Source organism: Nannobrachium achirus, assembly GCF_963921795.1.
Source record: "Nannobrachium achirus genome assembly, chromosome: 6".
NCBI classification, from domain to species: domain Eukaryota; kingdom Metazoa; phylum Chordata; class Actinopteri; order Myctophiformes; family Myctophidae; genus Nannobrachium; species Nannobrachium achirus.
Window position 1 is genome coordinate 37,320,724 of NC_137815.1, and position 72,089 is coordinate 37,392,812.

The following is a 72,089-nucleotide window of genomic DNA, read 5'->3' on the forward strand; positions in this document are numbered from 1 at the left end:
AAGAGTAGGGATGGGTATCGTCTGCGATACTTTTAATGGTATCGAGTGCATGACGTCGATACTATCGGGTATCGGTTCACGTAAAAATGAACAATACCTCGTTTTGATACTCTGGAACGCACCCCTGGCCGGTCGCATCTGTAACAGTTGGGCTACTGAGAGTTTAATGACTGCTTTAGTAGGCTACACTCGTTACTGTGGAAAATAGCCGACAATAGCTTATAATGTTTATTATTATGATGATTATCCAACGTCTATACTCTCTGCTCCGCCACACTGTGATCATCATCATCACCTCTGCTCTACCGCAGCAGCGGTAAAGCAGTTAAACTTAAATAAAAAGAATCGAAAAGGGTATCTTATCGATTCCCAGGTATCGAAAAAGGTATCGTATCGATTCAAAGGTGAACGATACCCATCCCTACTCAAGAGGCTTGCACATTATTTTCTACCACACCTTTCTAATCCTTTCTAGGTCTGATCATGTTGGTAGCACAAAACAATATAAAACAATACTCAAACTGCAGGGGGGGGGGAATAATTTACAGGACAGAATAGTTTTTTGTAAGCCCTAATAAGTATGTTTCAGAAACGAGCACCACTGAATTGTGCTGACTTTAAGGTTAGGGTTTCCCCTTTGCACCATCATAACGGTAATGGATCCACAAGCAGCCTCATGGGGACCGCTTGGCATCTACACTAGGCTACTTAGGAAAATGCATCACAAGATCCTTTTTATCTGGACATCCTGTGGATATTTGTATGATAAATAAAGTATGGGTGAAGTTAGCTGGTCTAAATAAACCAAAATTTAAACAAGCATTGTGATACCGCCGCTGTTGTTCCATAGAGATGAGTCTATCTTGCACTTCGGTGTACATCTCATGCATGTTCATAACATCTTTATCTACAGAAAAGAAACAAAACAAAACAAATGAAAAAGTCAACGTCTTATAAATTATTATATATAATATGTAAATTGCTGACTCATAAATAGTGCGCAATTATAAATCGGACAGAACAGGTCAAAATATGGAACTAAACCCCAATTAAACTATAATTTGACAGGATGCCAAATGAAACATTACACCACTGACCAGACTACATTCAGCACCTCTCTGGCTGTCTGTTGACACTGAGTGAGTCTATAGTTATGTGATGCAGGCCATCGAAATAACTTGATTACACATTGAATCAGCCACTCAAGAGTGCTTCTTGGAAAAGGTTCCTTTCCCACAATGCTTCAGAGCAAAAACATCAATGGAACTTTTTTACCTTCCATTTCATGAAATGTGATGCTTGGACAGTACTCTCTACCATTACCCCCAATGCAATTAGGAGTAAACTAAAGAAAGCTTAGTGTGTCCAGTCTCACTGAGGGAGGAAATTCTCTATAAAATAGTATTTGTTTTTTATTGTTAAGTTTTAGCTGTGTAGCATGTTGCTTAAGTGAGTCACAGAAACATTCAAACTAAAACCAGGAAAAAATACATTTCTGTTTGGCAAACTTCGGCATTTGTTGAAAACTAGCTTTAAATTTCTTATAAAACAAGTATACATAGAGGACAACAATAAGCTTGTTAGTGTTGACAAGGCAATGGCTAAGTCTGAGTTTGAAGAGTCAGGCAGTGCTCATAACTGTAGCTTATTCACAATGTATTTGTACCAGTGTTATGTTTCATAAACAAGCATCTTTATGGGCATTTCTGTACTGGCTCAGTAAATATGTTTTTGCTTTCAGAGCGATATCACAGTTATTGAATTTTAGTAACTTTACGGATAGTTGAAAATTTGCAAGAACATACTGTTTACGGTAAAATAAGAGAAAATATAGGAGTGAACAAACCTTCGATGTTAATGAGATAGCTTTTTGTGCATTAAGTGTTGAGGCAAACATCAAGGTAATGTGAACACTGCCCAAATTCTTCAGGTTTTTGCAAAAGGGTCATACCTGATGGTGCTGCATGTGGAGTGGCAGGAAATGCATCAAATCATCAATTAATCATAATATTGATTCATTGCTTTGGGGTCACAGTTTCTTGTATTTGTCTTATAGTCTTATGCACTAATCTCTCAGGATATACAGTAAGTGCATTGAACATTGTGTCCCTGGGTACAGCACTCATATGCTTGCAGATGCGAGTGGAAGGTAAACATTTCAAAAAGAAGCATAATAGACAATTTTGCTACAATCAGAGCACTGTGTGAGGACCTTTACGAGCTCATGGTGCAGATAGGAATGACAATGACGAGGATAATGGTCACTGAGGTGGCAATAAGCGCACCCAGCTTGCAGATCTTGACCCGACGCTGGCTGGCCTCCTTGCGCCTGAGTAGAGCATCATATCCTGGAGTATAGATATCTTCCATCCAGAACTCCATGTTGTTGGGGTTTAGGGACTCCTGAGTCTGAGGGGACAGAACACAGCAATCTTAGAATTATTGTTTATGCAGTTTATTCTTTTTTCTTATTAGATAAGACAAGTGTAGAATCAATTGAGCGAGGCCAAAACAAAGGTATGCAGTCAGAGACATTGCCATTATGTGGTTGACGCACTGTCTGGTCAGGTATGGGCGTGCTCTGAACACACTGTTCTTGAAAGGTTGCCAAAGAAGGAGAAACATTGATTCACAGATTGACTTCTTGCTTACATTTTCCGTCCAAGATAGATCTCCACTGAGAGTAGACTAAGGCTAGACTCTATGACGCATTGTAAGCTTGTAAATCCGTTATTTTCCGCATGTAAAGATTTACCATCAATTGTCTGTCTTGGAGAGCTAATGTAAATTAATCACATCGTAGTCTAGTGTAAAGACTTTATAAACCTCCAAAACGTTAATAAGAGCACACCGCATCACCTTCCCAATGTGTTTCAGTGGTATCAGAGTCAACAATTGTATGCAGACAAGAAAAAAGGTTGTGCAAATAAAATGTTTAATACGTACCTCTAGCTAACTCCAAAAACAACAAAGATTTGTGTAAGATCAAGCTACTGTAAAATAGTTGTCAAAACATTGTGAGGGTATATCCATATCCCCATGAAGGCAACCAAACAAACCCACCTACTTTGGACTGGTGACATGAACAATACTAGGGTTTACTTTAATTAAATATGCATAATATTTCATTTAAAAATTAATATGGGCTTTTGGAACTAAAGTTTGTATGGTGCTTCTAGGATCAGCGGAAATACATACTGTAATAAAGAAGAAGAGATCTGCAGTAGAGGAGAGGAAGTAGAGTAAAACAAATGTTATTCTATATAACAACCAACATGTTTCGACCGGTTAAGGCCTTCATCAAGGCAAGAACTGCCTTCTTCTTTTAAGCATTAACTATATATGACATATGAAGACTATAGGAAACATACAATAAATACAATACATGTATTTGTGTATTTTGGACTAAAATGAGATATGGAATTTCAAGTTACCTGAAGATTCATAGGGGAAATTCGTGACTCTCTCTCATCCACGGTCCAGATTTGTCTCCCCCTTCCCTCTGCCAGTCTGGGGTCCATGATCTTCCCATGGCCTATCCCTCCCAACAGACTGCTCTCCTTCTGCCCAAACAGGGATGAGTTAAATACCTGGTCCATCAAGCTCTTGGGCTTCTGGGAGAGCAAGTTAGTTGTGCTGTTTGACTGGTCCATCTTGAAAGAAATGGGATAAATAATCAAGATAATGAATGTTTAATTAGCCAGAAACAGTTTCATTAAAGAAAGGGAAAATAGCTATAACATGAGCTACAACCAATTATACATTGGTGGAAAAAATACGATATATTTTTTTACATAAAAAAGTAAAAGTATCAATACTGCAATAAAGAAATAATCTGTTAGTAAAAGTCTGGAATTAAACATTTACAAAAGTAATGCTATAAAATTGTACTTAAAAGTACCAATAGTATAAAGTACTCATTATGCAGTATGTCCCATTTCACAAGTTTTCAAATGAATACAAATATTTTGAAAATATAAGATCTACAAGCTCACAATGTGTTGCGAGCTTGTTGATCAGCTATTTTCAAATGGCCGAAATGGATTTAGGGCTGAAATGGGTAAGGTAAGTGTAAGGTAAGTGGGGCGGCATAGCTCAGGGGTAGAGAAACCGTTATTAGAGCACGAAGGGTTCCCGAAGGGTTCCCAGTTCGAATCCGGGCTCCCCCTGAGTTAATGTCGAAGGGTCCTTGGGCAAGACTCTGAACCCCACATTGCTCCCGGTGAGCTGGTTGGTGCCTTGCATGGTTTCCTCTGCCACCGGTGTATGAATGTGTGTGTGAATGGGTGAATGTAATGCACAATCTCTGTAAAGCGCTTTGGATAAAAAGCGCTATATAAATGCACCATTTACCATTTTTATTAAGGTATGTTTTGTATTAATAATCAAAATCTACTAAGTAACTAAAGTTTTCAAATAATTGTAGTGGAGTAAAAGTATATTTGCCTATGAGATGTAAATGGAGTAGAAGTAAAGGTACTGAAAATTGGAAATACTCCAGTAAAGTAAAAAACCTAAAGATTGAGTACTTCACTGCAATTATACACCAGCCCCTGTGCATATTAGTGCTACTGAGATAATGCCTCTCTGCAAAGTAAACCAGTTAAAACAACAATTATTTCTAACAAAATAAGCCAAGGCGGTCTAACCACATAATGTCTACTGCAGTGGACCAATTAACGCATCTAACATATTTAGTGGTTTGAGTCTCCCATGTGAACAGAAGGTCAGTGGAATCAATTATTGTACATTCATATTGCTATGATATCCTATCCTCATTTGCTCTGACTGACACCCTATCATCTATCCCGATACCCTTTTTGGGTGTACACACAAGGATACACATGCATGTGCACACACACACTGGTACACACGCACGCACGCACGCACGCACGCACGCACGCACGCACGCACGCACACACACACACACACACAATCATATTTGCTTTGCCCTCTTATTCATTTCACAAAATAGAAGAATCCTACCTGTCCTATTTTTCCTTGAGAAACCTTGCTGTCTGTACTTCTCGAGAACGACACTGGCCAGTCTCGTGCAGAGGTCGACACGCTCGGTTGTTGGGAATCCACACTATGCTTCTTCTCCTTGGAGTGGGATTTGGACGGCCGACGCAGCGACGCATCCCTCTTGCCCTCCTTGACACCTTTAGGATCAACCTGACCTTTGCTGCCATCCATTTGAGCCCCAGAAGTGTTCCACCGGCTCCAATCCAGACTACTGGGGCTAGTTGAAGGGTACAGATGCCCAGACACGGACAGAGGTTGAGGGTCTGATGTCTCTGACACAGGGGTCACGGGGTGGCTGCTAAAGGAAGAAGCACCAGCACTGAGAGGCTCCAGCCAGCGGCCCCCTGTGTGTCCTCCCCCGCCGGCACCTCCCTGGATGATGGGCTGCTGGGGGATCTTGTCATCCAGCCGCTGCAGGGTGGAGAGCACCCGGCCGATCTCCGCTTTGACGTCGGTCAGTGACTCCAGCTGCCGTTCGATCTGGCTCATGCGGAGCAGCAGCTTGCAGACGCTGGCCTTGATGCCGTCGTCGCTGCTCTCCAGCGAGTGGAAGAGGCGCTGGAGCTTGCCGAGGCGGCCGCGCCGAGCCTCGGGAGTGTCCTGGTTGATGGACGCGGTCCCGTCGTTGTGGTGCAGGACGCCGGTGGAGCCGCACATGCTCATGTCGTCCAGGAAACGGAAGATGGCACTGATGTCGTCCTCGCCAAACTCGGGGTCGTCCAGAGAGGTCATAAAGGAGAGGCGGTCGGCCTGGACTATGCTCCGAAGAAGCCGGGGATCCGGAGTGTCTGTTTGGGTTGCCTGAGCCCTGACTCCATCAAGTCCCATAAATAATCCACTACCCACACCCTCCCCTCCCTTAGAAGCCCCCAAGATGCTGATGGCTGGTGTTGATCGCCTTGGGGGCTGGTTCCCTGGTGACTGCATTCCTAGACCCAATGTGTGGGATATGCGGTCTTCCAGACTGTGACTCTTGCTGTTCCAGATGGACTTTGGGGTCTTAGAGGGTCCTGGCCCAAAGTAGGTAGAGTCCTGCATATCATCTAGGCTCTCATGTTTGGCCTGGTGCTCTGTTGAATGGTGGCCTGGTGTGGGCGAAGGATAAGGGTTGTGGAGCACCTCAAAGCTGTGATTGTCAAAGGAATTCTGCCCTATGCCAGGACTAGGAGACTCACTATTTAGAGTCACCTGTGGTACGAGTGGCGGCTGGTTATGGAAGTCCTTCTTGAAGATGTTTCTCTTCAGAGCAGAGGATCCCGGCTCAGGTTCAAAAACCTCCATCTGTGCAGAATCTCCGCTAGACTCACTGTCCGTCTCTAAAGGCAGGTAGATATTCTTCATAGCCTGACTGGGGATCTGACCACCAGGGAACAGAGGAGTGTTGTGAGGCCAATCAAAAGAGACAGCCCTTGCCCTGGTCGGAGGGGTGGAGGATACGAGAGAGATCGGATCCGGAGGAAGACTTCCACGCTTGCGACTCGAGTAACTTGACTTGGGGTAGAGCAAATGCCGATCAATAATGTCAGAGTCTGAGAGGGTACGTGCCTTTTCCTGTCCAACGAAGCTCTGCTGATGCACTCCACGCCGAGGGGGCCCCAGGGATTGGTAGACGGGGAACATAACCGGGGCTCTCATTGGCTGGCTTTCGTCGAGAGCCACGCCCGTCATCTGGATGAGATTGAACATGGTCACGATATCGGCGGCCACGCCTATGGGGGACAACCCCAGGCTTCTACTCGTAACCCTGTCCCTGAAAAGAGTAGCGGGGAAACAAGGGTCCTGGCTGGCCGCAGCAAACAACAGGCTTCTTAGCTCTATGAGGTGCGCCAGATCAAAGCGGGTGCTGACCATACGGCAGAGGTCCTGGAAGGAAAGCCAATGACGCATGTTGGACAGCTCTTCCAAAATCCCTAGAAGTACCAAGGGATATTCCTGTGGCATGCTGGCCATGGCTGCTGCTCTCCTGGAAGGGAACACAAACTATTGTCAGGTGGAAAGGAAGAGTCAGGATTCAGTCTGCTATCAACATTTTTTATTAGTGTGGTTGCCCAACAGGGGCAACACACTTTCTTTCTAGATAAACTTTTATCCAGACTATAAATAGGCTATACAGACTGTAAATAGGCTATTCAGACTATAAATAGGCAACCACACTTGCAATTTCGCAGAATTGCATCGTTGTATTTATTATGGATAACATGCAGGAGAATTCCTGCAAGTAGTCCATAGTAAATAAAATATTTTTTTGATAACATAATAATTTTAATGGACTGACACTGCACATAGGCAGTTTTTTAACAGACTAATCCTGTTATTTACTCTTCATCCAAATTCTGTAGGATAGACACTGAATAATGATGTTCAAGGCCTCATTCTAGATATGTTATTGACAAATAACCTAGCCTACTATGAAACCAGTTTGAGTGTGTGACAAATCTGACAATTAGCCTACCCTACTACAGCATTCATCATCAGTAATTCTTTTTTTTTTTTACACATAGCTACATCATCACAACTAGTCAAAAAGTCTGAAGACCAGCCAGGTGTGTAGACTTGTTCATCTCGGTAGGAAGAAGCCCTTTTCAGAGAGCGACCTTATTTTGGGACCTTAAAATAACTGACCATCTGATCTGATGACGGTGTGTTCCGATGCGATGCGCAGCGCACCTCGCTGCGTCACTCACTCACAACACACACAACTTTAAATTGAGTCCATTAAACGCTCCATACATTCCATACTTTGTGGAACATGAACGGGCGAAAGAAAAAAAAAACCTTTTAACAACCTAGTTGGTAGTGGGTCAACATGCTGTCTTGCAAACTGCAAATACAAACAAAATAGGCTAGGTATCAATACGAAAACTATGTGCTATATTATGTAGGCTACGTGCGCCTCATGCACGCGTGGTGATGATATAAAAGAAAAAACATAATCGCATAATTTGTGTCAGCTATCAGCTGTATTGCAGGATGTCTCTAATCAGTAGCTATAGGTCTATATTGTGGAAATAAATGTCATGGCTTACTTCACTTACCTGTTTCTTGAGAGTTAAGATTCCAGCAGCCGCGCGCGTCCTTTAAGATTAAAGATAGAATCCCGTGTGCTATATTAATATCGAGACCATATTCCGCCAGATAGGTCGAGTCCGGAGCATTGTTGTGTGTCTTTCGTGTGCTTCTCTGTTTGAAGCAGCTACTAGCCTAGAGCCCAGGCATAGAGGAGAGAATTAGAAAGGAGGTCATCTTCCCACAAGTCCCTGCAGTGTCCTAAGGGACAGCTAACTAGGCATACCAAACGGTTTCCCTCACTATCCTCAACTACATACAAAGTCAACAACTAGAAGGCCTATCTAATTTATAAATTACATTTAGAGAGTCACATTGCAAGACATCACATTTTCTGCAGTGCTATATCCGCACAATTGGCATTAAAGTTTGCATATGGACAAAGGGTAGTTGAAAAATGAGGAATGCTTTCAAATTGAGGTTCCTAAATCTTCACTGTGCTGACAGTAAACCATAAGGCCTGTTACTTTGGTGCCTGCACACCGTCAACTGTCCAGCCAGTCTGTTCTGCCCAGAACTGTCAACTATTACCCTGCATTATCATCCATAAAAGACATACTTAAAACCCCATTAGAGGAAGAGAAAGGCAAGGCTTTCATCCCTGAGTACTAAGCACTCTGGCACAATCAGACTGGACATCAACAAATCACCCGACAGCCCAGAGAGGAACACATCCATCAGGCATGTACTGGGGAAATCACTGGGAATCAATACAGTGAGTGAGCCGTGGCACGGAAGAACAAAGTGGGTGTAGGAGAAGAATTATGAGATGTTACTGTCTAGCAAATCCATATGGTGTCAACACTGACTTTAACTGACTAATGCATCCTGGGACATAATCAAGTTTGCTGGGTGAAACCTCAAAGTACAGTGTTACAGAGATTTATGTGGCACAATTTGCCATAATTGGTATTATAGAGATAATTTCTATTAAAGCAATTATACATTCAAAAATATTTTCTTATGGACAAAGACAAAGATTATTACGTAAAAAGTATTTTATTTAATAACATAAAAATGTTACAACATTTGAGAACTGTAAACAAAACATGCATCATGGTGTAAAATAACAGTGATGGGATGGTTCATAATACAAACAGATAGATCCAAGTTGCTAAACCAAAACATCTTTCTTACACTAGTCTAAAAAAAAGCATCAATTATCAAAATCATCAAAGTTTCACACACACACACACACACACACACACACACACACACACGCACACGCACACGCACACACACACAGCTTAAACACTTCATTTAAGCTGAGATTCCCGTTCTCTTTGTCTCTTCTGCATTGGTTTTACAGCTGGAGTTACATAGGTCGGAGTCAGTGATGGATTCAGGGCTGGGTCCAGCGCTGGATTCAGGGCCAGCAGGTTCAATACATTAGGACTCTCGTCAACTGTGGAATCATTTCACGAAAAACAAATTGAGGGGAGCATTGTACAGATGGTTTCAATTTGCTGTTGTTGCTAGGAGATATTCGACCACCCATCAAATATATTATATTGTCAATATTGTCTGTGGTATTCTTTTGTCATTTCCCAGGGCAATGGTTACAAACAGGACTTTTGCAAAGGTTGGACAGTTCAGGATAGCTAAATCATCATCAGCACATAACAAGGCTGATTCAAAAAATGTCTTCTAAATCCTAATGGTTTTCTGAAGTTTTCAGTGGTGCTCAAACATTTTAATGTCAAGGACCCCTAGAATCATATGTATTTGACCGAGGATCCCTCATCTCAAAATATTTAGTTCCAGGGACCCAGAGAAAGAAAGATTTGAGTTACCAATGTTCACTCTAAAAATATATACAGTATATTCAAAGAGTTGCCCAAATTTTCATGATTTTTCAGAAATAGCAGATCTACAAGCTCATAGCGCGGCACTCAGTGCCGCGCTATGAGCTTGTATATCTGTGATGTTTGATTAGCTGAAGTATTTATTTAAGCTTCCTTTACCGGTGTTGTCCTCCTGACTGCTGGGTTCTGGGTCCGGACAGTGGAGAGGTACTCTGGCCAAGGCAGCCAACTCAGCCATAAAGGCTCCTTCAGCCTCCTGATGAACACAACACCACAATGGAAAGATCAGGGCATTACTATGGATCTACTATTATATTGATAAGATTAACATTTATTGATCCCTGGTTGAGAATTATTTCATATAATAGCATCAGGTAAGAGTAAGGAGAGGTGAGTTACATGTGAGAGTATAGGCCTGATTCTACTTGCCCTATCCATGTAGCAGTGAGGGTCATAGGACACGACGTGGTTCTTATTATACTACAAGTGGGAGCAACAGCGGCGGGCACCACACTCCCTTGAGTCCTTACTGATTTGACGCAGAGTTTGAAGTCGGTCGTCCCGTATAGACCAATTTATCAGAGCGTCAACCATAACTGTATACCAGGGGTCTTCAACAGGGGGTCCGGGACCCCTAGGGGGTCCTCAGAATTACTACAGGGGGGCTGCTAAATCTTTGTGTGACAGGATAATTATAAAATTAACAACTTGAACCCTCGTATCCCATTTCTGAGGAGAACTTTAGACAAAAATAGCAAGCTCTCAACGCCTCGAGGCGTTGAGAGCTTGTAGATTGGCTTTTTCTCAGCAAAGGGGTCCTTGGCCTGAAAACGCTGAAGACCCCTGCTGTATACAAATAATGATTAATTCTTACAGAATCCTTTATTCACACACGCACGCACGCATACACACACAGTACTTACCAATAAGTGTTCTTTAACTCTGTCCATGGCTTGATCCTGGGTGACTTTTTTTCGCCTCAACATCTCACATACCACTTCCTGTTCCAGCTCATACTGCTCCAACACCCTCCGTTTGTGGACTTCAACCCTTCAGAAAAAACAGTCTGCTCAGGTAACATAATCACTGCTGTTGAAGAGAAACTTTGTAATGTCCATATTTCAACCGTTTTTCTTTCCCCGTAAATTATATCATACTACAGTGTCACACAAATGTATCAAGAATAGCAGATCTACAAGCTCATAATGTGCATTGTGAAATCTTTGGTTAAAATAAGTGTTAAGCTCTATATTCTGATAGTACCCATTGCTATAGAGTGTTTGGTTAAAATAAGTGTTAAATAGCTCTATATTCTGATAGTACCCATTGCTATAGAGTGTTTGGTTAAAATAAGTGTTAAATAGCTCTATATTCTGATAGTACCCATTGCTATAGAGTGTTTGTTCAGTAACAGGAGTTTCCATGTCTATCCAGCTTTTTATAAAACAAAAGAAAATGCATTTTCGGGCAAGGATACCAATTTTATCCAATCAGGATAGAGAACTAAGTCAGGATACAGACTAAACAAGTGAAATTGGAAGTGAAACACTGGAAATGAAGCTGATAAATGGGTACTCTCTCTTGATTGGCTGAAATTCTGTCATCCTGTCTACCAGAAAATGTATTTTCTATTTATTAAAGAGCTGGGGAGACTGGGGGACCCAGGCTGTGACTGAAGTTGAACACACACTATACACATTGCTATACAGTATAGCAATGTGTAACCTTGTAACAAAAAAAAAACTGTTTTGTTTTAACCAAAAAATATCACTTACCCACCCTACCTTTAAGTCTGTCTGTGGGTTTTATTTTGTACATACAAGGTGAGTAGGAATGTCTGCATACAGAGTTTGTTGTTGTACCTCTGCTGAAACTCAGCGGACATGGGCTTCCTGCCCCAGTTAGCCAGTTCTCTAAGCAGGGCCTTGTTGAGCTGATTGTTGCTCTCTTGTCTCTCTATCTCCTCTGGATAATGTCACACATAGAGGACAAACGTTATATAAAGTAGCATTTCAAAGAATGTTTGGAATCCTTTCTGCTCCAAATATTATCAGCGTTTGCCCAATTGCACAACAGTTGGCAAGCAAGTAATAACAAAATGGCACTTTTTTTTTTTATAATACTATAATAGATGCTAAAAGGCAGCTTAATCATACTGTAGTTCAGTTTTCAAAGGCATTACCCCTTAAGGACCAAAATGAAATAACATACAGCTAGAGATGGATATAACATGTTATACAGTAATTAGCTCTGGTCCATAGCGTTAGTGGAGTAACTTCTCCCTAACGCTATGTTCCTCTACCTCCGTATTCCTTGGCCGGAACACCCCGCCGTCTGGTCCAAAAATAACAAAAACTGTTTCGCCCCTCATCAAACCAAAGGTATCAGTGGACAGTTGAAAGCTTACTCTACTTAGTGGACGCGGTCTGAGCCCCCCACCACACGATTAAAATACATTTCTAGGGCAAAATGAAAAATATTCCACCGGATGGAGACGCTCTTCCAGGTTTTTATGAAACAGCGCTTCCAACGTCGCAGAGTTGAATAACACCCAGTGAGACTAATGCTCATTGTAATTCGGTCCTCTGACCTGCGCGGCAGTAGTGAGTTGGCACCTTGATGGCGACGACAAATAGTGAAAAACGAGAAGAAATGGAGTCTCCATCCGGTAGAATATTTTTCATTTTGCCCTAGAAATGTATTTTAATCGTGTGGTGGGGGGCTCAGCCCACGTCCACTAAGTAGAGTAAGCTATCAACTGTCCACTGATACCTTTGGTTTGATGAGGGGCGAAACAGTTTTTGTTATTGTTGGACCAGACGGCGGGGTTTTCCGGTTTTGCCAAGGAATACGGAGGTAGAGGAACATAGCGTTAGGGAGAACTCCACTAACGCTATGGACCAGAGCTATACAGTAATATACATTCGAATGACATTTAAATAGGACATGCTTCCAAGGTAAATTTATTCCATAAACTACTTTTATCTTGTGTTGATTCAGAGCAATGTCTAAGGGCTTATACTGTATACCAGAAGTTTGTGCATATGGATGTGCATGCATATGATTTTATTTGAGCTCAGTTATCATCTCACCTCTGCTTATATTTGACTGATCCTGTTGTAGTTTTCTGGTAGCTTCCTGCATATGGGAGTAGTAGCTTTGGACCAGTGCACAGAGGGAACCTTTGGTCACATACACACTCTCAGAGGCTACCTCTGTCAGGTGACGCTACAGTGAGGGGTAGGCAGAGGGGGGGAAAAAGGAACTTGTTTTCTAAAATACAAACAATCATTGAATGTTCATGTATTTCATGGGAGGTGAGGTGAATAAGATCACTATCAAGCAGGAATATCATGGCATTCTGGCAACTGGACTCCTACCTTCCAGCCTGGGTCTTTTTGCGGGACGGTCTGTGACTTGGCTTCCATCAGCTGCCAGATGGCATAGCTGAGGGTGTGGCCTAACAGCAACTGGGCGTGACTCTGCAGTAGCTCCACCCCTGTTTCCAATTCAGACAGAAACTCCTGCTGGAAGCTGTGGCCCACCAGCTGGCTCTCTGGGCCCAGGTGTCTCTCGGCTAGACTAGCACTGCTGTCCTGTGGTCGGCACAAGGAAACGTTAGTGTTATCATGACTACCACGATTTTGAGGTATTAAAAATAACAGAAAGCTAACGTCCGTGCAATTCTTTTACCCACCTTGTTCTGAGCATTGGGACTTGAACTGGGAGTCAGCTGGCTTTTACTGTGATCCTCTAACAGCAGGGCTCTGAAATCTGCTTTTGAGAGCATCTTCAGCTTGGAAAGTCTCATCTCCTTCAGCACTTGCAGACAGAAGTGCCTGGTCACAAAGTGTCTTTGCACTGCCACTACCATGTGTTCATGTTTCTTCTCTATCAGCATCCCCACTTGGCTGGAAAACACATTAAAGTAGTCTATTACTGTCAGCCTATAAAACCTTATAAGATAATAAGAATTCTGATTGGGGGCTTTACACACCATGGGCCATTTATTTGTGAAATGTACTTGTACGTCAACACCATTTTTATGCCTCATATCAAGCAAATGTAAACTTGCGTTATCAGCAACGACATTTCGTCAAGCAAAATTGTGACATATATGTTTTCCCACAATATAAACACGCCTAACCAACATCTCCAATGATACTGATGATAGCCTACCATAGAGTTGTAGGCTGGCTACAGTTTCCTGTGTAGTGGCAACCACAGGCCCATATGATGCTAGCAATGTCACTCCTACAAATGTATCAATAAACTGCCAATTACAAAATTGCTATTTTGTGTGGTTTATGGTGTCACTCTTAGTGTGTAACGACTTTAAGAGGCATAGTGAACCTCTGCGAGTTATTGCATCACCATGCCGCATTCATGTTGCATTAATTCTGTTACATTATACCGCTTATTACACAGCTACTTCCAAACAAAGTAGATCAATTGAATAATGTAAAACGTCCATAGCAATGTGGCTTGATTGACCAATCACAACCTATTCAACGAGGCCATGTAATAATCAGAATAGAGCAAGCTGTGTGGTATATCTGTTACTGGTGCATTGTTATATCTCCATTTATGGAGACAAATTATCTAAAAGAATGTCAGTCAGTCCCAGTCATTCAAGATTAGACCATCAAAACAATGCAGCAATCCAACAATTATCAGTTAGACATAGATGTCAGAACTAACAGCACCATGTGATACAAGAGGCCTCCCAAACTCACCTGTTGAGTGCGTAGCTCTGCCTGACTACCATGGCTTGGAGGATCTTCATTTGTTGTTCCCCTAGATGTCTAAGGCAAGACAGCACCAGAGCTGTCTCCTCACCCCACACCTATCATCAACATCATCATCAACATCATAGGGCTAAGTTAGATACATAGTTTTACTTGTACATTTTTATATGACTTTAACAAGTTTCCATCTATAAACGACTAACATGAAAGCAACAATATTTTCATTCATGTTTAAAAATTAGATAGCAGGACTTGATGTATGATTTGATAGTTTATTGAAAATACAATCAGTCCACCTGTGCATCATGATCCAGGTGAACCCTCATGTCGTCCAGTTGCCGGCTGGTTGTGGACTCTGACTGCTGGAGCTGTAAAAGCAGCTCCTTCTCTAGATCCAACCACAGCTTCTCACAGCACTCCACAGGGAGCTCTGACTGGGCGGGGAGAGCGTTGAGGAACACCTCCTTGGCTAGCTCCCCAAGTCTCTTTGACCAGGATGAATGAAGCTTCTGGGAATACATATGTGATACCTTTTTTATAAGAATAATGCTAGACATACACAATTTAAACACTCAGATACCATACCGTTAAAGGTCATCCTACCCTCCATAGGTCACAGAGAGCTTCAGCCACTCTGTCATCCTGTTGGAGCTCCAGCTCATTGCTCTGCTGCTGATGTTTGGACATCAGCTCTTGGTAGACCTAGAGGAAAGGCCCAGGTTCAGTTTGGTGCACATTAATTGCACCATTACATTTCATTTCTTGGATAATCTTTAGAGAGGATAGTAGAGAGAAACTGAGGGAAGAGGCAACACAGGTCTCCAGGGGCGTGGTGATTACAGTATATGGTCGACATACTTTTGATTAGTACCGGCCGGGTCCGATCTACCTTATTCTAAACAGAATTTGTGGCAGGGGGCTACGTACAATCACATACATGCAAATCACATACACTGTTCAATGCTGTGATATGGACTGGGGGGAGAGTTACTTACCTTGAGGAAGTGTTGTGGGTTATTGTGGGTTGAACTCAGGACACAGCTCTTTTCCTTCACCTGACTCCTCAGAAGTTTCCTCCTCTTTGACTCTGTCTTCCTGCACTTGTCACTCACCAACTCTTTTGCCTTTCTTATGCATTCTGGGACAAAATAGAGCAAATCTATAGTTGGTAACTGTTTTTTTTTTCTTCTTTTTTTTTCATCAATGAACAGAATTGCAGCTGAATTCAGCACATGAGTCATACACATGAGTCATATATCCCAGCTGGAATCAGAGCTGCACCCCAGCCTCCTCCTTTCTCTTCTCATGTCTCATCTTTGGCTCAAAGGTTAAACTGAAATTCAATGACTTTGCTTTGGACCCAGAATAAGTAACATAAGTTCTGCATCTTATTTGTAATCAGGGATAGAGCCAGCCAGTAAGAGGATACACAGTAGATAATAGTAATAATACAGCATTTATATCTTGACCACCCCAGTCTTCCTGCCATATCTTGCCTGATGTATGTAGACAGTCACCACACTATAGGACATGCCCTCAAGCAGCCTGAACACTGCATTGTGATTAGTGCGGCCTTTGCATTTTAATGACATACGGTGTGACTATTACACAAATACATCCATGCCACGTTACTATTGCCCTGTTTCTACTCTGTGGCTCTTACAAGGCCCCTTTTGCTTGCTATTGGTTTGGGTTTGTTATGTTTTACATGCTTTACAACACGTTTATATTATTACGTTTATAATATTTATTATGCACACACCCCTGATTTAAAGTCCCATTATACTTTGTTGAGAACAGGTGTTGTGCGCCGACAATAGCCGATCTACAACTCACAACACATTGCGATGCATGAGCATAATGGACCGACACACCTCTCATATACCCTAATTTGGATTTTTAAACAATTTGCAACAATATTATATTATTATTTACAACAATCGTTTGGAAACAGCGTTGTCTTATCTTTGGTTACAAACCACAAACTAAAGGTTGTGACTGGTGAGAGTTTAAATGTCAGTACAGCCAGGCATGGTGTTCAGTGCAAACTTGACCTTATTTAGGGAACAAAAGAGGGTTCCCAAGAAAACGGTCTATTTTCAGAAAGCAGCTCATTGAAGTTTGAGAACTAGGCTATATACTTAGTCATATCACTTGAGACACTGCCACAGAAGTTGGGAGTGTTGTTTTAAGAATTCTAGTCCAGTGGTTCTAAAAGTGAGGTTTGGGGACCCTCAGGGGTTCCTTGAAGAGGTTCCAAAAGGACCTTAACAGCTCGGTAACTCTTTGAGAGTGTACAAATGGAACCAAATGGACCATTAAGGATACATTTCCACACTTATGGGGTCCTTGAAATTGAAATGTTTGAGAACCACTGTTCTAGTCATTACATTTACAGGTAGACCCAAGCTCCGTTCTCTTCGTTACCCTCATTGCACTGCTGAACGGCCCCAGTTAGGGCAGCCTGCAGCTCCGACAGGGTCTTCTCCATGAAGACAAAGGTCAGGTGATCGTCGCTCGTCAGCTGCTCCAAGGTCCTGGCCACCAGGGCCTGCCTCAGAGACACCTCCTGTTTCAGCAGGGCAGGCTGGGATTGAAGCAGCCCCATCAACTGCTCCCACCACAGCAACCTCTGCTGGGTCCTCTGAGAGGAGAGGGAAACAGACTTTATAGAAACAAGTGTACAATGGAATCTAAAATAATGCAACAAACGAGGCCATCACGTGCCACTGTGATCCGAATGGTATTTTACACAGATTGGAGTGGGTACTCTTACATGTGGCATCAGATGACAGCAATTCAAACAATATTAAAGAAATTATAATAATAACATTCACTTTTAAGTCTGCTTCTTGTGTGTCACTCAAGTGGTTTTCCATCAACAGAAGAGTATGGGTGAGAGAATGAATGATCTCCTGGGCCTCATCTGTAGGCACAACGCTGGTCCTGTCCAGGAGATGTTGGCACAGGGCCTCCACCTGCCTGCTGAATCCTTTGGTCTGTGAAAAGGCATGGACATCAATCGTTGTTATACAGTCAACAAGAAGTGGAACACACCAATGTTTTGGTCTGTGACACGAAAAACTTTGAAAGACCCTGTCCTAGAAGGCATTGATTAATTTTCGATTTCTTTAATCCAAATGTTTCTCGTGTTTGGTACCATTTGAAGGCTCTGCTCTAGAAGATCTTTCTGGGCTCTCTCAATCTCCTCCAAGGTACAAGGAGCATCTGTCTGTGGGTCCTCATTTCCACCATTAATATTCTGGACCGTTGACAGCTTTTTCTTCAATTCATCCAGTTCCTGGAACGGCAACACGTGATGAGAATGAATCTAAATGTAATTGCTTAATGGCAAGCACAATGACAGTAGTTTGTTTGTTTTTTAAATACAATTACAACCATTAGATGAAAAAGTACATTCATTGTACATGTACAGTATTTGTACCATTGTATGTGTATTAAAACAAATTACTGTGACAGGTCATTATTTCAAATACTGGATCAAATAAAGTATACAATTTGCCTTTTCCTGCATTTGAAGAATATTTGTGGTGAAGTCAGCATCATTTTTGTCTTTGGGAAAACGATGACTGAATATTATCTTCAGAATTTGGAGGAAGATCTGCAACAGAAAGACAAGAAGTTAACCCAAAAACAACGTAAAATGATACATTTTATTTTATTTTATTGATTGTTATTACAATGTAAAAACTAACTTTATATATATATATATATATACACTCACCTGACATTTTTCTTCTTGGAGCTCAGAGCAATGCTGTTGAATATTCTGAAGGGCTAAACAGTACAAGCTGATCCTACCTTCAAACCTGCAGGAAAAAAAAGTCTCCATAAAATAGTACACCATTCTTGGAATGAACTTAATACAGTTCTGAAGCTTGATTTTACTGACATTTTTAAAACCCTGAGTTTGTGTGATCAATGTGTCTAACTGTAATTGCTGTTACAGCAATACGGCAAACTAAAAGTGTGAATAGTTGAGTCGCTTCAGTGCCCTATGGTGGAAAGATCTTTACTGTATACGCAGACAAAACAAACAGACACCCTCAATACAATAATCTAGCAAAACATGGCAAGGTGACAGCTCAACTAGTTAATGTAGGTTTCGTTTCTTGGACGGCCGAAGCTGGATACTTTGGGCCTCATTCACTAAGTTTGTTTACTCTGAACTGAAAAGTTGCATATATGTGCTTAAGTACAAAATATGTACGTATTCCATTTCAATTGGCTATGATTGACTTCAAAGTTTGTGGGCACTGGGAAGTCAATTTGGCCTTCTAGTTTCTTGTTTTTATTCCCATTGACAATATACTCTCTGATTATTAATTCAATAATAATAATAATCAACTAGAAAAGATGCAATTGTAAATTACAAGTGTGGTTGCTGACGTGACTATATTCTACAGTAAGCTAACTGTCATGTGAAGCTTGACCAATTGATTCCCTATTAATTCCCTGTTGGGCAACCACACTAATAATCATAGGCTCATACCCAATTTGTGTCAGTGTGTGTGGGTAGTGGGAGACCCTGGTGAAGCTCTGGTTCTGCAGGCTCTTGGGGAGCAGTGAGGAGGAGATAAACTGACTGCTGTCATCGTTGTCTTGCTCCTGGCTCAGAGACTCCCCAGTTGAGGAAGAGCAGGACTCATCATTGGGCATAGATGGCAGCTTGGCATGCTCGTGTAGGGAGGGGTTAGATGCTCCATCTGCCAGAGGCTAGAATAAAGCAGATCATCACATTTGCAAACTTTGACTGGCAACTTAGTGGTTCTTAACCTGAATCCTGTTCTATTGCACTGGAACATTTCTGATCAATTTACATAGGCAAACCATATTGTTCCTCTGTCATTACAAAATAATGATAGGATTCAGGTTAAAAATATGCAAAGTGATCAAACATACACCAGCAAAATTGACTTAAAGGAAAAGTTATTTCCTTTTACTACAACATAAGAGAGACCATTACATACAGTATCTGTTGTCATATAGTCTGAGACTGCAAAAATCTATAGTGGGTTCAGTTGTATGGACAGTGCCAGTGGTATGAATCCATAGCGGGTTGATTCATATGAATCTACGCTATGCTGCTAATAGTGGTTTCAGTAACATGGATCAATAGGGGTGTCAGTCATATGGATCTACACTACAGTGGCTTCAGTAGTATACTGGTTTCAGTCAAATCTATCTATTAATAGTGTTTTTTTCCACCATGTGGAGCCGTGGTGGTGGCATACAGACAGCACTCATCACCCTACTTTACTTGCATGCTCTGCTGGTCGGTGTGGTGCACTTGTCGTTTTCTTCTGAAAGTGACTATGAGTGCACAAGCCGCAAGTTGGCACCTCAACAGAGTGCAGTCTAGTTATAGCTGGGTTCAGTCATATATGGGTCTATAGGGGGTTCAGTCTTCTTACTCTGTATTTCTGGTTGATAGGGTAAACCACTTTTGCCCTGGATGCAAAAGCAGCCACATCACTGTTAATGGGCGGCTGCTTGTTGTCCTGGAAAATGAATAAACAGAATAAAGAAGTTGTGAACCATTAACTAGGATCCATCAAGACCCCTGAGACATTTAATGTATATTAAATGGCGTATGTTATAAACATTTTATAGCTCTTATACAATTATACAAATAATACATTTACTACTTTGATTGTATGTAGGCCAAACCAGAGTCGTCTAATCAAGGCTCTGGGCCAAGCTATTCCTTGTGATTCTGGAGAATAATAGGCCTACTAACTTTAACATTAATGGTGCCACTCTGAACCTCCTTTTTGCTGTTGCTGACACAGTCACTCTGGTTGTTGTCGACTTCTCCATCATCTGGTTCGAACAATCTCCTCGCATTGTAACCCTATTGCAACAATACACAATACACATCAATAATTGATTCTGTGTGCTTATCATTGTACAACAATCTGTAAAAGACACAGGTTAACAGTTTTAAGAAGGACCGTTTATTATGTGTAGAAGGTGGTGTGATGTAACTAAGTAGATTTGAATTATTATTTATACATTGCATTATTGATACTTTTTTAGTTAAAGTAAAATGTGAGTAGGCCTACTTTTTCCACCACTGGTTATGTGTGGATTGAAGACTGATTGATTGATTGATTGATTGATTGATTGAAGACTTTATTAGAAGTTTGCATAGGAAAAGGTACAGTTTCATTATGGTAAAGTTCACTGGTACAAGGTAAACTAAAGGGAGATCCTAGAAAAGCACTTGGCTTATTTACACAGGAAACCATTGAAGTATCTCATATAACAAGATAATAAGTAGCCATGGGGTTTGAACTCACTTGTCTGGTCAACAGCATAGGCTTCAGGCAGAACCCATACAGAAGACTAGCCGCTAGGATCCCAGATAGCACTCCACATACTGTAGCCACTGTGAGTACTCCTGTGAATATGTGCAGAGACTCTGTGAAACTGACCAATAAATCTGTGGCGCATTCCGTCGTCCACTCCTGCTCTGTGACTGCCATGATCTAATGGTCATGGTCGAACATTAACAACTCCATCAAGCAGCGGCGTGGAAATAAATGCAAAACATTTGCATTGTTGTCGTTTTGCGAATCTCCAAACAAACATCAAAAATGTAGTCTACGAAAACACTGGAAGATCAGACAAAAGCAGGCAAAGTTGAAGATTTCGCTTGCTGCCAATGTTGGATGTTTCCTCATATTATGAACTGAAGCCATTCAAGCCAAATGTAAATGCCTGGGTTTCCGAGGCTAAGCCAAATGCATTCCCTTTAGCCTACATCAAAGAATACAAAACCAAAGTAACTTTACGGCATCAACAGATTCTCAAGGAGATTGTAGCCAATGGAACCCTCGCGTCACCAGACTTGAGCTGTTTCTGCCCAGAGCTCAGATCCGGTCTAGAACATAGAACCCGCCTACTGTATCCGGTCATTTGATAAACACAGACATATTCACAGCCACGTGTTCCATATCCGCTACAGACCCAGACCGGATCAGCAATCTCCAAAGCGGATCTACCAAATCCCAGTCAGCGTCAGTCACGCCTACATTTTGGAGGAGGAGGAGCTCGTTCCTGTAAAAGTTTAGAAATGTCTGCAAAAGTTTTTTTTTCCCATTACCAGTGGATCTGGTATGTAGTGGTATGTTTCGTTAACAGTAAAAGGTAAATGGTTTTTAGTGTGATAACAACATAACCAACCAGAAAAGAAGTGCCCTTGTGCATTCGCAACTGTGTTTATGATGCCCCACCAAGGACAAGTTATTCCAATGTTTTCATCACTGGCGAGGAACAATGGAGCCACTAAATTAGCGTGCGGCTCTCAACTCTAATCGAATGCTTCAGGAGGTGATCACAGTATGTTCTTTTTTATTTCATCTGCAATTGGGACATTTGTTCCGACCTCCTTCGTGTCGTTGCAACAACAATGTGACCCACTCGGAGTTGACGACATGGACGCGTTCCGCTATTTTGGAGGACAGGGCTCTGAGGGCTGAGCATCCCCCTTGTTGTCAACCAAGTTCTTCTCGGGATGTGTCCAGCAGCTACATGTCTGTCTCAAACGGTATCTGGGAAGGACGCGAGGTGGGTGAATCCTGAAGTGAAACCTGCTATAAATAGCCTACATTATGTATGTGCTGGGGTATAATAACTGGGTTATTTGTCCAGGGAGAAGTGTCCCTGCGTATGTCTACTCTAATACAGCTTGCAGTCTGTCACGTTCATGTAGGCTAACAGCTGCTTTACATCAGTAACATTACATAATGCATGTCACTACTATTATGTGTGTCCTTTTTCGCAGGGTCTTTCTTTCGCCCTTTGTACGAAATCAGCTGAGCTGAGTTTCCAGAGGATGGATGGTTTGTGTACTTTTTCCTAAAATACACACATTATCTATTATTGTCAGCGTGTTTGTTATCAATCATTCCATCATATCGCACCATGATGATTGCAATCTAACCATAAATCATAACTCTTGTAGAGGTCGCTTATTGGGACGTTTACTCTCTAAGCGACCTCTACAAGAGTTATGATTTATGGCTAATTGCAATCAATGGTAAACTCCGTGAGAGGTAAATAATATGCAATTGTTTGCTAATAACAGTGGTAGACAATTTAAGCAGATTATTAATGTAGATGTGTAAGTTGCCAGAAGAACTGCAGAGCTCCTGTCATGATTTGTTTCCATTCTCACCCTCCATCACATCACATCACTTCACTAACTGCCCCAACAATAATATTATAATGTAACTTCACAGGAGCAAAGGAAATGTGTGGGCCCATGATGTTCTCCGATGAGGAGGGACCCGTCTTGTCCACAGCTCCTGCCGGCCCCTGGGGCCACTCAATTTACAGCTCCTTTACTTACATGTTATCAGACATCATACGCCGTAGAAGACGGAGAAGCACTCTCACCAGGTACAACCCTGGTCGTACACTGCCTCAGGTATGCTTCTCTGTTTACTGGGAACCTTACTTGTCAGTTGTCACAAGTGCTCTCAAATGCTCTGCTGACAATTCTTATTCGTATATGAGTCGCTATGTGCCTTTTTAAATTAGAAGACATAATTGTGCAAAGATTTATTGTTATATGGAATGTATTACAATGTCTTCCATTTGAATTGTCCTGTAGGTTCAGAGTGTAACAAACCCATCAGCGTTTGGAGTCAAATTCTACAAGTGTGCTCAGGTACAAGTATGACTTTTTGTATTTCTGCCTGTATTGTATTTCTATTCTCAATATGCATATTACAGGTGTAATTGTGCTCAAGTCAATTGTACTATAAATGCAATCAGAGAACCCATTCGGTAAAACAAAAATAATCTGCCTTGAGACTAGAGATTTCCATAAATGTGAATGAACAAATGATTAAGATACATTTTACTCATCTTTATCAAGATCGGTGAGCTTTGTCATTATTAGTCTATCTGTATTTTATGTAATGTATGTTGAGATGAGATATGCCCATGTATGAAAATCATACTTTTTCATAAAGTGTTTCTGATTCTATTCTGAAGTAGGGATGGGACGATACGCAATATTATCGTTTATCGTGATAAAAAACACTCACGATAATCGTATCGTGGAGATTTAATTTATCGGGATATCGTCCTCTGTCATGCACTGGTATCAATTCACCTTAACTAGCTGCATATCCAGTATCACTTAAACCCTCTATAATTGGTAAAAGGTACTTATAATATACATACTTGAGTCCTTTTTTTTCACTCTATCAAATAAGCGACGCGTTGTGAGCTTGCAGATCTGCAATTTTTTGGCAAATGTTCCGCCCCGGGATAATGGATTTGGATTATCACGATAATATTGTAAATCGCAAATTATTTTGTCACGATAATCGTGATATGACATTTTCATATCATCCCATCCCTATTCTGACGTGCTTTTTACGTTTCAATTTCCATGGGACCAGGTGAAGTTTGGTACCGATCCCCCTCAACTCACTTTCTTCCTGCGGGTTCGCAACCATGGACCAGTGGGAGGCACCAACCTTACACAGGTGGCCATCCGTGACTCTATCTCTGGGATAGTACCTGTAAAGACTGAAGGCAAGGTGGTGGAAACAGGGTACCAGACCTTTGCCATCGATTTTCTGCCCGGTAGGAATATGTTTTAATTTGTAAATTACGGTGCCCATGTTGGGTCTTCAATAAATAACCATCTGTTTGTTGGCCTTTTGTCTTTTTAGCTGGGTCCCAACATGTTGTGAATTATACAGCTCATATCAAGACCAATAAGAATGAAGTATTAGACCTTCCAGCATTTCTCACCTTCTCCAATGCCTCTCAGGTACTGTCAAGCTGTCATAGTTCACATTATTGGAATTCTCTCTTCTAATACAGTGGTTCTCAACCTTTTCAGTCTGTGACCCCCCAAAAGAATCATATTTGAACCGGGGACCCCACACCCTGACAAGCACTTGGAATTGTAGTAGTTGAGGCATTACATTTTGTTTGACTCGTTTCCACAATATTGTGAAAATAGCAGATCTACAAGCTCACAACGTCTCGCAACGGAAGATGTTGTGAGCTTGTATTGTTCACAATCCTTGCTTCTTTTTTTATATTATTTGACAATTTGGCTAATGTGTAACTGTAGTTTTTTGATTACTTTTGATGCAGTAATGGTCTTTAAATTGTCACTTCACTGTCATCTTTGTGGGTCCCGATTCCCGACCCACAGGTTGAGAACCACTGTTCTAATAAGACCCTGACTAATTGTGGAGATGTATATTTTCTTGGCCCCTCAGAATGATGTCAGCATGTTTGGTCCTCTAATGGCTAATCTAACCTTGAGCGTGAACTCTACTGACAGGGTAAGTGGTGAGCACTTAGCATATACAGTACATTTACTCAGTCCCTTTAATGGAACCATGCGTCCACAGAATAATGCAGCAGTTGGAGATTTTGTAGTAAAAGTTTGAATGATATTTATCACTTTTATTTCTAGATTTATCCTAACCACGGGGCCCATTGTGCTGGATTTGTCGGCGCTTTCTTTGTGACCTTGATGCTGCTCTCTCTGGGATATTTGGCCATGAACATTTTATGTGTCAGAACTAGACTGAACCTTCTACAACAAAGGGTATTAAGAGACTAACTTTCATGAAGTGTCATCAAAAGGATTTTGTACATTACTACCTTATGTAATACTTGTTTATAATACATTCATAAAGCAATCAAACCATTTTAGCATGTTTTGTATTCTGATAAAATATGTACATGTATTATTCTTTTGAGTGAATATCATAATTTCAGTATATAAATGTATGTATAGTACAATATGCAGTCATTGTATTGTTGCCCTGACAATATGCACAGTTTACACTACAGGCTTTTCTTATTGGTTTCCCTCAGAAGAGGAGGGGGGATTCAGACCCTGAGTTTGCAGACTCCAACATGAGTGAGACAGCCAAAGATGAGGCTGCATTTGAAGACAAGATGGTGGACATCATGGTTCTGGAGGACCCTCAAAACATGTCCCAGGCTCTGGAGAAGTGAGTAGATCAGCACAATGCAGTTAGCTTCAGCTACTTAGGATTCAGTGGTTACTTCCCTTGTTTTCATCCCTCTCTGTTGCCTTTTAATGAATGTTTTGTGTAAAATCTAAAAGCCTTAATAGCCGTAATTCAATAAAGCACCATAAATTAGTTCCTGTATAAAAAAAGCATTATACATTATTTTGAATGCTGCAATGCATCAACAAATACTTTGTGACTGCATGTCTTCTTTTTCATTATATATATATCAGTGGTTCTCAAACTTGGGGTTGGGACCCCAAGTGAGGTCCCCAAATTATTTTGTGGGGTCCCCAGATGATTAGCTTAATGTCATTTTGTTGGTATGGTAATGGTAAGCAAACCAACACAGTAAGTGGTATCTGCACATTTCTAAAGTGACAATTTAAGGACTTTCAAGACCGCTTTAATAGCCTACCAAACTGGCAAAATGGTCAAATATTAAGTAAGCAAGAGGCGAACATTGTGAAAAAAGCAGATCTACATGCTAACAACGTCTCAACGCGAGGCGTCATAATGTAATAAAAGAAATGCAATAAAAACTCATAATGTAATAATCAGCTCATAATGTAATAAAAAAACGAGCGCATAACGTAATAACAGCTTTTCCAATAATGTAATAATGTGTTACATAAAGAACCTCCACATAGGAGGCTCATAATGTAATAAAACTTCATAATGTAATAATGTATTTTTTATTACATTATGAGCTGATTATTACATTATGAGCTTTTATTACATTTTAATTATTACATTATGGGCTAGTTTTTTATTACATTATGAGCTGATTATTACATTATGAGTTTTTATTACATTTCTTATTACATTATGAGCTCTTATTACATATGAGCCGTTATTACATTATTGGTTGCTAGTGCTACACACCCTGCCAACTTTGTTGATGAAGAATGGAGCAACTATCTGCTAAACATGCAGCAAATGAATACATATGGGGATCATTTAACTGTACAACAAATATCCACAGAGTTCAACGTACAGTTTGTGATTGTATCGACACTGGGTGTTGATGCAACATTGATAACACACACTTGATTCAAAGAGTCCAGGAAGCAGAGGAGAGCGCACCACTTAGATCTGTCCAGACTTAGGACCAGAGTGAGGTACGGGTCAGGGCCAGAGTGAGGGACTGGGTCAGGGCCAAGGTGAGGTACCGGGTCAGGGCCAGAGTGAGGTACGGGTCAGGGCCAGAGTGAGGGACCGGGTCAGGGCCACAGTGAGGTACCGGGTCAGGGCCAGAGTGAGGGCCAGACTTAGGGCCAGAGTGAGGGCCAGACTTAGGGCGAGAGTGAGGGCCAGATCGAAGTGGTGCTTCCTGGACTCTTTGAATCAAGTGTGTGACTGGTCCATCAAGGCTTACATAATGGTCCCCATGACCTTCGGCAAAGTGGCCCAGAATTAGCAATGGCAGACTGTCGTCATACTGACCACATGGGGATATTATCGATGTTGCATCAACACCCAGTGTCGATACAATCACGAACTGTACGTTGAACATTGTTGATGCTCTTTGTACAGTTAATGGTTCTACACCATGTATTTAAAAATAATGTATAATTTTAAAATAATGTAACATTGTTTGTATCCCCAAAAACGTTTTTCAAAAGGTTTGAGGCTAAATTACCATTCCTGAATACAGAGCCCCTGTCATTTCTGCCTGGCTTTCAGAGCATTTTCAGCTGCAGTACCACCTTGTCCTGAGTGGGAGGACTGTGCTATTGAGCCAGTTTTGGCCCCACACTCCTCCCCACCTCCTGCTCAGCAGGCCTGCCCACCCCTCCCCAACCCTCTCCCAGCTCCTCCTGCCTCCTTCTCAGGCCTGCCCACCCCTCCCCAACCCCCACTCAGCACACAATCGGACCTAAAATCAGACAGCCCGTTCTGAAACCTGCTAACATAGATCTGCCCATAAACTGAGAAAGACACAATGGTCAGAAATAGGACTTTGTGAGGATAGAACCTGCTAGTGGGACACCCAAAAAATACATACAAATTGGAAAAATTAAAATTCATGGTGTATTCCCTTTAAATGATCCCTATATGTATTCATTTGCTGCATGCTTAGCAGATAGTTGCTCCATTTGTCATCAACAAAGTTGGCAAGGTGTGTTACCCACAACCAATAATGTAATAACAGCTCATAATGTAATAAAATAATTAATAAAAACTCATACTGTAATAATCAGCTCATAATGTAATAAAAAACAAGCTCATAATGTAATAATCAAAATGTAATAAAAGCTCATAATGTAATAATCAGCTCATAATGTAATAAAAATACATTATTACATTATGAAGTTTTATTACATTATGAGCCTCCTATGTGGAGGTTCTTAATGTAACACATTATTACATTATTACATTATTGAAAAATCTGTTATTACGTTATGCGCTCGTTTTTTTATTACATTATGAGCTGATTATTACATTATGAGTTTTTATTACATTTATTTTATTACATTATGAGCCCTTATTACATTATGAGCCCTTATTACATTATGAGTTGCTACAGGGTCCCCAGTTCAAATATGTTTATTTTTTTGTATTTTAGTCGCAGCCTAAAAAGGTTTGAGAACCACTGATATATATCATTCAAATTAGATTTTGTTAACCAAAAGCCACCTCCTTTTCTTTTCGACCTCTTGCTTTACCCTCCTCTGTCCCCCGTCAGTCTTGAGATGTCCAGCTTGCTGCGAGCCACCACCAACCTGGAGGCCACCCGGGTTCAGATCTACAAGGACGTGATGGCTGCCCTGCTGGGAAGCCTGCGCTCCCAGGGCAAGGCCAGCGCCCAGGCCCAGCAGAGGCTACTCAGCGTGCTCCATGGCCAACTGCTGGGCATGGAGGGCCGTCTGAAGGAGGAGCGGGGGGCCCGCATGGCCGCGCTGGCCGGCCAGTGCAACCTGGAGACGCGGGAAGAAATGGAGGTTGAGCACCACAGGGAAGCAGCGGAGAAGGCCAGGGCTGAACTGCTGTGTCAGCATGCAGACCAACAGGTGTGGACGGTTACGCAATAAGTATTTGATGGACTGTCCATTTTGCATGGACATACAAAGTCACCTATTGATAAGCTGACTCTGATTGTCTGGTATTCTTTATTGGGAATAACCCCTTGAGAAAAATAATCTTGTTTATTAATTATATAAGGAGGCAAGATATTTGTGGCCTACCTAAGGTAATGCCAGCAAGCGTTAACTATTCATAATCATCATTCATTCATAATCAAAACTTTATGTGTTGTTTCATTCTTGCAGTTTTATAACTGAACAGTCAAGTATATGGCTTATGGAATTGTGGACCTTAATTCCCTGCCATACTGTACATTTACACATTTGTTCTCATTCAAGTTGAATACATTATAATAATGATAATATTCGGTATGCGAGCACATTGTCCTTTCTAAAGTCTGCACGCTTGCATTGTAGTAAGTACATGTTTATAACTAATCTATAAAGGTTTTCAGATAAAGAACATCAACACTGTCCCGAACCTTCCAATCTTTTTGAACTTGGATGTTGAGAAACAAATCAAACAATAAAATCATGAATAAAGTATCTATGATACTGTTAATTTAACAGGAGCTTCTCCAGTGCAGTGTCCTGCTGGAGAGGCTACACAAGCTGACCCAGAGCCAGCTCCAGAGGGCCCTGCTGGTGCGACATGAGGAGGCCTCCGCCAAGGTCCAGAGGCAGATTGTGGAGTGGCGGCGGGTGGAGCTCCATAAGATCTTCTCTGAAGAGCTGGAGGAGGCCACCAGGATGGGCGAGTTGGACAAGAGCACCACCAAGAGCCTCCAGCACCAATACTTCACCTGCCAAGTGAGCACGACAAGATGATTTAAACCGTTTAGGCCTGGGATTATTTTATACTTTAGCTACTGAAAAATAGCAGATTCACAAGCTCACAGTGCAGCACTTGGTGAGCTTGTTTTTTAATAGTTAAAGCATAAAATAATGCTTAATAATGTGTACCCGGTGTAAATGGGTTAAAGCACCACTTCACATTCCTATTGTTCTATTGTTTATTGTTTATTAAATGGATCCCCATTAGCTGACACCGGTGGCGACAGCTAATCTTCCTGGGGTCCATAATATGGAAATGAAAAATAATGAAAATAATATGTATTTTCATGTTTTTATATTTGTATTTATCTTATATAATAATATACATACACATATAAAATACATGAAAATACATGATTACTTTACATGAATTACATTATTGTGTCAAGGATTGTGTTGAAAACCTTTCAAGGCTGTGGGAAAACAGATTTGGAATGTCCTTTTAATATCCAGTATATTTTGGTCAATGCACCAGTTCTGACTGAGTGCAAGTGAATTGACCTTGAATAATGTTCTCTCATTTGCCCAGGATCAACTGGAAGAGGTACTAGATGTGGTCCTAGCCAATCAGCGCTGCATGCTGGCAGAGCGCCATGCCCAGAGGAAGTTTCTGGTCCACAGCCTCCACAGTCTCAAAGGCCTGATTTCAGACACCTTCTCCAACACCTCCTCTAATCTGGATAACTGGTTTAATCATATCAAAAGGTCAGAGCCTGTTGTAGGTGAAAGAGTCACTGCCTTGAAATGAGTGTTAAAAAACAATTACAACCAGTAAGACTCCCTAATCGGGAGATAAGCGACCGTCAGGTCGCAGCGTGATTTTAGGGCAAAATGTGTAGGAGCAGTGTCCAAAAATGTGTTTGAAAAAATCGGCCAGATGGTGGCGCTATATGGGACAGATCCATGTTGATGACATGAGTGTAGACATACTGTGTACCGATTTGCATGGTTTTAGGGCAAAATCTGTAGGAGCAGTGTCCAAAAATGATTTTGAAAAAATCGGCCTGATGGTGGCGCTATATGGGACAGATCCATGTTGATGACATGAGTGTAGACATTCTGTGTACCGATTTGCGTGATTTTAGGGCAAAATCTGTAGGATCAGTGTCCAAAAATGTGTTTGAAAAAATGGGCCTGATGGTGGCGCTATATGGGACAGATTCATGTTGACGGCTCTCTTGGCGCCGCCGAGGCGGACGCGTGGGTACCGGCTTCGGCTCTCCCGGTCGCCCCTAGGCGCTGCAGTGGCAGGGGTCTGGAGCACCAGGAGTCGGTGGTCCCCAGGAAGTCCCCGTGAACAGCCCCGTTTGGGTGGTCATTTGGTCATTTTTGCACTTTTTGGCGTCGGCGGAAGGGGGTCCCTGGAGCTCCGGGGGTCCCTGGTTGTGGATTGGCAGGCAAGGAGTGTGTGTGCAAAGTTTGGCATGGATTGGGGTAACGGTAGCCTCGGAAACCCAGGCTTCATTTGGCGATCGGAAGAAAATGAAGCCTGGGCGATCGCGTTATGATCACTGTTGGAGGAAGTGTAGCATTTCCCTAACCAATCAGAGTGCAGAGAACGTCACACCGAATGTGTTGACATCATGACGCAGCAGCGTTCTCTGCGCTGAGCAGAGCAGCAGAGGGGGGAGGAGAACAAATGCTATTGGTCGGAGACTTGCGGTGAGACTCGCCGCGCCCGCCCATCTGCCTACACGAACTGGTCCGCGTTAGCCTAGTGTGGGGTAGCGGTGGCGGAGATATGAGTTGGGGAAAAGTGTGGCGTGACGGACAGACTGACTGACAGACTGACAGACAGACTGACTGACAGACAGCTGGTGGAGGTTTTGGTAGTAACTGCGACCTGACGGTCGCAATAAAAAACATTACAATAAGCATATGTGTAAACAACCCATGTTGGTGCAGAATGTGAACAAATACCTTCATTCATACCTTCATGTTTTGCTTGCAATGCTGACATGTGAATGAATGACCAACTATGAAATACATTTTTTACAACAGTAGACATCTAAACCCATCACATTTCTCCAAACAATACAATGGGGATGGTGGTGTTCTCTTCTTGTCCACCAGAGGGGGCAGTGTGCCTGCAGAGCAGATAGAGCAGCTTCAGGACAAGGCTCAGAAGGACCTGGTGCTGGTGAGACAGAGGCTGGAGGACGCTCTGAACCAGGAGAGGAGAGCCATGCACTGTGGGCTGGTCAAAAAGAGGAGGGAACTCATCTCTGACATGGTGAATATGCCACTAACACTCACCACTGTCACCAGGCCCCACTTTGAGAACCACTGGCTTAAAATCATGTTTTATTCATTAAAATACGTTCTGGATTGCAGCTTTAATATTAAGACCTGGAAATCATCACTTTAGATTTTTTTTAACCACTTTAACCATTATATTTTATATTTTAGCTATTCAAAAACAGCAGATATACATTTATAAGCTCATGAAAATGCACATGAAAATGTGTGCAAATGTAAGATTTTTTTAAGCAAATATTTTGAACTGAACAAAATATTTTGCGATGGGGGTTGGCGGCAAATACCTATGATTTCGGCGGTCTTTGGACATGAAAAAGATTTGAGCAGCACTGATATAGGAACATAAGTTTATCAGAAAACTGTTCCGGATTGTAGCTTGAACCGACCCTCTTTTCAATCGTCCATCCCCTCCAGCTGCAGACTCACAAGCAGAGGCAGAGGGATCTGTCAGGCCTGTCTAAGAGCCTGGAGGAGACGGTGGACATCGCCCAGCACCTGCACTGCTGGCAGAACCTGCTGACCTCCCAGAGCCTGGAGCTGGCTGAGCTCATCAACAACCTGGACGAAGAGGCTGCCGCAGACATCCGCAAGGTGACACACTTTCAACGTTCTGTTGTTGCTAACGTAACGTGTGCAAAAACCAATGGCAACATACTGCAAGCTATTTACACCAGGGTTCCTCAAAGTAGCGTGCAGTGATGCCAATCCAGGGGTGCCGCAGAATACTTTGATAATATTTGAAATTCAAAGTTTCAGTTAAACCACTTAGATGCTTAGTAAAACAGACCTGAGTTGCACTGTACTTGATGAGTTCTTTTTCCATCTATGCCAACTCTCTTCACCAAAAATAGTAGATCTACAAGCTCACGACACGTTGTGAGCAAGACAATGGAGTATGCAGACTATGCACCAAAAATCATCCCCTGTCTCCATTGTTCCACCCTTTTCTATACTGTAGGTGACAATGCGTGTGCTACAGACTGCCATGGCAGAGGTCAAATCCATCCAGCCTTCTGCAACCCAGGCTCTGCTGACCCTCTGGCCCCCTGGAACCCCACGCTCCCTCCTCCAGCTGGAACCTGAGTCGGGCTCGGCCCAGGGCCAGGGGGGCCAAGGGGGCAGCGCTCTCCTCCAGGCCCAGGAGAGGCTCCACCAGGAGGGCAAGGCGGCCGTGCGCACCCTCAGGTGCACCAGGGAGGCCCTGCAGGAGGCCATGGAGAGAGAGCTGCAGGAGCAGAAGGAGATCAGGGCCAAGGGCCGGGCGTTCTTCAGGTATGTATAATAACACACTGCTTGACAATATCAAATGATTTTATGTGATACATAGTATGTAACTATGTATACAACAGTTCTGGTTAGGTTATTGCATTGGAGAAGAGGTATTCCACTAGTGCTGATAGTCAGTCAGTTCAATGGCATTGAATCGTTTTTCTGTGAAGTATCACTCTGTTTTTAAGCTAAACAAGCAACCTAGCTAAGGTTAGCCTGTTATGCAACCATTCAGTCAGGGCTGACTCTGATGCTAGAAACATTTAAGTAAGTGCCGGACTTTGTTTTAATTATATATCTTTACATTTTTAGGTTTAAAATCTTTAGGGATGCTGACATGAAATTTAGGGGTGCTTGACCACACCTTTTCTGGATGCGCCGTTGCACCGCTATTAGATGATGGTCTGTCCTCTTCATATTGTTGTCATTTAGAGCAGTGGTTCCCAAACCTTTTAGCTTGTGACCCAAAATATAAATTAGATATTTGCCCGTGACCCAAACTAGTAAAAACAGCAGATCTACTTGTAGATCGGCTATTTTCACTACTTTTTTTTTTTTTTTTTTTTTTCTTTTTTGAGGAAAAACTTTACTGGAAAATGTATTGAAATAATAATAATGAATTCAAAACAAAATGTAGGAGAAAAAGAAATTAAGGTCCGACCCACTGTTTGGGACAGTATATGACAACAAACTGTCTGTCTTTCTGTCTGTCTGCCTGTCCATCCTAGGTGTCTGTGTTCCTCCCAGCTGACCCTGTCAGAGGATGACATGCTGAGGATGAAGCTGGAGTTCCAGAAGTGTTTGTCTGTGATGGACCGCTGCCTGGTGCTGCCTCACGCCGTCTCCAGAGCCAAGCTCCACAGCGCCCTGTCTGCCTGGAGGAAAGACATGCATGAGCAGACCGAAAAAACACACACACAGGTGGGAAGAACTACTTTACTAGTGTTAATAGTAACGTTTCTGGGGCCTGCTCTTACATTTTAAAGCCTAATATATACAACCTCTTATATAAGATCTACAAGCTCAACAGTGTGAAGTGCTGTGAGAATTATGTATATCAACCCTTATATTGCACATAGCTACATAGTGGTGCCCTCTAGTGGCAAACTTCATAAACTGGTGAGTGAGTCAACCTCCTCTGGGGGGCGCCCGCTGGCCTACTGGTCCAGGGCAGGCGCATACAATTTAGGCATTGCCACATAGGCATGGATGCCTGGCATGGCAGCGCCGCTGGTTCGATTCCCGATCCGGACGACCTTTGCCGCGTGTCACTCCCCGTCTCTCCCCCCATTTCCTGTCAGTTAAATGTCCTATCAATAAAGGCATAAAAGCCCATAAAAGATATATAAAAAAATAAAAAAAGACAACCTCCTCTGTAATATTTTGTCACAGGCAGACCCTTTGTCACCCCTTTTTATCACTGTCTATAAAAACATATATTTTGCAAGTTTCATTGATTGATTGATTGTATAAGTAATTCTTTATTAGAAGTTTGCATAGGAAAATGTACAGTTTCATGACGGTACAGTTCACTGGTACCATGTCAACTAAAAGGATAGCTCAGGAAAGCACATGGATTATTTACATTGAGATCCTTTTTATTTATTGATTGATTGATTGACATTAATTGGTGAAGGGAGCCTGAAATCACCTGAACTGTTTCTTTAAAATGAGTTTATAGTATTCTCTAATTAAATTAAATTAAATGAAGGATTGGTTGATTGGGTGACAATTCAGTACTATAAAAATAGATTTTATGTAAGTGTTGAAAGAGGTTATGTTAGAGTACCATCTTGGGGCCAAAGTATACATAATTGATCCATCTTTCCAGTTTTTCTTTTTAGTAATCTGCATGTGGTTTACTTCAAAAATGCAAAGTGTGTTATTTAGATACAAGCCAAGGTCTGTTTGCTATCCTTGTTACTTTGTAGCACAAGCACATACTTGTTTCCACCAGGGAGTGGTGGTTGAAACAATAGGAACCCCCAAGTTCTAATCTAGATCCTCAGAAAGGAGAAATATCTACTGTATATAACACGGTATCGTTTCCTCCACAACAGAAACTTATTTCAACCTAGCATTTCTTCTCTCATCGTATTCTTGTTTTATCGCTCCTGTAGATAGTGGGCATGCCTGCATTTATTTAGCCGTCTCTCTCTGTTCTATTGCTATTACTTACGATCACTTATGCAGATAATTGCAATGAAATAAATTCGCAGACCGCCACTTGAGCTGAACTGCTGCGGGCGGTAATGTGAATACTAATGTTTTCTTTGATGTAATAACAAGTGTGGGGAATAGCGGCCAGCAGTGTAACCAACAATGTGGTCCACATCAATTGTGAGGCAACGGGATGACAGTGCATTGTTGCTCGGAGATCATAATGGGCTCTGCAGGGTTTTCAATTGTTAATCACATCATGGGAGTATGCTGTGGGCTCTTTCTCTCAACCACCTCAAAAACATTGTGGCTTTTTGCAGAAGAAGACGCACTCCAAGGGGAAATCCAGCGAGGCCAGACACAAAGCAGACCCATCTGAGCTGCTCGTCTTCCACAAGCGACTGGAGGACAGGATCCAGCTGCTTGACAAGGAGAAGGAGGTGGAGAGCAGTGTCATGGACAAGGTGAAGTATAAGAGAGAACAGCATTATTCTTTCTCTCAGTGAATTATCACAACCATAAATCCTTTTTATCTGCGGTGACTTGAGTGATGATGTCTATGATGGGAGGTGTATGATGCTGTTAGCTGATCTTTACTTGACATCAGACTCCTGAGCTAAACACATGTCACTACCCCCAGAGGTCATAACCAAGAGTGAATACTAACTGTGTGAACTAGGGAAGCGTTTTTTAAATATTCAGTAAATCTATTTTATTAATTGAGATCACACAATTATGGTAAAATATGAATAAGGTAAGGTATTGTAATAACATGTAAAAATGCAGTTTAACCAGCAGCGAAAAACACAGATTTTCATATTATGAATTATGATTATGATTTGTAAATTGCACAAATCAAGTTGTAAATTGTACATATATTTAAAAAACAAAATGAAATAATATTATTGAAATTGTTATTTGTTTAATCTGGACCAGAAGTAAGTTTCTAAATCAGAAGGGATGGGACTTTGAAATGAATTGACTTGACGTGTTTGTCTCTCTGGTTCCAGGTCCTGGTGGAGATGCAGAAGGACCGAGAGAGTGAGCTGCGCTCTCAGGCAGACAGCCTGGCCATGCAGATGGCAGCCATCTACTATCAGAAGGCAGAGAGGAGGACCAAGGTGCTGGAGACGTCCAGAGCCATGCTCACCCTGCACAGCATGCTCCCCCAGCAGCTCCGAGAGGGGAAGCACCTGGAGACACAGGAGCTGGCCCAGAGCATACAGAACCACTGTGCGGTAGGACACCATCCTCTCCAGTTGGATGTGTTTGAAGGGCAAGCACAAGGACAGTGGGAATATTACCAGCAAGCGTCTTGGCTTCTGGCACCGCCCTCGCAAAGCCTTAGTATCCATTGTTCTCATTCTTATTCTTATTTTTGTGCTTTCTCTTCACTTCACGGTATCCATTTATTGTGCACATTCTCCTGCTTTTCTCACACTGCATTGTTCTTGTCAGACTCGTGTCGTGCAAGACTCTTGCTTTTTGTTATCCATCACCATGAAAAAGAAGCTGTGTGATATTCTCATCACATAGCTCATAAAAAGTCTGACCGCTCATGTAAAGGTTAAGTCATTTAGATACATTTCCTTTTAATTTGACTCTGGATGGGGGGTACAGGGTCTAGAAGAAGCAGACCAGCAGCTTCAGAAGGAAAGGGCAGAACTGGGTTGCCTGGAGAAAGCTCAGCCCAGAGAGAAGCAAGCTAGCAACCGTGATGAAGAGGAGGAAGAGGAGGAGAGAGTGTTCCAGGTGCAGCAGGACTACAGGATGGCGACCATCCTCCAGGAGGCGCTGTACAAGTGTGACCAGGTCCTCTTGCTGTTGGACGATAGGTGGGCTGTTGTGTCAGTGGTCAAAGAAAAATAACGCACATCCTCCGTTGTTTAGTGCTGAGCTGACACTGCCAGAGCAGTGTTAGTAGGAAACAAGAAAATAGCTCGCAACTCACTTTCAGTAGCTCCAATATTTATATCTATGCTATGCTGCTTGACGTCTAAAATAAATATTGGAGCTACTGAAAGTGAGTTGCAAGCTATTTTCTTCAGTCAGTGGCACATCATCAAAGGCTGACTGAGAAAGCTTTTATTCCTGCTGATGCATTTCCATCAATAATCAGCTCTATTCTGCAAATGTTATAACTCTCATCCACCACTGCCAGGTTGCAAGGGTTGACAACCAGAGGTCAAGCCACAGAGGATCTGAAGGAACAACTGGAACTCAAGAGGCTGTATGCAAACTGTGACCAGGTCTGACTTTATCTCAATGACTCCTATATAATATTGTTTTGTCATTCTGTTGTGCGGACGTCACGTGAACATATTAATTTTCTAAATGTAGGCATTTAGCAGATGCTCTTATCCAGTTGTACAAACAACTGGCTGACTGGTCGAGTAAAGTGCCAAGAAAACTATTTAGTGCTACAATGTAACTAGGAATGCAGGTAAACCTCAAACCTTGCATGCAGTAGCGTTTTTCATGCAATTGCATGGGGGGGGGGGGGTCCAACCAATCAATCAATCCTCTACCAATAATCCTCTACCAACCGAGTGTTCAATGTCATGCAGGGGTTATGATTAGGGATGGGACGATATGAAAATTTCATATCACGATTATTGTGACAAAAGAAATCGCGATTTACGATATTATCATGATAATCAAAATCCATTATCCTGGGGCGGAACATTTGCCAAAAAATAGCCGATCTAAAGTTTGCAACGCGTCGCGACGCTTTGTGAGCTTGTAGATCGGCTATTTTTTGGCAAAGACATTTGATAGAGTGAAAAAAAAGACTATTTCAAGTAGGCTATGTATATTATAAGTACCCTTTACCAATTATAGAGGTTTTAAGTGGTACCAGATATGCAGCTTGGCAAATAAAAGGTGAATTGATCCCAGTGCATGACGGAGGATGATATCACGACAAATTAAATCTACACAATACGATTATCGTGAGTGTTTTTTATCACGATAATATCGCGTATCGTCCCATCCCTAGTTATGATTGAATCCTATTGGTTTGTTACTTTTTCAATATAGGTATTGAGTTTTTTTGGGGGGGGGGCATCTTTAAGACACCCGACCTGACCCCAAAAAACGTGTGTGTGATGCTCCCTGCAAAGTTCTATTTTGTTTGGAGCCCTCTGTTAAGTCCACCACTGCTTGCATGTGACTAAACTAACATCTAAATAACTTACTTATAGCATCTGTAGATAAGCAAACAGTATGCGTCTATCTGAGTGGCAGTAGCTGGGTGAGTTGAAACTGCCTGCCTGGGATTTGGAAGGTCACCGGTGCTGTTGATATATCTCTGAGCAAAACCCTTAACCCCTAACTGCTCTGTTTTAATAAGGAAAGGAAACTGGTATTCATGTTAACTAATTTAGTGTCTTTTAAACATCAACTGAAGGGGTTAACTGCCGCGTCGTCCTTACCTTTTAACGTGGCGACGTGCGTGCACAGATGGTGCGCGATGTCACGGATCATGTACCAGGCGAGTGTAGAACCGATCACGGCTTTCAAATAAAAAAATCAGATTGAAAAAAGACCTCTCCATCGCTGAGCTCCGTCTGCAACTGTTTACACGGAAGCTAACGGTAGCTGTGCCATGGTCCCGCCCCCAACCGGATACGGAAGTCATATCCGGCGCAGACCGGAAATGCAACCGGAAGCGATTTTAAGCGATTTTACTTTTTAATGTTTTATAGCGATTAAAGCACATTAAAGTCTCTGGACTACCGGCAGAGAGGTACATAGGGATTTTAACGGGACTATCGGGGGAGGCAGTAAATGAGTTAATGATGATGCTGTGTCTGTTTATTCATTGTAGTTTGTCTGTTCTGTCTACTGTTGCCTAGTATGCCATGTTATGATGGAGTCCCGTTTTCTTTTCATCTCAGGACTTGGATTTTGCATCACTGCTGGTGAGGCAGACTCGGCTATCTACCGATGTTCTCCTGGAGGCCCTGCGCCTTCTTCTCCCTACGCTGCCTGAATCTGAGCTCCTCTCAATCATAGACGCCCTCTGCCCCAAACAGCCTCCTGTTTCATGCTCCTCTGAGCAGGAACCCTCAGGGTGAGAATCTGCTTTAAGAAAAATAGGGGTGGGAGTCTTATGCCCTATTATGAGATCCACACTCACTAGATCAGGGGTTCTCAAACCTTTTTAGGCCGTGACACCCAAAATAAACATATTTGAACTGGGGACCCCCACCCTGACAAGCACTTGGAATTGTAGGTATTACATTTAATGTGACTCGGTTCCACAGATAAATATTGTGAAAATAGCAGATCGTTGCGAGTCGTTGTGAGCATGTAGATCGGCTATTTTCACAATGTTCGCTTCTTGTTTACTTAATATTTGACAGTTTGGCCAGTTTGGTATTAAAACGGTCTTGAAAGTCCTTAAATTGTCACTTTATAAATGTGCAGATACCCTGTATACACTTATACTGTGTGTTGGTTTGTTTACCATTGAGTGAGAAAGAAAATGACATTAAGCTAATGTTAAACCACTGCACTAGATACAAGAGTTTCAGCTGTATATTATTTACATTCATATACATTATAAAATTCAGAAAAATATTATGCTTTTTTTTCCTAAGCAAGCATTACCATTGCTATTACCGCTCGGCAAATATCAGGGGGCTTGTTAGAGAAATATCTCAACTCTTGTCTTATCCGTTAAGTAACCATGGTATTTTAAATTGGCATCCAATTTAGGAAAATAGCCATTAGAGCAGCAACGTCTATTTTCCTATCATAACTTAATTTAGGACTTCAAATTTGAAGGCTCTTCTGTAACATGATGATAGAATATATGCATAAGCAGCATATCACAGCTCTTAGGAATATTGTAAAGTATGCTTCTCATCAGAATGGCCATGTTGAATAGACTCATCAGAAATGTATTGTTTTCAGACTGGAAAATCAGTAGATCTTACCACCACACAGAACCATGTGTTACTGAGAAAGTGCATTTTTAGATTCTTTTTTTGAAATTACTCCGCATGACAAGTCCAAACCCCCACAGCTAGCAATTTTGGAGCCATATGCAGCCTACAACAGATGTTTGGCATTTAGTCTGTCAGTAAGTTCAAGCTGTACTGGCATTTACCTGTAAAGGCTGACTGCTCTTTGTTTTGTATTTAAACCCATAAACACACTGATTTACCTTTCAGTAGGACAATAATCACACATTTTCTACCTTAACTGCTGATGAATTGGTTTAATAATGCATCCGTGTCCAAGATATTGTGGACAGATCCTGTCTCTCTTTAAGCGAAAAGGGGGAATTTATATCAAGCCACTGATCATCATACAAGATGTGGTTAGCTCTTCAAACTCTCAAGCCAAGTTTTTTTCTGCATAATACATTTCATTTGAACTTGAATGAACACTAAGCAACTCTCTGAAAGCCATTGTCATCATGTGACAGTATCCACATTTTCCATTGTAATGTGGGCCTTTTCAAGTTTTATTTTTTTCCTCCGCGGTTTAAAGAATAAATAACAAATCTTGGAATAGCTTTATTTTTGTGTTTCAAATAAGAACATAGATTCCTAATAATTCAAAGGTCAACACCTTTGAGGGATTTAATGTGAATGCATAGTAAATTATGATATTCAAAGCAGCTTGCGGTCATTTCACCCAACCCAAAATGCTGGTGTTTTTAACAACTCTCAGTCTGAGGTCCCACAAGGGTGGAACCTCTTCCCCCCATTAGACCAAATATCAAATCATACATCATCATCATTCTATCTCCATCTTCTCGTAATCCATTGGCTCCGTCTGTGGAATACTTACTGCTGTTGTCTGGCCCACACTGTGGTTGGGCTGTTTTTGAATAATACTCTATGAACGATGTCCCCTTGGACCAGAGATGTCTAGCCAAAGGACAAGGGAATAAGGGAATTTTTAGACCAAGATGTAACATCTCTGGTGTTTGGGTATTTGGTGTCTGCCTCTGCGAGGTGTAAGTAATATTCCTACACATTATGTTGGGACTAATTAAAGTACTATATGTGCAAGGCACAAAGGAATTTCAACAGAGCTGCATCTTATCAACTGTACATCTTAAAGCCTTTTCTTTGTTGTACTTTTCAATAATGTTATCAATTACAATTCACATGGGAACCTATATTTCGACATAGTTCATTTTTCAACAGTTCATCATCACTTGACTAACCATGAAGGATTCTCTCCACAATGCACCTTGATTTATAGGCCAGGGAGTCCTCACAGAGCCAGAACGTATTATGGACACCATCTGGAAAATGTTTGCTTTTGCTGAAAAACTGCAGGCTCCTGGATTTGGAAATTGCTGTAGTAATAGTAATATTTGTCCTTGGTTACTTGTGGGTGCTTAATTAGGGTGACCAGACGTCCCGGTTTACCCGGGACAGTCCCGTTTTCAAGCTGCGTGTCCCGGTGTCCCGACAAATATCTCTAAAACACTAATTTGTCCCGGTTTTCAACATTCACTGCAAAATAGTCCCAGTTTTCGCCAGAATTAAAATAATAGTAGCTGTTTTCAGTGGTTGCATAGACATTTATCATGTTCTTTTCATGAAAACATGCTCACCTAACCAATCAGAAAACATGAACAAATTCATTGCGTGTCTGAATTCAACACTGAGCCTGTTTGTCAATCACTCACTGCCTGTTTGCAACCCTGCGGTGCGTGTGTGCACGTGCACAAACGTTAGAGAATGGGCACGCGCGTGCGCGGTAACGTGCGCATTGCTTTTAGGGTCCCGGTTTTAGGCAACAGTGTTTCGCGTCCCGGTTTGAGTGGCTGAAAATATGGTCACCCTATGCTTAATAGTAAATAAGCCAAAGCCATGTACAGTACTGTGAACAATGTTAAACAATATTCAAGGCAATGTGAACAATATTTAAGTGGTTTTACCTCAGCAGAAATGGTAGGCAGTATAGGCACACAAAAACACAACATCCCATTCATCAATACTGATGAATGGGATTTTTAAATCAAAACCTACCATTGTCTACCAAAGTTGTATGTCATTAACATGCTAACTATCAATGATTTGATTTCTCATCACCAGGTGTCCTAGAGGATCAAGTAGAACTATGCTGGTCAAACTAAGGAAAGACATAGTGGTTAGGAATATGCTGAGCCAAAACATGGATAACAAGGACAGATTCAGGTGAGCTCAATTACATAGTGAATAACTCTGTGATACTACAATCTGCTACATTCATTAGGCACAACAATACCACTGGAAAATATTAGTTTTCTGTTTAAATATGAGTTCAACCCACCACTTAAACGCCTAGACTATATAATTTACTTCGAAGACTGGGGTCCCCGAAGACTCGACAAAAGGTCGCCTCCTTTTCTCCCTCTACACCATCTCTCTGCCTAAAATAGATGATCTAAAAGCTCACCCATGCAATGCAGCCGTTGTAAGCTTGTACAGTAGGGGCTCTATTATGATCCAGGTCTTATGCCTTATGCTTTAACTTCTTTGCCTTTTTTTTTTACTATATAGACATATTTTTTAAAATATTTCAAATAGCTGATCTGCAAGCTCACAACGTGCAGATGTAGATCAGCATTTGAAGTATTTAAAAATGTTTTTCAAAATAGTAAAAAAAAAGGCAAAGAAGTTAAGGCATAGCTGTTAAGGCATAGCTGGATCATAATAGAGCCCTAGATCTGCTATTTTAGACTGATTGTTAGCCTACATGATGAACAGTAGCCTATATGGGGACACTAGGGTCCATGGGGTTAAATGACCAAATGACACTTGACTAACAAAGGTTCTCTTGTCCTCCCAATGCCTCAGACTTCAGGAGAAAAGGCCAAACCTGATGGAAAAGCTATTCCACAGTCCTCGACTCGAGGCACTGAGAGATGTCATTCCAGTGTTGGTCGAGGAGAAGCAAAAGGATGGCGATCCTCCTGACACACAGCAGCAGCCTGTTAACAAGTCGTCTGTACAGCAGCAGCGCCAACACACCGTAAGAGAAGGAGCAGTGGAGGCAGACGACGCTACCACTTCCACCAGGTCATCATCAGCAACAATGCTAGGCATCCCTGCTACCGGCGAACGGGTGTTTGTGTTTCGAGATCCGCCAGAATCACGTGACCACGTTGTCGTCCCCAGGAGAAAAAGGAAGAGGAACTTTCTCAATCTGAAGAAGGGCTCAGTAGCCCCAACATGCCAAACGGTGCCTTAATTAGTGTGGTTGCTATAGGCAACCAGACTATTGTTCTAGGTCCGAGAACTTTTATGTCACCCAAAGTAAACCTGTTTTCATTTAACTTTTTTGTAATCCCAAACGTTTTCTGTATCCTTTTCTGTAACCCCAAAAGTCCATTCAATGGACCTTTTCTGTCCCTTTCTGATTGACAATATCATGTCCAATCAGACAGGATTGGTCATGCTTCACTTGACATCACAATATCTAATATAAATCGTAATACGGAATTCATTTCCTTTTTTTAAGATATTTGTTTATTGTTTTTTTTTTTGCACATCAACAATACATCATAGCATATTTCATGAAACGTGCCATGTGGAGGGAAGGGGAAACAAAACAAACAGAAAAGGAAACAAGGTAGCAAAAACAAAAAAAACACATAAAAAACAGTGCCATTTTGGTCACACCATAGCTCCACCATTTGACGTCAAGAGTGTAGAATGTCAATAATTCTGTAGCCAGAAGGGGGGGGGGGGGTCTTATTCAGGAATGACTGGGAAAGTTATTCTGTTTATGTACTCCAGGAAAGGGTCCCATGAATCATGAAATGTCCTGACACAGCCCGTAATTCATTTCCAGCGGATTCCTAGCGACTTGTGTCAGTGCCAGAATTTCTAGTTTTGATATTGCGCTGTTGGTCAGAAACCTCCTTATTAAATATTTTTTGTTGTTGTAATTTATTGCTCTACTTCATCATAAAAGAGTGTCACACAAATGTCAAAATAGAAGACCTACAAACTCACAACAAGTTGCATCATGTTCGTGTTGAGCTTAGCTTGTCAAATCGGCTATTTTGTATTATTTTAAATAAAAGGAACTTTTGTGGACATACAAATGTACAACCTTGACAGCAATGATATCATGCATGATGATGACACTCATTGATGGTAAATAGATCCTACTGAACTGCCAAATATGTAGTGCAACAAAATAGGACAATGTGTTGTATTGACATTGTATTTAGTAATGTAAAGGCAGCTGCTTTTATTTTGTAACCATTTATAGACTGTTTGATATCCTATATATGTCAGGGCAGAAATGGGCATTTGACATTTGTGTGGTAAATAAACAGTGAACAAAGTTCTCAAAGTGGTTTACTCTACTCAGAAGGCTGTATGCAGATTCAAATACATCACCTCAAAAATAGGCCTATTGCAACAGGTAAAATTATGCCAGATATTCATAATGTTCGCGCGGTCACACAGTGGCGTTTTGCACGCGCACCTATTCATTGACAAATTAAGCACTGTTGCATGTTTGTGAATAATAATGTTTTTTTTTTGTTTTTATTAAATCTTTATGCAAATATCTGATCATGACATACAAGACAATACAAAACAGACAATACAGTACAGTACAACACAAATACAAACACAAACGACAAGTTATCAATACATCAATACAAAACAAATCATAGCCAGGGGGATTGTGAATAATAATGTGTTCTACTTCCAAATGCACTGTCGACGTCATCGTCCTTTCCTTTTTCCCCCCCGCTGCGCACCGTCCTTAAAATAGCCAAGCGGCCACTTCCAGAGTCAGTCCACACAGTCCATCTCTCAGACGTCTAGTGACCAGCCAGCTGTACAATGAAGGCTGGACTCGCTGTTTCCCTCTGTTTCCTCAGCTTTGTGGTGTTGTCAGAATGTGCGCCACCGACCTGCTATTCAAGATCGCTCGGTTTGAGCAAAGAAATAATGACGTTGCTTGATAAACTGCATACATATCATCGCACGGTAAGACATTTCGTATGTAGTGTATAATGTGCATGTTGGACAACTAACTTTGAATTGACAAATACATGGGGACTTACTTGCCTAATTATAATGACGTTGGTTTGATTACAGAAAACGTGTGCTGAGGCATTGCCCGTGATCTTCCTTGATGTACATGTAAGTATAGCAACATGACAGATCGTTTGATCATCTGTAAAAAATAAAATAATAATAGGCCTATCAGAATCAAGGTAGATACCTATGTGTTGTTAAAATAAGTGTTAAATATCTCTGATATTGCTAGAGTGTTTGTTCAGTAACAGGAATAGGCCTATCACTGTCTCCCCAGGTCTTTATTAAACAGAAAATACATTTTCAGGTCAGGATACCAATTTTATCCAATCAGGAGAGACAGCTCACACGGGATTATACAGTCTACAGCAGGGGTCTTCAACGTTTTCAGGCCAAGGACCCCTTAGTTGAGAGAGAGATGAAGCAGGGACCCCCACAACCTTTTCATAGATTCTATATAGTTTCATTGTTTGACAGCACAATCGTCAGTGTTGGATTCATGTCAATTTGTGTTTTCAGACATTTAACCACTTGAACTGTCAATACTTAATAAACTTGACCTTTCACTCTGTACTTAGTCTGCTCTTTTCCCCTCTACACCAGAGGTGTAGAGGCGAGGCATTGTGAGCTTGTAGATCTGCTATTTTTGGCTGAATGTTCTCAGAATATGGACGCTAGGGTTCAAGTGGTTAATATAATAAAGGAGGAAAAAAAGTTTCTATCACTCAAAGATTTGGAGGACCCCCTGTAGTAAATTTGAGGACCCCCTAGGGGTCCTGGACCCCCTGTTGAAGACCCATGGTCTACAGATTAAACAAGTCAAATTGGAAGTGATGACAAAGAAATGAGCAGACAAAATTGGATCAAATTGAAGCCGATAAATGGGTAATCTCTCCTGATTGGGTGCCATTGGCAACCCACCTGAAAATGTACTGTTTATAAAAAGAACTATTAAAAAATAAAACGTTTTGTTTTAACCACAATATCACTTACCCTACCTTAGGCTTTAAACACAATCAAATTGAAGAAGATTAAGTTAACATGACATAATGAAAAGCTAGGCATCCAGCCACATGACTTCCAACTGCCAAGTGGGAGAGAGATCGTGGATGAAAATCTTATATTTCAGGAATTCGAGGTTGCCTTGTTGTTGCGTGATCTCATGCTTATTCTAATATGATAATTATGTCACTCTAGAATGCCTGCATATCTGCCAAGCTCCGTGATTTTCTCTACGTGCTTCTAAACCATCCCAGCCAGTATTGCAGAGAGCGTCCAAGAATGGTTCTGCTGAAACGGAAGATGCAGAACTTGTATAACATCATAAACAAAGTTTGTTACCGGGTAAGATAATCATAAAAGTACATAGCATTGTTCAGCATCATCTGTCGAAAGACATGAAGCTTGACTCCTTCCTTGTGCTGTGTTTGCATGTTTGGATGCCCCCACAGGACCTTGTGTTTTTCACAGATGACTGCGAGGCCATCGATACTGGACATAGTGTCCCTCACTATGGAGAAGACAGACTGCAGCTTCTGCAAGAAGACCGATGAGAGAGAGGCTCATATTCACACTTCACTGCTCTAATACAACATAGCCTACACATATCAAGAACACAGAATGGTAGTATATGTACCGCCATCAGACAGCCTACGTCAGTACAGCGTATGATGTTTAAAGGCTGTACAAAAACATGCTGTGGTCTTTCAACTCTTACCTATAGCTGAGCTTGTGTTATTGGCTTTACTGGAAGGCCTGTGTTCGTCAGCATGTGTGTGGCTACATTCCATCAAGGAGTGGAGAACTTTCCACAGGAAATTTGCCGAATGCCAGCCATGCCGATGAAAACCTTGAAATAATAAACCAATAAGAAATGTTTGTGTGCCAGACTTAGCGCTGCTTATGCACTAGGGCTGATCAAAGGTTCATGTATCGTTAAAGAAAAATATCTTGTGTTGGCCTAACCCTTGGTATGACTAAAATGTTTCTAATTAGTATACTTATGTTGCATTTTGTAAACGTTTGAGTATTTGACATGACGTTTGAAGACATAGTATAAGAAATACCATAGATAGGGTAATGATAAGTCTAGCTTAGCATGTTTTAACATTATTTTTTATATTATAAATTGAATGAATGTGAGAATTAATGAAAATGCTGCTGTTCATATACCAGGGGATGATCTGGTCGTAGTCATTACCTCCAGAAAATACATGAAGGCCTGGTCTCATACACTACCACACAGACTACATGTCAAAAATGTTGCAAATATGCAGCAGGTAAAGGTCCTCTTTGGTGAATAAAACATCCTGAAATAGTTTGTGACGATGTGGTTTCCATGTACGGTATATGCCGGCTTATGATTCTTCCATGTGTATCTTATATTAAGTAATAAATCCTTTTTCATGTATCCCTTTCTATCTGTCTACTCGGTACATGTATCTATATCTTTCTTACAGTCTGCCTGTCTATAGTGATTCCCAACCTGTGGGCCACGAGAGTATGGCAAGTGCATGGGCCCCCCAAATAATTGGCAAAAACACTAAGAGTTTAATAATAATAGGCTATAACATTAACAATATTTAAAAAGGATAATGTTACAACATGTGACATGGTATTTGTTTGTATTTGAAACATTGTAAAATGTGTTTTACCAATAGGCCTGAGCAAGTAGGCTATAATAATAAGTAGGCTATTCTACGTTGGTTCTATTTATTTTTTTAAGATTTGTTTTGGGGCTTTTAAGCCTTTATTGATAGCACAGTAGACAGACAGGAAATGGGGAGTCACAACGCAATAAAGGTTGTCAGGAACGGGATTCAAACCAGCGACACTGTCAGGCATCAGAGCCTATGTGGTATGCGCCTGGACCGGTAGGCCAGTGGATGCCCCCTTCCTTGGTATTTGGCTTCTGTGTTCAGATGTGGTGGGCCACAAACGCCTTCAAGATTTTCAAGTGGTCCCCTACCAGAAAAGGTTGGTAACCACTGATCTAGTACAGCACATACACAATTAGAATTTTACATGTTGTTTTTCTGGTGTACCTACTACCAATAAATAAGAGCTTAAAGTATACTAATTCTATTCATCCAATCAGCTTAGATGAGTGGGTCACAAATGCTTTCAAAATGTTCCAGTGGGCCCTGCAGAAAAGGTTAGGAACCACTGATCTATTACACACAAAATAGTGGTTCTTTGTGTAGCTCATAGAAATAACATTTAATGTAGGGTGACCATCCGTCCTCTCAAGCCACTGCATGCATAGTTCTTTGAGGTTCTCTACAACAGTGGTTCCCAAACGTTTTAGCCTGTGACCCAAAAGAGAAATTAGATGTTTGCCCGGAACCCAAACTAGAGAAAACAGCAGATCACAACGCGTCGCTTCGCACCATAGATCTTGTAGATCTGCTATTTTCACAACTTCTTAAACATTTGTTTTCTAATTTATGGGATTTCTTAGATGTTTCCTTTATTTATGACGGAAATTACTTCGAAAAACTAAGTAAGAAAAAAAATCATGAAAATCTTGTTTTGAAATAATAATTCAAAACAATATGTAGGAAACCAAAAATGAAGGGACCCACAAAATCGTGTCTGTGACCCACAAATGGTTCCCGACCCAGTGCATGGGAAACAATGCTCTACTAGTTCTCAGTTTCCCTGGGTCCTGACTGCCTAATGTGCCTATGCACTCCACTGAGTGGACTGTAAAGGTGTTGACAATCCAGTCTGATATCATATCAGCCAACTTCTTTTAGTGCTTTGTGTGTGTGTGTGTGTGTGTGTGTGTGTGTGTGTGTGTGTGTGTGTGTGTGTGTAACATAATTTAGGGAACTACCCTATTTAGTTTTCACCATATTTCTATGTTATTATTAATATGTCTGCAATAAGTAGCAGGTCTCACTCTCATGTAATGTGAAGTGGTGTGAGATGCAAACATTTCGCAGCAATCACTAGGGACATGTTGATTTACCTGAGACTACATTTGCAGTTTTATTTGTGAACTCTGGTGCCCTCTGTTGCATTTTCTGATACATGCACTACAAGTAGGCTATATTAGGTAAAAAGTAAGAAGACGTCATGACATCGAATAATAGCCTAATTGTATTTGTTTATTTAATAGGATAGAACAATTTTCATCCCTATATCTAGAAAATAATTATGTTTACAGTGAGTACAGTAGACCTATACTAGCTCTGGTCCATCGCTTTCACCTCCCGCATTGCTCCCGGTGAAGCTCTGACAGACCCGTCGGGAAACGCATGGACTCGAGATTGTCGGCCCCGCCGAGCGCTCAATACTAGTGAAAATAAACAAAACCGTTTCACTACTCACCAAACCAATGGTCGTTTTGCGCTGTTGAAAGTCTATTCTCCGCGGTGGTGAACCCCTCAGCACCCCACCTACTCTGTAAAATACATTATTTTTGGCATGAAATAAAGTGCATCCAACTCGACCGCCGCTTATTTCCGGGTTGTGAACCATTGTATCTGCGGTGGCCGCTAGGTGGCCTGAGGTGTGTGCGTTTTATTTCATGACAAAAATAATGTATTTTACAGAGTAGGTGGGGTGCTGAGGGGTTCACCACCGCGGAGAATAGACTTTCAACAGCGCAAAACGACCTTTGGTTTGGTGAGTAGTGAAACGGTTTTGTTTATTTTCACTAGTATTGAGCGCTCGGCGGGGCCGACAATCTCGAGTCCATGCGTTTCCCGACGGGTCTGTCAGAGCTTCACCGGGAGCAATGCGGGAGGTGAAAGCGATGGACCAGAGCTAGACCTATACATGACAAACCCCAATACTTATGCCTAAACCTTACCTAACCTCAAACTAAATATAACATTTCTCAAAATGTTTTGGATGGGTGGATGCATTGATATGGGTGCCCCCACCACTCTTCCAAGGTGCCCAGAATCAGATTGTTTTGGTGCCCATGCTTCCTGTCACCTTTTGGAACATGACGAACGTTAGCATTGTTGGCAACAGGAAGTTATGGAGTGCAGAAGTGATGTGAACATTTCGAGATGTTGTCGATGAAGAGTGAAGACCATTAACCAATCTGAAGAATCAGTTGAAGAGGTTTGAGTGAGTATGCAGGCAGACCAAGGATGGAGACCTTTGTGATAGTCAAGCCCGGAAATGACTAGGGCGCTGGGCCGACTCCTCGTCCTGGATGAGTGCGGTCCTTTCTGGTCTCGGGTTGGAGCCTCTTGTTTTCAACCGTTTTCAACATCAACTGCTGTATTCCTGTCTGCCTAGTGCTGTGTAGTGCAGGTATGTTTCTCCAACTTTGCATTTTTTTATTTTTATTAACACTGCTATGCATTAATTATATGAACTTACTGCTCCTAGAAGACGTGTGGTACGCTCACTGTTTGGTCATAGTTTAGTTATGTTATGGTAATCTGACATAAGGTCACGCATCCCTGAGTGAACGATTTTTGGTGAACCCATAGCCTTTCCTCTAGCACCACCTTTGGGCCAAGATGTCCAATTGAACACAAGAAATGTAAAAAGGGATTGTGGGTATTAAAGGGATATTTCGCTTTTGATCATTTTATCGTCTAATTAGGCTTTTATTAAACCGTCAGATTATCAACGACCGTCCTGTTTCAGGGCTAGCAAGGCTTTTATGAACACCCTGAACAGATTTTAATTTGCTTGATTAGATATTTTATGTAAATGTTTCCAGGCCCAAGGCCTCTCCCCATACACACCCATTGTAACTTCAAACTCCATTTTAACAATGATAGATTCATTAAAAACACCCATTATTTTTTCTGGTGACTCATACTACCCTCCTAATACGTGAGCAGGCCGTGTTTTTTCAATAACTTTTTTCATTTATTTTTAATAATTCTTTGGGAAAATGGAAACAATTAAATACAATAGAATATTATTAAAAATACATTTAAAAAGTAATCAAAAAACACGGCCTGCTCACGTATTAGGTCAGAGGTCATATGTCAACAAGGCAAATGTTTTCCTCCTGAAGAGATGCATTATGGGTACGTCCACATATCTCGCGACAGATGCATTGACCCCATCCACTCCCATGTTAAGAGAATAACTCGGAAGAGGCGAGACTCTGATCAAAGATGCATTATGCCTCTGTGGGGTCACAAGCTCAAGGGTTCAATACAGGTTCATGGTTCAGCACTGCTGTACTCTCACCCGGTAGAGACTCACATTTAGCTGCTCAAGTGTGAAAGTTCAAAGGCATGTGCTGCAGGCTGCAGCCATACGAGCCAGATATCTGAACGTACCCTATGTGGACCCATTGGTCCGAATCTCATTGTTCCTGGCTACATCCCATTAATCTGAATCTGGTGAATGTTAACCTGGTAAAAATACTATGCCTAAACCTAACTCTAACCTCAGTAAAACTATGCCTAAACCTAACCCAAACCCTAACCTCAGTAAAACTATGTCTAAACCTAACCCTAAAACCTAACCCTGACCAAAGGAGGACTAATGAGATGTAGGACTTATGGGCAGTCTGCATGGGCAGACAGTCAGCGGCAAGCAGCAAGCAGCGGCAAGCAGCAGAACTCCCATCCACTCCCATGTTAAATTTAAAAAGAAATTGTTGTCCCATGTTAAATGGAAAAGAAATCACACCCAATGTGAAGTGAGCGGTGGTCGTGCTTGCATAACGTCTTCAATTGGTAATTGGTGATGTAATATAGAATACACACACACACACACACACACACACATTGCTGTGGCAAAACGCTGAGGAAAAAGACTAGGATATAGGTCTAGGATGTAATTGGTGATGTAATATGGCTACACACACACATATTGCTATGGCAAAACGCTGAAAACACATTGCTATGGCAAAACGCTGAGGAAAAGTGGCTACAGATAGGTCTAGGATGTAGTTGGTGATGTAATATGATGTAATATGGCTACACACACACATATTGCTATGGCAAAACGCTGAAAACACATTGCTATGGCAAAACGCTGAGGAAAAGTGGCTACAGATAGGTCTAGGATGTAGTTGGTGATGTAATATGATGTAATATGGCTACACACACACACACACACACACACACACACACACACACACACACACACACACACACACACATATTGCTATGGCAAAACACTGAGGAAAACACATTGCTATGGCAAAACGCTGAGGAAAAGTGGCTACAGATAGGTCTAGGATGTAGTTGGTGATGTAATATGATGTAATATGGCTACACACACACACATATTGCTATGGCAAAACGCTGAGGAAAACACATTGCTATGGCAAAACGCTGAGGAAAAGTGGCTACAGACACACGCACAGCCACTCTATGGAGCGGTTTACCACCTAGGGTTAGGGTTAGGGCTAGGCCGTTGCTGGTGCACGTGCACAAGCGTTGAATTCAACGCTTGTGGTTGCACTGCTCAACTGTCACCCTGCTCAACTGTCACCATGCAGTGATAGGCACTGGGACAGACCTAAACACCGGAAGACCAGCATTTTGTTGACACTCCCATTAGCCGCTCAAGTGTCAAAGTTCAAAGGAATGGCAGGAAATGCCTGCGTTTGGAGTAATTCCGAGCTTAACAAGCTAGATGTGTGATCGCGCCCTATGCAATGAAGTTTCATGGATGTAGGTCAAACGGCTCAACAGTTCAAAATGTCATCAATTGAGTGCTGCTGTAGTGCCACCCTTTGTTTTTTTTCTCTGTAGTTTGTCATGACCCTATACCATACTTCAAAGTTTCGAAAAAATATGATGCTGCATTTACGTAGTTGGGGGCAGAAGAATAACGACCCAAGCTATTTGGGTCATGATTTTACGACCTACGCTTCAAGAGCTATAGGCCGAACCATAAAGTGGGCTGTTATAGTGCCACCATGAGGGCAAAAGGTGTTGTAATTTTTTAGTAATTATTATGAATATCCCCTCCAAGTTTTTAAACTGTATCCCTTACAGTTTCTGAGAGAACCATACTTGAATGGGAGTCTTCGCATTTTCCCATTATAAGTCAATGGGGAAAAGCAATTCTCTAATAAATTAATATATTAATATCAATTAAACTATACAACATAATCTCTTTCACATATTCTCAATTCCTCGATTTGATTCTCGATGAAGCCGGTCGATTGGACATATGGCTCAAGTCGAATGTGTGCCGCGAAAACTGGGAGGGGTAGAGGGACAAAATAAAGTTATGCCTTAATCTGACTCTTCTCGTGCCTACTTTTTGTGGCATCCTGTGGGTTATTATGTAGCTCAGCAGGAAGCCAAAAATATTGCTGTTGTACCCATCCTGATCCGCCTGTTGATGCATTGGATGGACAAAAATATATTGTAAAATAAAAGACGTGTAAGGTGTAATTGCGACCGTAGGTCGCAGTTGTGAATGGTCACAGCTTGACCGTATCTCTGTCACGCCTGACACTGTGGTTCCCCTGACACATCACTGTGACATGTGATGTCACCTGTGATGTCACAGTGATATGTCAGGGAATCATGCTTTGACATCACTGTGATGTCATGGGAACCACTCTAACAGGATCCCTTTTATGCCCATATATGGAGATCCCTGATGTCATTAATATTAAGCCCATATCTAACAGGACTTCATATGGGAATGCCCATATATGGAGATGTGATAGACGCCATAGGATTTTCAAATAACGAATAACTGAGTAAGCATAGCTCCATATACCGTACATGGATCTCCATATATGGGTATCACTGTACCAGGGGTCTCCATATATGGGTAACTGGTCCGATATATATCATGGCCAGATAGCCAAGACATTGCTTGTCGCCCTGAGGGGTCTTACTAGTATTATAATGTGCGTTTTGTGTGTGCGCGCGTGTGTGCCCACACAATGCGTCCTCCAAAGGAATGTAAAACAATTGGTCTCCCCAAGCCTCTTGTATTTACTGATCTGGCAAGTTTAACTGCAAAGCAACTTTCATTATCCAGAACTTTATTTAGACATTGGATCATACGATTCCTAATTTTACCTCGTCTGGAATGACTCCAAACTGCTTTGTGTTCTATGACCACTACTTTGAAGCTCTGCTTTTCGTCAAGCCCCCTCAGCAACACTCACTCCTCGGGAATGGAGACATTACAACATGAAATCAACTTACAGCAATGTTAACTGAAATTCTGGTTCATTCAAAACACGTCATCAGTAGGAGAATACACACAAAAACAAGCTTCTGCATTTAGAATGCAGGTGCATACACCCTTTTGATTGATTATGATTCTACCTGTTAATTAGTGTGGTTGTCTCTATAGGAAACCAGGCTATTGTTCTTATCCATCTTTCATAGAGTAACCTTTCTCTGTAACCCCAAAAGTGCATTGCATTCAATGGACTTTTTCTATAACCTTTTCTGTAACCCCAAACCCCCATTTAGTGTAACCCCAAGTCCATTGAGTTAAATGGTGGTGGTGAGGATTGGTCAAGCTTCACATGACATCACACATAGCCTATAAATAGACAACCACACTTGCAATTTCTCAGAATTGCAGCTTTCTAGTTGACTGTATTGTTGTCAATATGTGTGTTGTTATGATATAACACGCAAATTACATAACACATCACAGTAAAATGCTGGGGAAACATGACATAAGAAAGAAAGAAAGAAAGAAAGAAAGAAAGCATTTCTTGTGAATCAGTGACAGGAGGCTTGTTTAGAAGTCAAGCCACACAGTTGTAAAGCTTAATTTGCTTCGTTGATTGGTAATCATTAGATGCTGGAGGGATTGCAGGCACCAAGTTTAATTTTGTAGCATTAATCCAAACAGAAAACACAACATTTAAACAGCAGGGGATCGGCTAATTTCACAATTTTATGTTCTGTGACATTGCACTAAAAAATGTTAAGTGCTGCATTGTAAAAAGCCTACTAATTTAGCCAAAGGGTGACAGAAACGATTCCCGGCTTTGCTTGAAATAAATTGCCTTGTAAAAGGCAGATCAGAAATGTATTTAAATTAAAGGCTCAGTGGAGCTGTATTTTGGTGTGTTTTAATCATTTTGTTTATGGCGGTTTCAGGCAATTTTCCATCACATTTAATGTTTTTTATTGTATCTTAAAACAAATGCTGCCTCATTAGCTCACATAAGAAACCCTTTCCCTCTTAAATTCCCAATAGATGATTGGCACTATTCACCAGTGGTAATTATTATACACAATAAATTTGGCTGGAGATGCCATTTGTATTTCACAGTATTTGAGTGTCAACATTCTCAGATGAAAGTTTCCCCACCTATATCGGCAGTAAATGCACCTTATAAATGGAAACTGTTTTATTGAGTTAGTTACACCGTACACGATGAAGTAATTATTGAAAAGAGGGTCATTTGAGGACTCCTAATGTAGCAAAACGGTGTGAATAAATACAACAACTGTTGGATTAATAAATTAGAGGGGTGGCAATGTTTATTTCTCCCCCCTCACTCCTCACTTTAAGACCAACGCTAATGGTTGTAAGTTATTTTTGGAGCTGTGTGGAACACAAGCTCCCTATACGTGGCCGTGTGTGTAGGTATGTGGGTATGTGGGTGGGTGGGTCTGTGGGTCTGTATGTAGCCTGTATGTAGTAACCCTGGGTGACCAGAGAGGTGCTGTTGAGTCTAGCCTGCCCTGAGCATCAACTGCAATACACACACACACACACACACACACACACACACACACACACACACACACACACACACACACACACACAGCTCCACTTCGAACAGAGGTTCGATTTTAAGAGACTCCTGGCAAAACACAGTCAAATGGTTGCTATGGCATAATCTGAGCTAAGATAGGTCACCATGACTATACTAAGGCTCTGGCTGCCATCGAGTGGACCACAGGAGAATAGACTGTTTCACTGAAAGTTATTAGGCTACACACAGTACACAGCCATGGTTTCACTGCTGTCGTCTTGAAGGCACCATGTCAGTCACCAAGTCGTCACATTGAGAGATGAAACACTGGTCTCCAGATCAGGCAATAATAATCAATAACAGTCGCTGATGATGACCAGTGTGTACAGACTGAGGCTGTAGCTAGGAATAAACAAGCCATTGTGCTTTATTGTTTTCTTTTTATCCTCTGAACTATACTGTCCTGTATAGGCTACTGTGCTGTCAATCGATTAATCAAAGCCTTCCAGCCAGCATTGATTAATCGATTGATTGAATAGGCCTACTTTATTAGATCAGGTCCATTTTCCGTTTTTTGATTGATTGTTTGAAGAATTTATCAGAGGTTTGCATAGGAAAAAGTACAGTTTCATGACAGTACACATCTCTGGTACAAGGTCAACTAAAAGGAGATCCTTTTTCGGCTTATTTAACCACTTTATGTATCTCATATAACAACATTAAAACATTAATGCATTACATAGGCTAAAGGCCTACTACAGCCTCTGTTTATAGCCTAAGTAATATGCGAGCCTTAATTAGCCAACTGAGTGTATAGCCTACGACCCTATCTGATTCTGAAGCAACATATTTGATTACTTGATTGATTGATTTATTAATACTATAGTCTTTCACTCCTTCCGAGATGAGTTGCGATTCAGAATCAGCACAAACAAGACCGCGTGTGTGAATGAATTCGGAATACAGCTGCATGTGTTATAGGATAATAGGGCAACATTGTAGGCCTATAAGCTCCCTAATCGCTTTACTCATCCATGTTTAACACGATAATAACGAGAACAGTGATAAAGACATATAGGCCTGGCAGTAGGCTAATTTGTTTTAGGTCTTATAGCCTATGTTGACCATAAATAAAGCTATATTTGTTTTCACCTAACCCACCTGCAGTGGATCTTTTACGCTTTGCTCAGCACTTTCTTTTGCACACATCTCAGTCCTGAATAGGCTATAGATAAGTGCAAAGATATAGCCTACATCTGCACCATGCATTGATACGCGGGTGGCAGCCCCTTGAATCAGTCCTGTGACATGAAATTGCAACATGTTAAATATTTAATTTATAACCAAATAGTCAACAGGCTCATTTAAAAGTATAGCCTATTTGCGGTGTTCCAAATTGTTTCCCCCATTTGTGTTTCTAATCATAGATGTTCGTTTGTCCATTTTAATTTCCGAGCAGAGCAGAGGATGAGAGAAAGTTGCTTGTAAATATTATTAGTTTATTCTGTTGTAGTCGGTTGAGCGGCTGTTTTGGGTGAACAGTCAGTATGCTACTCCCACTTTAAACGGAAGGTGGTGGTGTGGTATTTGAAACCATGCAAGATCATAGCATGAATTCCCATGGTGTATGGGCCTTTACTGGCAACGTGAAAATATCAGTTCTATTTCAATTATGCCAGTTCCGAATGTTTAAACGTATATAGGATTTTCATTCGTTTTATTAAATATGTATTCATTTCTGCTGTTCCTTCCATGTTGAATTGAAGACAAGTGAAATACATTTCCGTGCATTTACGAAAGCAACATAGCAATTGTTATCCTCTCCAGTCCAGTAAATTATTATCAAGTCAGCACTGAGTCTATTTCTAAATTATGCCTATACATAACAGAACTCAAACACATGCGGACAACATGCATGTTGTTTTGTTTTGTTGCAAAGTGCAAGCCATGTAAAGTTGTTCCCAATCATGATTGGGATAAACTTTAAAACTACATGGCTTGCAACTCACATTATCTTCGTTTTATATCTATAGAATATAAAATGCAATGAGTGACTTGAAGGGTGAAACACGGAATTGAGTGGCTTTAATAGGCTAATATTCTGTTTATAGCAAAGATTAAGGACCGATCTGATCCTATACTAATAAATTAGAGGTAACAAGTAAAAAAAATGGAGGACTATCCTGGTGATATTCAGGGTTACACTCCCATATTTTATTAATGAAACCAGATTAAATTAGTGGGTGAAATCTATTTGCGGACCCACAGTATATATCACGAAAAAACTAAATTAGCTAAATGTTTACAGCCTAAATTAATCCGTTATTTCACTTAGCCTATAAACGTTGGATGCATAGAATCAACTTGGATAAATCTGATTTACAGGCGGGTCAGCATCGTTAAACACCTGCATGTGCAGGGCTCTTAAAAATAAAATATAGGCTTTTTTTTACTTTCTTCTCAAACTTCAGGTAAAAGGACAGAATAAAATAAGTTGCATGCATGTATATCTATCTGATCTTGATGATAGCTGCGGCTCATGCATGGCTTTTGTTTCTTTTTGGCTTCTGTCAAAGATAGCAGGGAACCAGAGAAAAGAGAGAAGTGAAAGAAGCGATGGATTGATGCCCTTTGGTTCTTTTGTTTAACGTGTCTCTCCTTTCAGTCGGAGCGTTCATCCGTGTGATTTCCAACTTGTAGTTAGGTATTATTAATTGATCCTGAAAGCTGAGCTGCGAGTGAGCTTGATGTCCTGGAGGGCGATACATATCGTGGGAAATATAGTGTCAGTGGCAACGTAAAATACAAAAAAACGAAGGGGAAAAAAAGAGTGAAATTGTTTTTATGTCTTCACGATGATAAACTGCATTTCGGCCATTTGAAAATGGCAATAGCTCAGTTGTGAGCTTGTAGATCTGATTATCAATTTGAAAACTTGAAATGGGACATGCGTAAATGGGTATATATACGTTTACTTTTGGTATGCAGGCTTATAGCCTAAATTGTGACGCCAATACTTTTGTAGCCTACTTTTACTCATTTTGAATTCCGGACATATAGGCTACTTGTAACAGAGTAGGCCTATACGCTGCAGCATATACTTTAACTCATGTAAAAGGTTTGAGTACTTTTTCCAGCATGCACTGGAGGTTTTGCTCGTCCCAGTCCCCCGTTGACATTTTAGGAATGATAAAAGTTCCGCCTCGCCTGGAGCTACAGCCTCGCTGGAGCCGCGTTCAGTCTGCGGCAGATTGCCTTTGCTCATTATAGCAATTATTTTACTCCAATTTAACCCCTGCCTGAAAGGAAAGGAACGCCAAAGAGAAAAGCCTTCAAAACTGCCGTAGAGTGGCCTGTAATTTCCCCATATCTGATACCTGTTTTGTTATTTAAGTCTTGTCTTGATAGCAGCAATTGACTGAACATTTATTAAGCTTAAAGCCCCGCACTCCTCTGCGCTCCCAGGAATGTCAAGTGCTCTCTACCGTTTATGTGTCGAATGACATGCATGCTTCTCCATGCTGCATGTGTCATCTGGTTCATTTTACACTCGAAATACTACATAATGACACACTAGCGAATCGTTTACAAGCAATTTGGCTCTAGAACCAATCTCTGCATTTATCAGGAGTGTTTTGAAGTTGTCGATACTGGTCTCTCCTTCCCCGCCCCTTGAGCTCCTCTGGCGCCAACAAAATCTGGGTTAGTTATTTCAAAGCAATGGGCAACAGCTGTAGAAATACATTCCACGTTTTTGCTTTAGTGCAATGACACTTGACAAGTTTAAATTCACGGTCTTCTATTAGGCCTATCCTAGCACGCACTGCGACGTAAGGCTATAATAGACGTGTTACCCCACATGAACATAGGGCCTACATATCAACATGAGACCCTACTGCAAGTAATGACAAGTATTACAACAACTGCATGTTGTATGAACAGGCAATATTCACAAGGTTTTGTGGACTAGGCCTATTCTTGGTGGCATTCTTTTTTGGGGGGGCCAGTTTGTTTTAGGCTACATCACATGTTCAAGTCTATATAAGTCTACACACTAACCTGCTTCAGACACCCTATAGACAGAGGGAAAATAATATTGATATATATTAGCTATACTATTACTATTGTCAATATGAAATAAATACAACCACCATATAACACTATAGAACTAATTGCCATACCTTAAAGGTTTTATGTTTAGACACAAGCCATATTCCATGGTGCAGAAGCACCCACCTCTCACTAGGCCCAAAGTCAGAGGATCTCTTTAAGCCATTGATCAGTGTATATATCAAAATATATACTTTATAAAAATATTTAATTTATCAACTGAAATAATGTTTTTTCTCTTGTGTTTAATCATCCTTGTCAATAGGCTATACACTATTTCTAAGTGGAGTGTCAGTCAAAACGAACAACCGCTTAATGAAAAAAGAATAAACAATTTATTGTTAATTTATGTCACAAATATATTCATAATATAAATGAGGATATTCTTCAAATATACATTATTTTACAGTACACAAATCCCTTCCGAAGGGAATCATTCCAACAACAGACAGTGCTGTTGTAAAAAAAAAAAAATGCTGTGGTTCTCCAATTCAGCAAAAGAGCATTCATTGACAGACACACTGGAATCGGTATGGATTCAACACACTACTTAACGCATTGATATGAATGCAACATGTACGGTGTATGTGTGTGTGCAGTGTGACAGCAGTCCACATTAAGTGATGAGAGCCCAACCTACCTGCTGGGGTTCTTATGTTTGTTGGTGCAAAACGTCAGGCGTGTGCGTAAAAGTCTGTTATTGGCATAACTTTGCATATAGCCCTTGCCCTACTGTAGTCTGTAGTCATGGGCCGTGGCGAAGTGACGGGGCTATACGTTTGACACACTGTGTGGCAATATAGCCTACTTGTCCATATAGGCCTACTTGGCTTGGCTGTCAAAGGCTTATTAGAACCAAAGTCTTTCTCCACTCCTGGAACTTAATGGCGTATATGGAGGAGATGCGGGTGGACTTCCGTGTCAGCTTGAACTGCAAAATGAGGTCTGTGTTCTCAGGCAAGGTGGTACATGCTGTATCCGACGTGCGCGGCGTAGAGACCCATCGGAGAGACCGGCAACGAGTGCCTCTGGAACGGATGAGAGCCGCCGTAGGAGGGGACGTGCGCACCGAGGGGAAAGGATATCCCGAAGGCCGGGGGAAGCATGGGCTTGGCTGCCATTTTCAGTTTTTCCAGCTCTGCCTCCTGGAGCCGCTTGGCCTTGGCTCGCCTGTTCTGAAACCAGATTTTGACCTGAGTCTCCGTCAAGTTGAGGGAGCTGGAGAACTCTGCGCGCTCCGCGATGGAGAGGTACTGCTTCTGGCGGAACTTCCTCTCCAGGGCCAGCAGCTGGGACGTGGTGAACGGCGTCCGGGGCTTTCTGTTCGTCTTGTGCTTTCTAAGCGGACACGCAGGGGGACTCAACCGTCCTGTGGAAATGAAATAAAACCTTTTAGAATCATGTACTCGATGATTCGGCCTTGGCACGTAGCCTATATGACAAAACTAGTACTATATAGGCCAGTGTTTCTCAAACTTCCAAGGTCTTCCCTTAACTCTGACAGAATACAAATGGAACCAAATCGACCCTAACAGGTCCATTTGGTTCCATTTGTATTCTGTCAGAGTTACAGACTTGTAAGAGTCATTTTAGATCCTCCTAAAGGCACCCACAGTCATTGAAATCCACTTTGAGAAACACTGCTATATAGGCTATATTGACAAGCCATGCCAGATTACGATGGCTGTTATGGATTTGAAAATCCCAAACAAAATCATAAAATGGAGTTTGTGAAAATGTAACGTCGCGGTTATTACGCGTGCATTGACGAGGGAAAAATAAAATAAGTCAAACTTACGTGGCGGCGTGGGAGAAAATCGGGGACTCTGTATCCAAGAACTCCTGTCTTTGCTGTCCGGGCTCTCCGGTTTAATCAACACGTCGTCTTGCATGTTCATTATGTCGCCGACCGAAAACGAGGAGCCCATGCTCAAAGAAGCGACCGTGGAATCTAAACCCATCCTCGGGCCGTGCGCTTGGGACGTCCCGGCGACGATGGACGGGTCCGCGGGGGACGACAAGTCCCGGCTCGGCTTCCTGTCAGCCATCAGCGCCTCCACGCTGAAAGGGAGAATAGCGACCTTCGGCTTCATCATGCCCGTCTCCTCCGCAGCAGCGCTGATCAGGCTGGTCTGCATCTCACCTCTGCTGCTCACGAGAACCGACCGAGAGGCGATGTCCTCCGCTTTCAAGCCAACAGTTAAAGCTGACATGGAGGCAGCAGTTGGGGCCATACACAGGTCCGACTTCCACTTGAAGGTAAAAAAAAAAAAATACAAATAAAAATAAACAAGTCGTGGGGTATATCGAGGAAAGGAGTCGCAGAAAAAGTTGTGCTGCTCCTAACGTGACGGCATCCTCATGTTTATGTGACCAAATTGGCGTGCACTGCTATAAGGCAGGCGTGGGGAGGGCGCTGGCCAATCAGAGACGAGAGGGGGCAAGGCTGATTCCCACTCCAGCAACAGACTCGGCTATTTGACTGGGAAAGTAAACAATAGTTATTTTACAACAGAGTTCAGATAAACTGAACCAAGTCCTTGACAGCGTTCATTAAAGAGCTATAATTCCCACTAAAAACGTTTAACCCGACAGATGATTGTACTGATATAGGCCTGCTTGTAGCCGGGCTACAAGTAATGCCATGGGCATGTTATAGATAGCCTATTGGGGTTTTAATAACCATGGGGTATCTTATAAGTTTTAATTTTTTAAGACTGACATGCTTTTTGTTATGCCATCCCCCAAAGTCCTTGGGAAATGTATCTGTGATTCAGTATGAGAACTATAGGCTATTATATGCTAAAACTTGAAATGCAGGGAGTCCTGGAATATTGCACAACAGTTTACTGCCTTCCTTTATGCGCATGGGTCTCTTGCAGTGCGCTGTTTATTGATGGCTGCGGGGCTCTAATCAGATTGAAACACACAGGCCTTCGCAGTCATTTAGGGGTAATTATCGGGCTTGGGGGAGGGATCACTTGGATTTTTTCCCTTTGACTACATCCATTAAAGTCAAAAATTATGTGGAGTCGAGGCAAGGGGGAGGAAGTAGCGTGCATAGCCAGCGAAAGATTTAACCCAGGACTGTCATTGATTTACCTGCTATTCCAAGTAGGCCTCTATTGCCCATATAGTGCTCTTCTTTATATTCAGTCTCTTATGATCACAATAAAATAAGTTATCCAACTGCCCCCACATTTGGCGAGCTTGGATCTATTATAGTGTTGGCATAAAAGCGCATCTTGCCATCATTAACTTTAATTCCATCACTATCCAAAAAATGTTCCTTCTCATTTCATATTCAAACACTTGCTTTAGAAAACCCCGGTGAAAAGATGAAACAATTCTCTCTTTTTTTGCGGTGTAGCTCGTTCTCAGGGAAAAAAACGTATGCGTCGCTAATTGCTAAGCATAAACAATCTGTCACGATTTGTCAGTCTCCCTAATAGGCAGACAAGTTATGTTGTTTTTAGGCGCCAGCAGCGGCGCGATCAAAGCGCTCGACTTTAGGGAGACTATTGAAAAAAGTTGAACCCGCATCAAGAGTGCAGCCCGCCTCCTCCTCCACCCGCCCTAGCCCTGGGACATTAGGCTATTCAGAATGAAAAATTAGCTTTCTCAGCCGATCGCACGCCATTTCCAACTATTCAAATGAGCGCTAGCTGGTGTAATAGTAGGCTATACTCCGCGGAAAAGGTCAGCGCTTCCCACTAATTATTTTTGAGAGAGCCCCCTCGCTGAAAAGGATTCCTCAGTTCCTTTGCAGGCTATGTGGTGATTAAAGTTAGGGACTGTTGTACCGAGTGTAAATTCTTCACTTTAGCTGTGTAATTACAACATTCAAACTGTCATAGAGATTTAAGAGGGATGCTCTCTGCCGTATAGACAGTCGCCCCATTCTCTGCGTGGATGTTGATGATAAATGAGAAATGTGTGTGAGAGGTGACCTTTGTTTCTCAGTCAAGTTGAGTTGACCACATCTGATAAAATTACATGCAATGCGTAATTTAGCATTTCCTTAATTCCGTATCTGGAGTTCTAGTAGTAGTAGCCTATATGTGTGTGTGCAACCCAGTATGTTTGGAAACACTTAAGCCCATAACCTGCAGTGCGTGGCACTGCGTGTTCACCGCCTTGCCTCTTTGAAGTCAACTGGGTCTGCAGCGCTCCTATGTGCACGTTTGATGTTGTGTGTGTGTCCCCTCTCTGCTCTGCTTGGGGCTTAAACGCGCACTTACTCATTCTCCTGCATGCACACACACCGACTCGTAAAGTGAGTCTGCGTAAACACACAAATAGGCACACATGAAATACATTACCGTGTCTACCATTGCATCAGTTCCCTCAAACATGTTTCACTTTCTTTGCTGGTTAAAAAGGGGGACTCTATATTCCGTGCAGGCAGACAAAAGGGGGAGATTGATTCACGAATGCAAATTCCACCTGGAAGTGCGCCTTCGGGGCTATCTCTCCACTATCTGCTCACTTCACTTTGTGGTTGACTTTATTTGCCTTGTGAACATAGGGATAGTGGTGTTTGAAAAACGATGTTGGGTGACAATTAGCATCCCAAACACTGGGCCTTTGAGAAGAGTGATGTGCCCACGGATCAGACGATTACCATAGCGTTTCATTTAAGAGCCGAGGCAACAAATGAGGGTTGAGCTAAGATACAAAACAATGTAAGCCTCATCAGGCCTTTGTTTAACTTCATAAACTACCTTTGATTTCGAATCAAGAGGCAGGGACTCCAGACAAAGGGCCATTGTTGTCTCCTCAGAAACGTTGTCTTAACCCTTTTCATGCAAAGTCTGTCAATTCGGACTTAAAAGACATAAAAGGCCCAGTTTGATGTCAAAAGAAAGGCATCTTAGGCAAAATATTTGCACTTGGGTGAAAGTAAATGACTTTCGTCTGGACAATGACATCGCACATGATGTGAGTATAGATTAGCATTCAGATGTAAATGCTATCCACTCCAGTTTACCTAGAACTTCGCGCCAGCTACAAATAAATAAACAATTATGTTAGAACGTGTATTTATATATGAATTCATTTAAATTGTTTGATTCATTTGTCACATGACCTCTGAGAGAGAGGGTCGGGATCTCGATGCTTTTCGCGCACGTCAGTCAGAGTCGGCATTTGAGTGGGTTGAAGTTAATTTGATCGCGATATTATGATGCAGTTTGGAAAGATGAAAGGGACAGCCGGCCGTCTCCTCCAAGATCGCCATAATTATAGATAATGTATCCTATTTCAAAGCAATTAGCGCAATCAGGCGGAACGAGGCACTTTGCTGCCAGTAAGTAACAATGCCTCACGGTCATTTAAGCTTCGAAATGCCATTCACACTCCAAAGCTCACAGGTCTGCTTGCAGTCCATTGACTCTGTGAATTTAGCAGGTGTATGTGTTCAGAAGTCATACCCTCTAGGCCTATGTGCTATAATGTTGAGGCGCGCGCGCATGCACGCACGCGCGCGCACACACACACACACACACACACACACACACACACACACACACACACACACACACACACACACACACACACACACACACACACACACACACACACACACACACACACACGATGAGCCAAAACGTGAAAATAGCAGCATATAAATAGAGTAGGTATATGGCTGCCTGACCGGATTGAAAATATAAACATAACATATATAAATGTATTTATAGGCTATGTTTTTAATTATTTTACTCGCTGAACATGAGTGACACTCAATTTTAATTATTATGACCTAATTTGGAAAATGCTAGCTTAAAAGGGCTATTTATTAAAAGGCATAATTCTGCACTCATGCATCCCCCCAGGTCCTTGCATTCATTCGACAGGCACCAATTATATTGGCCTAACGCAAGAAAAGATAAAAGTAACAGCCGAGCATCCTTCTTCACATATTATATCTATATATTTAAAAGCATGATTGTTTGGAATGGATCGGCCCTGACGGCCCATCTTTTTGGCTCAAAAGAACGATAACATGTCCAGTACAGGCCAGGCCTTAATTGCTATCAGAAGTTGGACTGCAGCAGCAGCAGCAGCTGAAAGCTGAAACACTTCAACTCTGGAGCATTACGTGAACGCACGCGTCACGATGAATCATGAATGATCACGATTCGTTTGAAACCTGCATGGGCAAGACGACTGTAAGCAGAACAACGTTGATTATTTAATATAGGCTAGTCTATTTAATGATGTTAACTCTGCGATAATCAGATCTATCACGGAATGTGAACTTCTCCATTCATTCTCCCTCACCTTTTCACGGGTGACAGCCAGAGAGGGATGGACGTATCCCACAGTGATGCGCGCTCAGAAAAGGGGAGACTCTCAGTTGTGTTGTCGCCAGCCTAGCGGGACACCATATTGTTGTTGGAACTGCGTCTTTTCAGGGCAAATATTCCCGTGACATCGTCGCGTCGAAAGCTCGGAAACGCTTAATTTGTGTCATTCCGCCAGAGAATGCGACAGCCCGGAGATCTGCTGTTGCCTGTGGTGAAATGGAGCCAAGTCGACAGTAATATATAATATTGACATGGAGACATTTTTGTTCCATTTCTTTCTTTCTTTCTGTCTGTCTTTATTTTTATTTTTTCCCCCGTTGGTTGCCTAACCTACATTTTCTATAGGTAAAAGAAGAATACTTGACTCAGTCGACTGTGGACACGTTGTGCAAAATAATGCATATTATTGAGTGGGCAGCATTGAATAAAGTTTGTTGTTTTTAACATTCCACCAGACTTGTAACTTGATACGATTTGAATTTATTCTCGATATAAATTGTATTTATTTTTATTTATTACAAATTATGATAATAATAATATTATTAATAATTATTAGTATTAATATGAACAATGTCCAACAATGGGCAAAATCACACAAACGTATTAAAACTACTAATAGCCTAATAATAATTATTATTATAATAATAATCATTGGTTTAATATATATTTGTAAATGTAATGTATTTCAAACACATAGGCCTAGATGAAATAGCCTACAATTTGGAAGTCAGTAACTATAGGCTACAAAAATCAGAGCCGCCCACAATTATTGTTTATAAATCAAAACGTTATTTGTATCGAATGGATGGGTATTTTGGCCTTACATATTCTATACACATATACTCTCACGCACGCGTCGCGCACACAACTTAAACTTGATAGTATCACGCGGTCCCTCAGTCCACGCATGGCCTGACCCCTGGATGACATGAAAATCAAAATAATTTTCCTGGAATAAACGGCCCGTATCTTGACGTCTGCACCTATAAAATGTCTGGCGCACAATCCTCTGTTGAAGATAGATAAAACTCCGGGGCTAAAATTTACAACATTCCATCCCTCAATCAAAGACATCTCAATTACCCCGAGGTATTGGTGTGAAATTGAATTATCGCCCATTTATTTCTCTCACGTCATTAAACATGAGTCTCCCCACTATAAAATCATTTGCAAATCACTGGCCTGGCTAATATGATATAGGTCGTGTAAATAGATTGATTAAAGCCATGACAAATCATTGGAATTTTAGTTTGATTAAGTCCATCATTTACAGCCCTTTCAAACACCAAGTGCGCGTGTTGATTACAAACTAAATAGCTAGTCTTAAATGAAATGCTTAATAAGCGCATAACAAGCAATAGTATATTAGCAACAAATCATTTTCTATAACTGGGCAAGGATGAAAAGATGCCCAATGAATCAAATAAATTAAGTCACTCGTAAAAATTGGTACTTTTGAACATTCTAAACAAATTGTATGAATAATGTAATAATAATAATATTAATCACCATCATAGTAATAATCATAACAATCCAAATCATATAATAATCAAAATATAGTAATTGTTGAAATTTTCAGTGAAATAATTCCTGTAATCTTTTTGATAACTGTGTTAGTATTTTGATAATATCTCACTGTTTAAGATTTTTGTATGATATTTTTTTCTCATAAACCTGGTTAAAAGGATAATAATCACTGATACGAATTATGAATTGGTCCATGGATGTTTTTATTTTGTTTAACAATATCCTACTGTAAGTTTTCTACAAAATCACGATGAGCTAAATTAAAAATAAATACAAGTTTCTTCAAATTTATTCCCAATACGTCTTTGATATTTCCCTAGAAATAATTATGTTGGGAAGTTGAGTAGGCCTAAATTTCTTAACTGACCTGTGTGTGTGTGTGTGTGTGTGTGTGTGTGTGTGTGTGTGTGTGTGTGTGTGTGTGTGTGTGTGTGTGTGTGTGTGTGTGTGTGTGTGTGTGTGTGTGTGCGCGTGTGCATGCGTGCGTGCGTGCGTGCGTGTGCGTAAAGATAGATTCAGCCTCTTGTAACCCCCATCTATCCCCTGCCGTCCCCTGACTCCCCCCAACCCCCCCACACCCGCTTAGAGAGCAAAACTCTTGTCAGTGACCCTTCGCTGACTCCATCTCCTCTAATCCTTTAAACTAGAAAAAAGCCCCCTGCGGGGGCCTGGTCCCTTTCCTATGTGAAAGTCACCTGTACCCGGAGATGTCTACAGTCCAGTGGGCAGCTAAGCAATACAAATTTAAGATAGTTCAATATTAAATATGCATTTTCTTTCCAAAATGCAAAATAGTGTGAAATGGGGGGGTTAAAATAAAAAATAAATACATTTCTGTAACTGTAGAGAACAAACAGCATATTTGGTGTAGGCAATTTTATTTCAGTTCTAAAAAGGTGTAATAGTTGTGAGTGACATGGACATGAACAGTGATATAAGTAGCATCAGTAATTAGGCACACACACACACACACACACACACACACACACACACACACACACACACACACACACACACACACACACACACACACACACACACACACACACACACACACACACACACACACACACACACACACACACACACACACTTTTCCTAATAAAATATATATAAAAACTCACCCACCAGGCGGGTGAATAATGTCTGTGTCATTAAAAGTGCAGTGCTATAGGGGCAAAAGTAGATGAATTGAGTTTGTCACATGGTTTATTGCAGCAGTAAGAACAACAGTACAACAAAAGAATGGGGCAAAAGTACACCTGAGGCTGGCTAAATAGTGCAACGTCAAGACATAATAAGGCATATGGTGTTATTGAAATTTTTTAGGTGTTTTGATTAGCAATAAATAATGTTCTGTTATTCCCCCTCCCCCTTAAATGCTTGCTTAAATGATCATGTAATTAAAGGAGTTCGGTATAAACAATGTTGTCAGTTGTTCCGTCGTCATCACTTCCAATGACAGGGTGTGGCTGTTTCCCGGCTGACTGGTCCGATCAGGGTTATCTGAGAATTATATAGCAGGATTTTAGAAAAGAAAGGTAAATTAGAATGTAGAAAAAGAAGTGTTTGGGAAAATATGTCATTTGATTTTCTCTTCCGACTTTCCATACGATGCACAACTGAAAGATTTGTATATTGTAAACAATATACTATATATGTAATATATAGAATTAATATAGTTTGTGTATGCATAGTGTCAAGGACATTATGTGTAATATACATGATGTGTTGACACATTTTACTACATGACTAAAACGTGGATGCAAGCAGAGCAGGTCAGACATAATATTAGTGTTTGCATGTGATGGGAGGATGCAATGACTTGCGCTGTACTTGTTACTGTAACTGAACAATCACTGACATTGGGTACACACACACACACACACACACACACACACACACACACACACACACACACACACACACACACACACACACACACACACACACACACACACACACACACACACACACACACACACAGTTATTACAACCCTTTTTGAGCGGTGGTCACAACGCTCCTATACGTGGCCGTGTGTGTGGGTCTGTCTGTCTGTCTGTCTGTTTGTCTGTTTGTCTGTCTGTATGTCTGTCTGTCTCCGGGTATGTAGCCTGGCCCTGCAGTAACCTTTTTTTAAGGGAGGGGCGCTGTTGTTCAGGATAGGCCAGGCATAGGCCAGGCACACTCACACACAAACACACACAGGGGCCACACACACACACACACACACACACACACACACACACACACACACACACACACACACACACACACACACACACACACAGGGGGCACACACACACACACACACACTCACACACACACACACACACACACACACACACCACCGCTCAGTTCACACGAGTGTGATTTTTTTAATTAAATATAGAATGTAATATTCAGGCCTATTTTATACAGGCTATTTGAAAATAGGCGATATGGGACGTGTTGTGAGCTTTCAAACATTTTAGTACTTTTACTCCCCAAACGGGGTCTGGAGGTCCTCCCCCCAAAAACCTTTTGTAGATCTGTGTTCTGGTGAATGTTTTATTTTTATAATTTTATTATGCTTGCTTTACTCGCATTGGAAAAGGGTGGGTAAAATATCAGCAATTAAAATGCAAAAAGTAGGTGTACAGAATTTGATTTGATAAATTAGGAATATATCTGAATATATCTGTGAGATTCCATGCACTGCCCACACCCCTGCGCACATAGTAGATGTAATGTCCTGTGTTCTGGTGCATTTTTGGAGTTTGATACAAACACTGGGTGTACAGGAGTGTTGGCAAGCCTGTACACAATGCAGGGGCAAAGAGCTGTATTATTCACTTTTGTTCCCTTTTAAGTGTATTTTGATGGTAATACTTTTGTACTTTTACTCAAGTAACACATTCGAACACACACATTTTACTTGTAACAGAGTACTTTTTTACCTAAGTAGAAATATTTCAGTACTTTTCCACTCGCAGCATCAACGGACGTTGCTGTTGGTGTTATACACCTTTTCGTGACCTATAGAAAACGGTGACTGCGATGTTTTGTTGTTTTAAATACACAGATGTTGTTTGTTTTAGGTAATTTCTACACACGTTGTTGTTCATAGCTTAGGAGGATAGGATCGAGTAGGCCATGGGAGGGAGAGTAGCCTACTTTTACCTAAGTAAAAACGTACTTTTTCAACTCTGCATCCAAGCATGTTGCTGTTATACTCCGAATCGTGACCTATAGAAATCGGTGCCCACAACGTTTTGTTGTTTCTCGCACACACGTGTGGTCGGCGCGCATGTGTGCGTGCACATACAAATGAGAGTGAATAAAGCAAAAATAAACAGCACAATATGTCAGCAAGTGTTGAAAGAAAGTAAACAAAATTAAGTAAATAATCACCTGTTGTTGTTGCTGCTGCTGCTTCTGCTGCTGCTGTTGCTTTAACCACGGTATAGTAGTTGCGTTTCTGACGGCCAAGGGATGTCTTTTTTTTCGTCCCATGTTTTTACACGGGAGGTGTAAAAGGAAGATCTGTCCCAACGATGTCGTGTCTTGAATTTGACTTGGAAAGATTGCATCGCCGACTACTGAGCAAACATGTGTTTAACTTTAAATGGATTTACAGTCCTGCTGTTTGCTGGTGTTGTGTCTGTGTGACGATAACTCTGCACCAGAGCAGTACGTGCAATGAGTACGTGACGCGAAGAGTACAACAGCTGTTGGCACATGCGCAGTTGGTAATGGGTGGTCCTAGCGGGCAAAATAGCTGGCTAAAAAGCGCCTGAATAATTTTGTTTTATATTAACTGTACGCTAATGTAAGTACATTGATGGTGGCAAATGTGCCTATAACGTTGGCAGAGTACTGATCAGTACATATGCAAAGCGTGGAACCTCTAGGATTAGTGGTTTGCTGGGAATAGGGAGCAAACGCCATTGCCACTCCATGGACGGACTCCATGGACCCCTTCTCCAATTAAAAGATGTAAGATGTGGGCAAAGCCTGAAATGATGAGGAGTCAGGCTCTCCTACAGGTGATGTCCTCTGCCTCACCGTGTCTGCCTGTGGCCGGCAGGATCAGGCTAAAAAGACACTAGAGATCTCTCTGCATGCCTAATGGGCCGGACAGTAAACCCCACAGCAAGCAGTCGGCAGCAGGATCGCTGTTAGATTCTACATTTTGGAGGATGCTGGGCACACCACACCACACCCACCCTCTCCTCTCTCTCTCTCTCTCTCTCTCTCTCTCTCTCTCTCTCT

At 41.5% G+C, this 72,089-nt stretch overlaps 5 protein-coding genes across 5 annotated transcripts; 2 read left to right on the forward strand and 3 right to left on the reverse strand.

Annotated features, from left to right (window-relative positions):
• Positions 1-2,214: 2,214 nt before the first annotated feature.
• Positions 2,215-6,975, reverse strand: LOC308287314 (major intrinsically disordered Notch2-binding receptor 1-like; the record flags this gene model as incomplete). The annotated part of the gene is made up of 3 exons (XM_080728437.1): positions 2,215-2,409; positions 3,435-3,653; positions 4,987-6,975. 3 exons carry the CDS (start codon positions 6,973-6,975, stop codon positions 2,215-2,217), a joined length of 2,403 nt encoding a protein of 800 aa, XP_080584563.1.
• A 2,178-nt stretch (positions 6,976-9,153) lies between these two features.
• Positions 9,154-21,414, reverse strand: evc (EvC ciliary complex subunit 1). Its single transcript, XM_080727409.1, has 20 exons — positions 20,968-21,414; positions 20,406-20,519; positions 20,080-20,166; positions 19,158-19,381; positions 18,390-18,474; positions 18,168-18,266; positions 17,805-17,945; positions 17,482-17,643; positions 17,072-17,288; positions 15,640-15,782; positions 15,248-15,346; positions 14,941-15,153; positions 14,633-14,742; positions 13,594-13,807; positions 13,277-13,492; positions 12,989-13,124; positions 11,759-11,861; positions 10,820-10,946; positions 10,056-10,152; positions 9,154-9,496 (listed from the first exon to the last, which is right to left on the reverse strand). Exons 1-20 carry the CDS (start codon positions 21,151-21,153, stop codon positions 9,348-9,350), a joined length of 2,922 nt encoding a protein of 973 aa, XP_080583535.1. The 5' UTR covers positions 21,154-21,414; the 3' UTR covers positions 9,154-9,347.
• Positions 21,415-21,797: 383 nt separating this feature from the next.
• Positions 21,798-43,442, forward strand: LOC308287073 (limbin-like; the record flags this gene model as incomplete). Its single annotated transcript, XM_080728194.1, has 23 exons — positions 21,798-22,237; positions 22,455-22,512; positions 22,912-23,099; positions 23,286-23,342; positions 24,085-24,271; positions 24,361-24,461; positions 24,922-24,987; positions 25,122-25,256; positions 25,529-25,668; positions 28,379-28,703; positions 29,286-29,525; positions 30,079-30,254; positions 31,623-31,782; positions 32,223-32,399; positions 32,767-33,080; positions 33,806-33,998; positions 35,558-35,701; positions 36,248-36,475; positions 36,858-37,072; positions 37,399-37,486; positions 39,137-39,312; positions 42,305-42,406; positions 43,049-43,442. The coding sequence occupies exons 1-23, from the start codon at positions 21,989-21,991 to the stop codon at positions 43,440-43,442; spliced, it is 4,113 nt and encodes a 1,370-aa protein (XP_080584320.1). The 5' UTR covers positions 21,798-21,988.
• A 1,613-nt stretch (positions 43,443-45,055) lies between these two features.
• cytl1 (cytokine like 1) lies at positions 45,056-46,806 on the forward strand (the record flags this gene model as incomplete). The annotated part of the gene is made up of 4 exons (XM_080727587.1): positions 45,056-45,202; positions 45,314-45,358; positions 46,451-46,597; positions 46,705-46,806. The coding sequence occupies 4 exons, from the start codon at positions 45,056-45,058 to the stop codon at positions 46,804-46,806; spliced, it is 441 nt and encodes a 146-aa protein (XP_080583713.1).
• A 14,146-nt stretch (positions 46,807-60,952) lies between these two features.
• On the reverse strand, positions 60,953-62,233 carry msx1a (muscle segment homeobox 1a; the record flags this gene model as incomplete). The annotated part of the gene is made up of 2 exons (XM_080727894.1): positions 60,953-61,368; positions 61,798-62,233. The coding sequence occupies 2 exons, from the start codon at positions 62,231-62,233 to the stop codon at positions 60,953-60,955; spliced, it is 852 nt and encodes a 283-aa protein (XP_080584020.1).
• Between the last annotated feature and the right edge of the window lie 9,856 nt (positions 62,234-72,089).

Coding starts and splice junctions, on each gene's coding strand:
- evc (XM_080727409.1), bottom strand. CDS start 21,153: ATGGCAGTCACAGAGCAGGAGTGGACGACGGAATGCGCCACAGATTTA. Junction 18,267..18,389: donor TCCAAGAAGAAAAATGTCAG/GTGAGTGTATAT, acceptor TTTCTGTTGCAG/ATCTTCCTCCAAATTCTGAA. Junction 17,644..17,804: donor TAGAGCAGAGCCTTCAAATG/GTACCAAACACG, acceptor GCCTTTTCACAG/ACCAAAGGATTCAGCAGGCA.